Source organism: Bidens hawaiensis, unplaced genomic scaffold (assembly GCF_021521415.1).
Source record: "Bidens hawaiensis isolate Kalapana, Puna unplaced genomic scaffold, B.hawaiensis_p1.1 tig00030837_1, whole genome shotgun sequence".
In the NCBI taxonomy this organism is placed as follows: domain Eukaryota; kingdom Viridiplantae; phylum Streptophyta; class Magnoliopsida; order Asterales; family Asteraceae; genus Bidens; species Bidens hawaiensis.
Genome location: NW_027495168.1, coordinates 51,700 through 123,788, shown reverse-complemented (window position 1 = coordinate 123,788; position 72,089 = coordinate 51,700). Strand labels below are relative to the sequence as shown.

The 72,089-nt window shown below is 37.7% G+C and overlaps 5 protein-coding genes and 2 pseudogenes across 7 annotated transcripts; 5 read left to right on the top strand and 2 right to left on the bottom strand.

Moving 5' to 3' along the window:
* The first annotated feature begins 5,268 nt into the window (after positions 1–5,268).
* Positions 5,269–11,785, top strand: LOC143581228 (G-type lectin S-receptor-like serine/threonine-protein kinase B120). Of its 3 annotated transcripts, none has more exons than XM_077064050.1 (8): positions 5,269–6,794; positions 6,885–6,995; positions 7,209–7,432; positions 8,866–9,076; positions 9,996–10,239; positions 10,769–10,916; positions 11,121–11,425; positions 11,526–11,785. In XM_077064050.1, exons 1-8 carry the CDS (start codon positions 5,477–5,479, stop codon positions 11,530–11,532), a joined length of 2,568 nt encoding a protein of 855 aa, XP_076920165.1. In that variant the 5' UTR covers positions 5,269–5,476; the 3' UTR covers positions 11,533–11,785. The 3 variants fall into 3 exon arrangements, with proteins under 3 accessions (XP_076920165.1, XP_076920166.1, XP_076920167.1); XM_077064051.1 differs by having other exon boundaries at positions 6,879–6,995; positions 10,002–10,239; XM_077064052.1 differs by having other exon boundaries at positions 5,272–6,794; positions 10,002–10,239; positions 11,121–11,785.
* A 5,081-nt stretch (positions 11,786–16,866) lies between these two features.
* LOC143581227 (G-type lectin S-receptor-like serine/threonine-protein kinase At4g27290) lies at positions 16,867–32,171 on the top strand. The gene is made up of 7 exons (XM_077064049.1): positions 16,867–18,612; positions 18,688–18,843; positions 23,002–23,153; positions 29,984–30,194; positions 30,882–31,119; positions 31,323–31,473; positions 31,656–32,171. The coding sequence occupies exons 1-7, from the start codon at positions 17,328–17,330 to the stop codon at positions 31,956–31,958; spliced, it is 2,496 nt and encodes an 831-aa protein (XP_076920164.1). The 5' UTR covers positions 16,867–17,327; the 3' UTR covers positions 31,959–32,171.
* A 1,275-nt stretch (positions 32,172–33,446) lies between these two features.
* LOC143581242 (protein HOTHEAD-like) lies at positions 33,447–35,672 on the bottom strand (annotated as a pseudogene).
* A 1,511-nt stretch (positions 35,673–37,183) lies between these two features.
* LOC143581241 (protein HOTHEAD-like) lies at positions 37,184–38,889 on the top strand (annotated as a pseudogene).
* A 3,859-nt stretch (positions 38,890–42,748) lies between these two features.
* LOC143581235 (uncharacterized) lies at positions 42,749–43,879 on the top strand. Its single transcript, XM_077064061.1, has one exon. It carries the CDS (start codon positions 42,749–42,751, stop codon positions 43,877–43,879), a length of 1,131 nt encoding a protein of 376 aa, XP_076920176.1.
* A 4,342-nt stretch (positions 43,880–48,221) lies between these two features.
* On the bottom strand, positions 48,222–50,835 carry LOC143581240 (BTB/POZ domain-containing protein At3g22104-like). Its single transcript, XM_077064066.1, has 3 exons — positions 50,572–50,835; positions 48,895–49,967; positions 48,222–48,515 (listed from the first exon to the last, which is right to left on the bottom strand). The coding sequence occupies exons 1-3, from the start codon at positions 50,627–50,629 to the stop codon at positions 48,222–48,224; spliced, it is 1,425 nt and encodes a 474-aa protein (XP_076920181.1). The 5' UTR covers positions 50,630–50,835.
* A 15,669-nt stretch (positions 50,836–66,504) lies between these two features.
* On the top strand, positions 66,505–67,763 carry LOC143581239 (protein DESIGUAL 2-like). Its single transcript, XM_077064065.1, has 3 exons — positions 66,505–66,800; positions 67,233–67,438; positions 67,522–67,763. Exons 1-3 carry the CDS (start codon positions 66,681–66,683, stop codon positions 67,757–67,759), a joined length of 564 nt encoding a protein of 187 aa, XP_076920180.1. The 5' UTR covers positions 66,505–66,680; the 3' UTR covers positions 67,760–67,763.
* The last annotated feature ends 4,326 nt before the right edge of the window (positions 67,764–72,089 follow it).

Genomic DNA, 72,089 nt, shown 5'->3' with positions numbered 1-72,089 from the left:
ATTAGATGTTAGAACCCGTTTAAGGGTTATCTAGTTTGATGATATAGTACCCGTGAATTCGGGTAAAATCCATGAGAAATCTCAATTTACAAATAAAGGAATATAGTTTAAAGGAAAATGAATAATTTAATCATGTTACTAATACAATATAAATGAAGTGTAAAAGAAAAATATACAATTATTAATTTATGACATATATTAATTTGGAAGGGAATCAAATTATAATAATTAATCACAAAGTGACATGTGTTCACAATTATTTTACTTTATTATAATAGATACTAAGAGTAAGAGTGGTGTAACATGACTACGTGTAACATCCTAAAATAGTATAATGCTAAATAAAAAAAGTTACGTTTAGTGATTTCGCGTTATTAATTAATTTATATTAAACAAGAAATGATCATGGACTTGGATTTAAATTGAGATGGATTAAGGGTAATGGGCCTTAGGTCCATGGGCTTTAAGGAGTATAAATACTCCCTTAAACCATCCTTAAACCCTAAATCTTCATTCTTCCATCCAAATCCCTACACATTCAAAACACACACATACACTACACCATAAACCTTCGGCCGAGAGTGAAGGTGATACCCGAGCCACACAAGCATCGATTCTGGATATATTCTCGTGATACAAGATAGATTCGAGGCCTAACTTTCGTAACCAAGCTATACCGTAACCTTCAAACGCGTTAAAGGTGTGTTCTCCATGTTAAAGTTTACGTTTTCATGAACGGTTAGTCTTAAGACTTAAACCAATAGTAGATCGGGCCTAAACTAGTATTAAAGTAGCAAACTTGATGTTAAAATGAACCTAACGAATCTGCGATTATGAGCGGCCCGTTAAAGAAAACCTTATTGAACGTTTTAAGCCTAAAGGTCCGAACTTTACGTCATTCCGGGCTAAGTTTTACCCAAACAAGGCCATGGGAATGATCACGGGACTTGTTAACGCCATACCCATGGATTTCTCGGTAAAACGATAATGATTTTGGGGATTAAGGATGAACAGCGGTGGTTGCTGCACAACTTCGCCTACAAGCGAACTTCGTCTGCAAGCAAGTTCGCTTGCACGCAAGTTCGCCTAACTGATAACTTCGCCTGGTGATAAGTTCGCCCATGATAACTTCGCCTGGCATATGTTCGCCTAGGGTTAACTTCGCCGATCACTAACTTCGCCTATGCTTAAGTTCGCTTATTGTTAAGTTCGCTTAATGATAAGTTCGCTGGAGTTAGCAAATTAGAAAATAAATTAAAAACCTAATGAAAAATGTATTAAGATAGTTAATGGAAATAAAATTTTTCCAAGCTGACCTGGCAGCTCGACCCCAGCCAGGGGCTCTGCCCCTTGGACCCTGCTAGGGGCTGCCGCCCCTAAACCCCGCTGCCAGGGGCGCTGCCCCCGGACCCCCGTTCGTTGTGGGTTAGATAAATATAGAAATACAACATGAGTAGTAGTAGTTAATTGATACATGTAAATATTGTACAGTTAGCCGTGCACAGCTCAAGAAGGGAATAACGATTAACGGAGAGCGTAACCGACTTTAGGTGAGTTTCTAGCCCCACTTCTTTGTTATGTTTTCGGGGCTGTGTGCATACTCTATGTGATAGTTAATACACTTATCTTAAGTGGTAAGTGTATGCCTTGTATGATTTATGTATGATGATTGTTTGACGGTGCGTGAACGATCTTCGGATATTGTATGTACCGTCAGGTGGTAGTTAAGATATGATTGATAAGTATGATGAAAGATAGGATGTATGTATGAATATATGATGTATGCATAATGTATGTATGTTATGATGATGGTACATGAACGCTCTTCGGAGATTGCACGTATTGTCAAGGAAAGTATGTATGAACAGGTACGGTACAGTTACACGAAACAAAGGGACCAGACCCTAATAATATCTGTGATGTTAGGGACCAGACCCTAATAATATCTGTGATGTTAGGGACCAGACCCTAATAATATCTGTGATGTTAGGGACCAGACCCTTATAATATCTGTGATGTTAGGGACCAGACCCTTATAATATCTGTGAGATTATAGGGCGAAAGGCTCTTTAAAACGTATGATTATGTATGTAAAGAAAGTATGAAGGTAAGAATGAAAGTATATGCACTTATGTGTGTACGAAAGAAAGTTAAGAGGTTAAGTATGAAATGTAAGAAGGTATTGTATGATTATGTGATTAACTAGAACTCACTCAGCGTAGCTGACTTTTAGTATGCACGCAGGTGAGTAGAATGAGGCAGGTAGCTTGAGGAGGACACATGGCAGAGTTGGACGTAGCTGGCATCTGAAGATTTTGCTATGATATTTTATTTTAAAAGACTATGTTTTGTTTTTAAATGACTATGAATGCTCGATAAGACAAGAATTATGGTTATGGAATGTAATGGTTTGAATGTTTTTAATGTTCCGCGAATGTTTCAATTAACTCTGATATTTCGAACTGCGTTTATGAGTAAATCCAACACGAAAGTAGGGCTACCGGTAACGGGGCCTTACACTACGTTAATATTTTCTTTAATTTGGTATTTTTAGAAGAATGCACAATTATAGTTAGATGTTAGAGTATTTACACTATCTGATTTTAAAGGTTTTTAAGCTTACGTGAAGCTGAGGGAGATAAAGATTGATGTGGAGGAAAAACAAACTATGGAGAGGCGTTGGTACGGAAGAGTATAGAATGAATGGAAAAAACGAGACAACTGATAGTATTTTGAAATTGATTTTGACTATGAGAGAGCGAGGCTGGGAGACAAAGCAATTCGAAATATTAGGAATGTCATATCGTGTATACCCATACACAATAAGACACTGACACGAAATGTGCTGTACACGACGAAAACTTGTCGTTTACCTGTTACTACATGGTAAAAACACATATTTGACAACCTATATAGTGAAACAAAAGTCGTCGAAAATTCATAAAAGCCTTAAAATAAAGCATAAATTCATGATCCTTAACTTACTAAGTAGGGTTAACTATGAGGCAGCAAGTTGTGACGACCGGAGAAAGCACCAACGGGTAGGGTTGGCAATTTATACGCGAGACACGAATACACGACACGTATCTACACGACTTTAACATGTAACAGGTAAGGTCTTAACAGGTTTCGTGTACTAAACAGGTAGACACGAAATTACCTGCTAATTTTCGTGTCTAAACAGGTATAATACATGTTTACCTGTTAGGTACCTGTTAATACCTGGTTATTTTTAAAATTATATATATATATATTATATCCCATTATCCCTAACCCTAAATTCATTATTACAAGTTACAACACCGTCCACTCATCCAGCGGCCGTCGCCTCTCATCCTCCATCCCACCCGACACCCGTCACCAGCCAATTGGAACTTTGAAGTTTGGAACTTGATATTGTTTTCAATAGATGTTTTGATTAAAATTCTGTGTGTTTTTGTTTTAAATTTTTTAAGAAGCATGGATTTATGTTTCATTTTTAAGACTTTTGTTTCGTTAAAAGGTTGTCAAATATGTGTTTCTAAACAGCTATTATCGTGTACTATCGTGTATTATCGTGTATACCAGGTAATAGCAGGTTCATGTTCGTGTTTGGGTTACATGTGCACGATAAGTTTTCATGTCGTGTACATGTATACCCATTTCGTGTTCGTGTCTTATCGTGTACGGGTATACACGATATGCCAGCCCTACCAGCGGGTACGGGCTGAAGTTTAGAGGCAGCGCTGATGGCCAGAGTTCAGAGGAGGAGCTGATGGCCGGAGAGGGAATGTCGTGAGTGGTGACGGCTGAGAACATAGTGTGAGAATGCTTTAGGAATTTAGGGTTTATGATAACTTATAATTATATCTATCTATAATATATATAAATGAAACCTTTAAAAGCTCTTTGATTGCTCCCTACATTATCTCAAATCACCATATTGTATTATTTTTAAACTGATGCTTCTCATGCATTTGACCCAAATTCACGGGTATGGGTCTCACCAGACCCATGTAGTCCTTAAACAGGATATAATATCTCATTAAATTAAAAATTAATCTCACCAAATATTTGATATGAAAATCCTATAAATAGGGATATACTAAAAATTAACATCTGATTAAAAAATATATTTATAATTAAGAAATAATTTTGTAGTAAAAAAAATAAACGGATCATAGGTCTCATCAAACATATATAGCTTTTAAACCGAGTTATAACATCTCATTTATTTGTGAAACAATTTCATCATCAAATCCTAAATCTATTATTAATTTTCTTACAATAAATAAAATTAAAATCCAAAAAATATATATAAATATTATAAACGAATAATATAAAATAACCCCGTAACACGGGGGGGATAAAACCTATTGTGTATGTGTATATATAATTATAAAAATCTAACCATGTACTTAACAGGTAAACATGTATTTTACTCGTTTAAACATGAAAATTAACATGTAAATTCGAATGTACATGTTTAGTACACGAAACCTGTTGAGGCTTTACTTGTTACCTGTTAAAATCATGTATACATGTGTCATGTATTTATGTCTCGTATATAAATTGTCGGCCCTTCGAAATCTATATTCACACTTTAAAAATATTGACCAAAGATATGTGCTTGACAGTCTTTGGGTCAATCCGGAGAACAAAAAAAAGGAACGGTCAACATGTGTTAACTAGAATCTGCATTGTCTGTCGGCTTTGTCAACTTGATGTAAGTGTCTTCATATGTGAATAAAATATTTGTTCTACATAACCTCAATTATTCTTATTTTATACTTTCTTGAATTGTCTTTATCTTATATACTATACAAAGACAAATCACCTCCTTATATTTTATCTTATCAATTATTCTTAGATTTAACGATACTCGTTTTCTAAACTTCATGCCTTAAATATCAAACAACCTCACGATAAGAAAAAGCAACCTATGTGACTCAAACTTACATTCGTGATTCATAGTGAGTTTTCCCAACTAAGTAAACTTTTGCTGATAATACACGAGTAAGAAAACTACATGTACTAATGCTTCCAAGCCGATCGATGAGTTAAAAATCTCCACATAAAATAAGATAATTACACAACCATCATTTCATGTATCACATGATTATTTGTGCAATTAATCTTTTAAAATGACTATAACACCTAAGTCCACATATTTTAAGTAAATTTACTGTTGACCTGATAATAATAAATTAAAATATTTAATCTTTAATTAAATGGTATTTACTGTTTATTGATATAATATAATACAACATATAAGTCCCATATTTTATTATTAAACAAAATGACCAACTATTAAGAAAAGATTCTTCTTCATCTATGTAGCATTTAGTGGAGTGGTGGATTATTATGCTCCTAGTCAATCATTTCAACCTCCCTCCACCATTCAAAAACCATCAAACAACCAAACTCCAACTCACTTTCAACTATTCTTCATGATTCTCCTCATCAAATCAATCTTCTTTCCTTAAAAAAACCAAACATGGGTTTCACTTCCACCACCAAAACCTTAACAAATCTTCACATCATCACCTTCCTTATTCTTCTCAACTCAACCCATGTTTTCCCACAACCAAACTCCAGCAGAATCAACCAAGATCAAGTCCTTAGAGACGACAACCGAACCGTTGTTTCGCCTCGACAGATATTCGAGCTCGGTTTCTTCACACCCGGAAGTTTAAATTCAAGTTCAAGTTCAATTTCAAGTTCAAGGTATTTAGGAATTTGGTATTACGGTATCCGGGACCGAACACCTGTTTGGGTAGCAAACAGAGACAATCCAATCCCGGATACTTCGGGTGTTATTCGCTTCGAAAACGGAAGCTTAATACTTGTCTCTAATCAAACCAGTACAGTTTACTGGACAAGCAATACTTCAAATACTGGAACTGGTTTGAATTTAACCGCTTCGCTTACCGACACTGGAAATTTTATTATTTCCAGTGTCGAAAACGCGGGTGACGAGCTAAACGCCATTTGGCGAAGCTGTGATCACCCGACGGATACTTATTTACCGAATTTAAGAGTTTATGTGAATATTACACAAGGGATTGATCGCACATTTGTGTCGTGGCGAACGCCAAATGACCCGTCACAAGGGAATTATTCGATGGGCATTGATCCGAGAGGATCGCCTCAAGTTGTGGTGACAGATGATGTGTCGAACCGGAGGCTATGGCGAACGGGTCATTGGAATTATCAGATATTTATAGGCATCCCACAAATGAGATCTTTGTTGTTTTTCGGGTTTAGGCTAATTCAGGATAATGATGGGAAAATGTATTTTATTTTTGATAATCCGGTCAACTCGCCATTAATGAGGTTCATGATTCAATGGAATGGCGCGATACAACAGTTAATATATGAGAATCAAACGGGTGAATGGAACGTGTCATTGTCGCAGCCTTCGGTTGGGTGTGAAGAGTATAATAAATGTGGGAATTTTGGGATATGTAGGACGCGTGATGTACCGTCTATTTGTGGTTGTATGAACGGGTTTGAATCGAATTCTAGGTCGGGTGGGTGCGTTAGAAGGACCGGATTAGAATGTAGTTTGAATGGTAGTACGAGTGACGGGTTTGTACAGCGAACGGGTGTTAAACTGCCTGATTTTGCTAACCTTGTATCGGTGGGAAATGGTAATGATTGTGAAAACAGGTGTTTGAGGAATTGTTCGTGTATCGCGTACGCTTATGTTGAGGGGATCGGGTGTTTGGTTTGGGGTGATGTGTTGGTTGATGTTGAGCAGTTTGAGCAAGGGGGCGAAACGCTTTTTATTCGTGTTGCGCGTTCGGATTTGGGTTAGTTTTGTGTTTTGTGATTATGGTTTTGACTTTTGACTTTTGTACATTTGTTTTGAGTTAGGTTAATTTGAGTGTTTTTAGTTTCAGGTAGTGATGATGGTGTGCCTAAAACTACAGTTATTGCAGTATCTGTAACATGTGCAGTTGTTCTTAGTGTACTTGCATTGTTGCTATGGAGGTACAGGAAAAAAGTCAAAGGTAAGTTATTTTTGGTAACTATAAAATTGTTTAATTAGGTTAATTTATTGATCACTCTCAAAACTCTGTATTATATAACATATAGAATATTAAATGTACCCTGCTTCAAATTTATGACATTTATACCCTTTCTGCATAACTTGCATTATGATATGATACACATGTAATCTTTTTATGGATTCTGAATTTCAAGTTGTTCACTATGATATCTAGCATGCCGAGTACCATGTGGAGAAACAAAGAACGGGCCTCCGGTTACAGAGGTTGTCAACGGTCAAGATGTTTCTATGGCAGTTTCAGAACAACTCGAATGTGAAAGGAAAAATTTTGATGGTGCCCCGTTGCCTGTGTTCAGTTCGAGTGTGTTAGAAGCTGCCACAGACGGTTATGCAAACAAAAATAAGCTCGGACAAGGTGGTTTTGGCCCTGTTCACATGGTTCGTTTTTCGTGTTATTGTTATACACATTTTCTTGAATTTTAATGGTATTATAGGGGGTGTTTGGATATGCGTTTTGGTATTTGTGTTAATCGTATTGGCTTGAATCATTAAACGTGACCCATATATATTTTGGTCTATAAACATGACCCTAACCAGGATACATATAAAATCATGTAACCTGAACTTAATGTGTTTGACTCGTTTAGATAAGCAACTCAAATGGGTTCAATGGGTTGTATATAGAGATGTAAACGAGCCGAGTTGAAATCGGGCTCGAGCTCTGCTCCTTTACCTATAGAGCTCACGTTTAAGCTCGGCTCATATTTTAAATTTTCAAGCTTGAGCTTGACTTGTTTTTTATTTATTAATTATTTAACTTTTTACTTATACATTTTTTTATATTTATGTATAATTCTAATTTTTATATACAACATAATATATATTATTTGTTATTTTTATCATAATTTTATCTAGGGGCGTGCAAATTGTGGTTAAGTTTAGTTTTTACCTTTAACCATAACCATAACCGCAAGTTATTATATGTGAAGCTTGTGCTCGAGCTTGTTTAGTAAATAAGCCTCAATAAAAGCTCGAGCTCTGGCTCATTTAGGGTCTGCTCGAATCAAGTTTTTAACGAGCCAATCTTGACTAGCTCATGTACCACTCGGCTGGTTTACACCTTTAGTTTTAAATGTAAAGAAGTTTAAACGGGCTAAGCGGGCTGGAAGGTTATAATAGTTTGGTTAAACAGGTTGGCATGTCGGGTCAATATTTTTAATTACACGGGTTGATGGGTGGACCTGTTATACTAAACAGGTTAACGGTTAGCCAGAATACAACCCTTTGAGTAAACAGGTTATGCCGGACACAACCTGATTATTAAACATATTGGATATGACAACCTAAAACCTGATTATTTATTCTTTTATATCACAGTCACTTTAAAACCCTCATCCAAACACTCCTCTATTGGTCAACTAAGCTTTTGACTTTGATAATTCTGTTTAACATTCTTTTATATCAGTCACTTTAAAGCCCTGTTCAAACATTCCTGTATTGGTCAACTAAGCTATTGACTTTTTAAGACTATGCATTGTGGGGCCGTGGGCTGCTTGGGGGCACTACCAAGCAGCCACATCAACACAAAACATCACGGCAGGGCTTCAAATTTGGCGTTATGGAGGATGGGCGGTAACACAATAACGAGACTTAAAGAGAGAGTGAAAGAGATGCGACCGCTTATCAACCAATCATCATTTTTTACCATATTTTTTTTTTGGGTATATTTGATGTAATTCTAGTTAATTGGTGGGTTAGTCAAAGTTCATTGTCTATGTGGCAATGACGTGGCGGACGTTATAAACCTAGTTAGCCTACAACACACAACCTTATAATCAGTATATTGATTGTCTGTCACACATTCTTTTCAGGGAATCCTACCGAACGGTCAAGAAATTGCCGTAAAACGGCTAGCAAAATCATCCGGGCAAGGATTAGAGGAATTCAAGAACGAAATGATTCTGATTGCAAAACTACAGCATAGAAATCTGGTTAGATTAATGGGATATTGCGTTGAAGGAGAAGAACGAATGCTCGTTTATGAATATATGCCTAACAAAAGCCTTGATTCATTTCTTTTTGGTAAGTTTTATTAACCAATATGCTCTATCCACCTGTGTGAGCCTTAAAAAACACCTACAAATGCGTATAGTTAATTATCACATCAGATTTCTACTAATCATTCAAAAACGTCTATTTTCTCATTATTCGTGCAAACATTTTACCAATCCTTACATCTCCACTAGGGGTGTAAACTAGCCACGCCAGCTCGTGAGCTGCCTGAATCGATCCTTACAATAAGCATGTTTAGCAAACGAGCCTGGTCCCGAGCTTCGCTTAACGAGCTCAAACTGGCTTGTGAGTCTAAGAGAGCCTATTATTTATATTTAATGTATTGAATATACATTTATATAATAATATTTGTTTATTATATATAAAATAGTGATTAAAATACCTCAATAGTATATATTATGCTATATATAATTTTTTTTTTGATTAATGAGAATTCATTAATATTGAACAAAAGGATCCATTTACAACAAAGAGGCATGTAAGCGGGCAACAAGCTACACCAGCCACCCCCTTTGAATGGCAAAACCGATCCTACTGAAAACAAAGTTATAGTTCTTCAGCGTCGATAAGTTATTGTGCACGACCCGTTGAACTCTTTTTAGAAACGTAGCAGCTTCAGGGCCAAGGGACAAGCTGAGCCCTAGCCCGACCCGAGCTCAAGTTTTAGAAAAAGAGCTCGAAACAAGCTACACTTGAGCTTAAGCTCCAGTAAGTCAAGATGAACGTCGAGCATGGGCTCCCTTGGCTTGGCTCGTTTAGACCTCTAATCTCCACATTATCACCATATACACTTTTATGATCAAATTACTTTTTATACCAAACATTAAAAGTAAAGTGTAAAAGTCATTAAAAGGATATGATGTACAAGTAAATTACTTTTCTACTAAACTCTGTGTTTTGACCTTTTGGGTATGTTTTGATGTATTAGTGGAAGACCCGGTGAAGAAAGCAGAATTAGATTGGAAAACACGATTTAAGATCATTGAAGGGATTGCACGAGGCTTACTATATCTTCATCGGGATTCTAGGCTTCGAATCATTCATCGTGATTTAAAAGTTAGCAACATTTTGCTTGATGAAGAGATGAACCCCAAGATTTCAGATTTTGGAATGGCTAGAATTTTTGGAGGGAACCAAAATGAAGCTAATACAAATAGAGTTGTGGGAACTTAGTAAGTTTTTCAGTTTTTTTTTTCAGTGATATTTTTAATATAGGTGACAACATGAACAGATTGGCTAATGGCTTAAAACAAGTGAATTTAGTTTTGTTAGATTAGTGTGTGAAGTAGGCTTTATTATATGATACTAATATATGTTTTTAAAATAAACAGTTTTGAAAAAATTATGCATTACCTGTTTGACCTGAGGTTTACTCGTTTGAATAGGGGTGCGAATTTCTGAAATGACATAAATTTCATGAGTTTGGGGTTAGTCTAAACGAGTTCAGGTCCGCTTGAGGTCAAACTAGCGTTTACATGGATTTATCTGTTTCATATACGTTTGTATTTTTTGTTATATATATGTATTTTTTTTGTTGCGTATTGATATTCACAAAAATCGAATAAAAAAATTTCGGTTTAAACTCGTCGTGTCTGGTTCCGGCAATCCACGAATGTGACCCGTTTAATACCTCTAATTTTCTCCATTAGAAGTTTTGATTGGATTGACGATAAAAAGGTACCAATGTTTCAATTTTTGCAGCGGTTATATGTCACCAGAGTATGCAATGGAAGGTCTCTTTTCAGTAAAATCAGATGTTTATAGCTTCGGTGTTTTGCTTCTCGAAATTATTACCGGCCACAGGAATAATAGTTTCCGCTCTGAAGATTCTACAAATCTAATTCGACATGTAAGTTCACTCTTCAAACAACTACTAACCTTATTGGTTTCCAAACCAGAAATGCAACTTGTTCGTGTCAACAACAATTCAGGTTGACCCGCAAACATGTATCTGTTCATGTAACTAAGATATAACTTGCTGTTCAAGTAAAAGGATTCAAAAGGTTACAAATTACAATGTATTTAAAAATAAAGATGGATATTACCTTTTCAGGCATGGAAGCTATGGAAGGAAGGAAAACCCGAGGAATTAATCGACCCGCTGATTCTAGATTCGTGTGACAAAACCGAAGCAATGCAATGCATTCACGTGGCAATGTTATGTGTACAATCATCAGCGATTCAAAGGCCAACAATGTCATCAGTGGTTTTCATGTTGGAGGGTGAAAACACGAGTCTTCCTCAACCAAATGAGATCGATATCACATCGTTAAGTTCAGCAGAAATGGATTTAATAATGGAAGGTCGTGAGATAAACGTGTCGTCAAATGATGTCACGATTACTGAGGTTTCTGGGAGGTAATGATCGAATGTTAATAAAAGAAAACCCGAGTGTGGATTAAATTTGTGTTCGCTTTTGATGAACGTTGTTTTTTTCGGTTTTTTTTGTTTCTTAAAGGCTGTGAGTGATGTGCACGAGGACGAACCGAACATGTGCCCGGTCTCATGCTTTTGAATGATCGCGTGTTGTACATATGTTGTAGATTCTTGGTGTTTTGGGTAGATGCAATTATAATGACTTGTAAATTTAGAAATTAGAAGGATTAGTTTAGATTAATCATTTTAGTTTTGTGTGAAAAGAAAAGTATTTGATGGATGCCTATATAATTTTGGGATGGTTAGTATAATTTGTGTTTTAGACCAAGTGTTATGAAAGTGGAGGGGCGTCACTCCACCTCCATCTCAGCATTCAATCAACCTCTTCGATTTCAACCAATCATTTCTTTTAATATCTTCGTTAACTAGCGTCAGTTTATAACACTTGTTTTTGGAATTGATCAGTTAATCCCCCTTGTATACGTGGCAGTGTTGTGACGACACTTTTCGTTAACTAACCCTCAATCTGAACACAATACATTTAATAAGCTGGTTAACATATTTGATAAATGGATTCACCTGTTTAGTAGCTTATTGAAAATTTTCTATTTTTAGATGAGTTGTGTCAAAAGTTAGTACATTTAAAGTGTGATACTTGGTTTACCTTTTTCTTTCAACTATTTACTTTTAGAAGTATATTTAATTATTCATTACTCCAAACCATTTGTTCTTATTACTGATTGGTTGGTCGATCCTTTTTATCTGTTTTTTTTCAGTCAAAGAATTAAAACAAAATCCATGGCCCAATTTTCTTAGCCGAACTTAAGTTTACAACCCAGCCCATAATGAGTAAATTAGATCTACTGCATTATTATTATTATTATTATTATTATTATTATTATTATTATTATTTTTTGAACGACCAACTAAGTAACGTGGGTACTCCGTACGCGGCCTCCATTGGCTAAATGTAGCCCGAGCCGGCCACTAGTCCGGACGGACGGAGCCCCTAACGGTCCACCTATTGAGGGATACACCGTATAAAACCCGACCCCTATACTCGCCAAATGACACGACAACGAGGAGCCGGTAAAACCGGGTGAGATCAGGATATCTCCCATATAAATTGGTGATAGTGAGGTTTGAACCCCTACCTCTCACTACTAAAGTGAGTGCTCTACCATTGAGCCACACCCAATTTTGCAGTAGATCTACTGCATTATTTAATCTATAGTATAATAAGAAGACAAAATTACAAAATTTATCTTTTAAATATATGCGATTTATGAATCAAGTCATTTAAAATGTTTATTTGTTGGTGGTATTCTTTATGAAAACTAACAGATTAAAAACATGATAAAATAATTAAAAAAACACCGCCATTAAAAAATTTAAAATACACATAATATAAAAACTAACAAATTTATTTTTGACGATTTACTACTTGAAGAACAATTAAACATTTAACAAATGAATCTAGGCTTACCTTTACAACAGCTACCGCATAAGTGTGTGTTTTATAAAACTCTAAAGTGATATATAAGGCTGAATAATAATAAAAACATTTAAAAATTTGTTTGTTGCGCGGAATCGAACCCGCGACCTTCCGTTTACAAAACCAGCAAATTATAAGCTACTCCAGTGTTTGAATTGTTAATAAGGTGGTTCATTTCTAATTTATAAGGTGGTTCCTCTAGTATTTTCTATATATCAATACACTATATTTCAGAACTTGGGAACCACCCATTTGCTATATAGATCTGCCCCTGCGGGTGGATCAGTGGATGGTTGGTGGGTGGCAGCGATGGGTGGTGGCGACAGTGGTAGTAGTGCGAGAGTGGTGGAGGTGATGTAGGGTGGAAGATGAAATGATCGACATGAAAAAAAAAAGAAAAAGAAAACAATGATGATGGATAAAATAAATATTAGGAGTTTTAGATCATGTAATAGACTAGATAATGGATCTTTCATTCTATTAACAAATCAAACAATCCTTTTTTCATTCATTCGCAATATTTCATTTCCATTTATACGTATCATATATATAATACACCAAACAAGGGCAAATTAAGACACCTATTTTTAAGTAATTTACAACACTTAAAGCATGAGGTACATGTGTTAGTAAGGCTAACATTGTCTTTTAAACACAATCCATTCAACTTACAAGTTTGGTCCCTCATCTTTAAACATATTATGTTTTCAATTTAAGTTGTAAACTAACTTCTCACCCATGATTTTTAAACGACTATAGCGTTTTCAAACGTTAATATTTTTATAAAAAAATTACACCATAAAAACGAGCATTTTATTCTCTTTAATTTGGATATGATATTGTTATATTTTTTTTCATTTTAAATAAATTAATATGTCACGTAGGGGTGTTCAGTGTCCAGTATAAACCGCGAACAACCGTTCACTACATTTTGAAAATTTTGAAACCGACCAAAAACCGAAAGTAAAAAAAGAAGTCAAACCAATGACCGGTTTAAACGATTTCAAGGTTTTAACTGAACCATAAACACTTATATTTGTTACGTGATTAACAGGTTCAAACACCCGCTGCATCGCGCGGGCACCCGTCTAGTACGTATCAAAGCATGTGGTTTATTGAAATATTAACTTTAAGGTTTATTGAAATATACGTTAAATTTTAGAATTTCCTCAACATTCTTTGAATCACGTCCAAATGATATAAACTTTACATTATTTTCTTTACACGCATACTTTATTGATCACGTGGAGGTCGTGTCACATTTTTAGGTATGAAATTAAATTTTAAATTACCCATGCATGCTCCCTTTTAATATATTTTAATTAATATACAAAAAAACTAAAAAAAAATGAGAAAAAAGAATACGCTGAAGTCACAACCGTAACATGTTAATAATAACATCATATATGTTTTTTATTATATGCGAAAACGTTATAAAAGTGGATAAAAAAAGATATTCATATTCATGTTTGTTTCTTCGTTGTAAAATATATAGAAGGGAAAAAAATTATATATAAAAAAAGTGTATACATTTTCACACTATATAAACTCACACAAAATTAGTGTTTTTTTACACATCTTTTCTCTTACTCTACCCCGATATTTATACATTTGTTTTATAAACTAAAAAAGTCAATTGGAGGGGTCAACAATTTGTTTCCACCGACTGACGAAATTTCTTCCAACTTTTCCGATTCTACACTCGAATTTCTTGCCATGGTTTGAAAATAAAGGGAAAAAAAAACACATTTGCAACTCTTCCGACTATTTTACGACATCTATGTTGTATATCAATCCCCATAAATTTGTAGTTTTAACTTTTGTATTGTTAATTTTTTATTTAATGACACTATGTTTTATTTGTTTGTTTTTTATATTTAATTTTATGTATCAGAAACAGTTGTTTGCTATTCATTTGTTTTTTTACATATAGTTTTATAAATAAATAAATTAGGGGTTCAAAGATGATTGGCCTATGTGCAAATGGTTGTAAGGATTAGGAGGGTTGAAATGATGTATCAACTTGTGATTTGTGAGTGTTTTTGGGATTGGGTGTACAAAGATGAACACCCCGTCCCTCGTATTAATATTTATATGTTGTTAAGGTGAAACTTCACATAAAAAAATTTGTAATATGCAAGTTGTTTTATAAAGATAGCAGATATATGATCAACTTTACAATATACAAAATGATGACAAATATTATTGGGAGAGATGCTAATATTTGATATAATGTAAATAAAATTTTAAATATGTTTATTTAAGTAAATGACGTATTTAGCTCTCTTCTTTGAATAATAATCTTTTTTTTTAATTTCAAATTACAAATTTACATTGATAGTTTTCTAGTGAATCTTTTGAGTTAGAATATGCATGATTGCATTTCTATGCAGAATACATGGACAAAATAGAAGACAACTGAAAAAGTTAAATACAGTCCACGACAAACACTTTTACTTTCACATTCGGTCATTCGCTAACTGTTCTATCCTCCAATGACCCGCATAATAGAATGATTAAAACTTTACAGCTTTGAATCTTGAATCAATCTGCATTTGTGTTCCTTGCTACAAATTTATGTTCGTTTTTGCTTTTTCATGTGGTATTATATCTAACCCATAGTTGATTACTGTAAAAGCAATAGGACAAGAATTAAATGTCAGCTTATTTGCTGTAGTTCTCAATATTTGGTCCCCATAACATATAAAAATTAATATTTTTTATGGATGGCTTTTGTTCAACTTTTAGTTATTGTTTATTCACACTTAACTAGAAAGCCTTTATGCTACATCTTATCAGGAGGAACTTCTAGAAAATCACGTTGTCTTCACACGGTAGCCTAACATCACCAATAAAATAAAGTATCAATAAAAATCAAGAAAAAAAAAGTATATACTTCAGTAATCAACGACTGATACCATAAACCACGAAGCTGAGATTATCACATACGAATAACCAAATAACCAATGCCAGTAAATCTACTTTTTGTCGTTTTTTGTTGGTGTGTCACTGCGGATTCAGGAAAACTTTTTTAGAAAGGTCGAACGAGGGTCGGTGTCAAAATTTCACAAGGGTCGGAAGAGATTTTAACATATATATTATATATACCTTTAATTACTTTTTCGCGGGGGTCGGCCAACTCCTGCACCTTTGGTGTATGTCCGTCAATGGGTGTGTCCCTCTATATCTGTCGGTAATAGTATGCATATGAGATGACATACATCCCATTTAGGATTCTTGGATGTTTGTCGTCGGTAAAAAAATGCGGCATATTTTTCCGTTCGATACTTACACCTGATTTTAATTTCCTACGTCTCTCTAAACCTCCCTATTGGAAACACAGTGTTAAACTTTAATTGCATCCCTTGGTTTAATAATGACTAACGCATATGGTCTTGGATTCGACACTCATTCTCTCTTACCATATACTAACAAGTTGTGCTTAACACTAGTACTTTATGCACGGAGAGATCGCCATAAAGGCGATGATGACACTTTTCTTAGCTAGAAGCGTCTATCTCTTCTAATCATTATCACACGATTGCTTTCTCTATACCTTTGTGTCTACACCTCTTAGAGCACCACACCTTTGGATTCAAGATTCTCATTTGACCACACTCAGCGTGGAAGCATATGTTTGACCTCCATTGAACTCGTATTTTCTTCAACTAACTAATATGACTTGAAACGTTACTAGTTCATACACGACCAACACAATACATGTTAGGTAGTAAATAGCAGAGGGAGTCAATTGTAGTAATAACATAATAGGGGGACTATGGATGTAAGTCGTGAATTGTACTTAAACAACCGGATGATATAAATGAATGTAGCTAATGCTTTGAGAGTAAATCTCATTTTTCTCTGTGATTGTTCTTCTTCTACAATTATTTAGCTTGATTACGGTTTGTATTCTAACAAATAGTATCAGAGCCGTTCATCCTTTGATATATGCTCTTGATCATGAACCCTAATTCACTACTTACATTCACCCCACCCCCTCTATTATGCTATTACTACAATGGACCCCCTATACTATTTACTACCTAACATTACAACATCCTGGTTTAAGTTGAGCCATCGTCAAACATTAGTGATTAGACTCTACATGCAATTCATCATATATATTCTATTATACATCACGTGGTATCCATAGGATCGATAAAGTCTTCATCCCACGGCAATTGGGGGCAGGCCAGGCTTGTAGACAAAAGTCATACTTGGTTTAACAATATTGTTAAAAAAAATATTAGCTCTTTGCTTTTGCCTAGTCCCCAAAAGCTTGTTTGAATGCACTTTTGTCTGTAACAAATCCATGATTCTCTCTTCCAAACAGGAGAGATTGATTATTTGTATCAACATTTTGATTTTTATTGAAACCTGCAAAACATGATCAGTACTATATTGCCTCTCATACTATGCTCACAACTCTTTCTAAACTTACAAACTTCTCTTTCAACAGACACCTTACCACCTAACCAAAAGTTTGTTGATGGCTTCACATTAATTTCATCGAATAAACGATTCGAATTCGGTTTCTTTAGTCCCGGTAACGCTTCATCTAGCGATATATACTTAGGAATTTGGTATTACAATCTACCTCTCACTGTGGTATGGGTGGCCAACCGAAACAACCCGATTCGTGATTCATTTGGTGAGATCTCCTTAAAAGAAAACGGAGTTTTAGTCGTGTATAATCGCTCTATGGGTGCTGTATGGTCTACCGATAATATAACCATCTCGGGTAACTTCACTCCAGTTCTACAGTTATTAGATTCTGGAAATCTTGTAATTAGAGATGATGGAAGAAACAATACGAATACGAATACCAATACCATCTACTGGCAAAGCTTTGATTATCCAACCGATACGCTTTTGTCGGATTTGAAGCTAGGAATGAAATATGATGTGGGATTACATAGGGTTCTTAGATCATGGAAGACTAGTGTTGATCCTTCAGACGGTGAGTACTCGTTTAGCCTCGAACCACCTGAAGCACCCCAGTTGGTTCTAAGAAGTGGTTCACGAAAACTATTCCGCTGGGGTCCGTTTGATGGGAGCTTGTTTAGCGGTGGGACGACGTTAACATCGAGTCCATTGTTCAAAACATTGTATATTACAAATCCTGAAGAGTACTATTTCAAATACCAGTTGTTGGATGAGTCTATTTTGTCTAGAATGGTGATTTCATCTACTGGTTTACTTCAGTATTTTACTTGGAGGGTTAATAGTAGTAAAGAATGGAACTTATTATTAACATTCAATAGTGACCCTTGTGATAACTATGCAAAATGTGGGCATTATGGGAGTTGTTATTCACTAAGTAGTTGTAAATGTTTAAGCGGGTTTGCACCCGATTCACCTCGGGATTGGGGGTTATTCAGTTATTCGGGTGGTTGTAGGAGGAAACATGAACTCAATTGTGGTCATAAAGACGGGTTTGTGAAATACAACGCGTTGAAATTTCCTGATAATCCGGTGGTTTGGGAAAACTACACGAGTCGTCAGTGTGAAGAGAAATGTCTGAAAAATTGTAGCTGTATGGCGTATGCTAACGTCGATGTGTATGGAAATGGAAGTCGATGCGTGGGTTGGATCGGCGATCTGGTTGATTTGAAGAACTTTCCTAGCGGCGGAGATCAGATTTATATACGAATGGCACACGCGGAAATAAGTATGTGATCATAATGTGTTTCATATTATTAATTCATGAAGCTAGTCTTATCATGTTAAAATTTTATTGTCTCAGAATCCATAGCTGATGCTAAGAGGAAACGTTTAACGGTAAAGATAGTGAGTGCAGTAACAGTTAGTAGTGTAGTACTTCTAGCTGCTGGTGGCGTATGGTACCTTAGATGGATTATTCGTCATAGAAGAAAAGACCAAATAGGTCGGAGCTCTAAAGGTACTGTAAGTATATCTGAATTATAAGAAAACATGTGATTTTGTTAATTTTTACTTTTACATTACATTCGAGTCCCGTCCTTGTACGGTTGTACCCGCTCTAAATTATATGAAAAGTTTACTCTTAATTATATAAAAAGTTAAAATAAGCCCTGTATTTATCTGTTCACTGTTGAATCTTTATCTTATATTTTAAAATGGTTATGAGTGAAAAGACGTATTATTTAATCGATTATGATTATATAAGGGGAATCGGATTTCGAAGTTTTTTAGATTTTAGAAAGTGAACGAATTATATGAATAAATATGTATTTTGGTTTATAAATTATATGGGTGGTGAATGGGGATGGGTTCCTTTTTGAATGCTTCAAGAGCATTCACATTTAATATATTTAATTTTGTGAGGAGGATTTTTATAATGTATGGAGTGGTTTAGGGTAGGGGTGAGCATAAACCGGGTAAGACTCACGAGATCCAAACCGGATTAGACCCATTGGTTCCCGGGTCCTAAGAATACCTTTAAACGGGTCTAGGTCGGGTCTGACCCATTTGCTCTTTACATAAACCGAGTAAGACCCACAAGACTCGAACCAATTAGACCCTGTTATCGGATCCTGAAAGTACCACTAAACGGGTCCGGGTTGGGTCTAACCCAGCTCACCCCTAGTTTAGGGTGTTGTGAGTAAAGTAGAGAGAAATGCAATGATTTTCTATATATTTGAAAAACTATTGTTCATCCTCTATAATTTTTTAATATATTTTGAAATTGGCTGTGAGAGAAGGAAAGATAAATGGTAATGATAAATGTATAAAAAAGTATTATTTAATTGAGAGGAGAAAGAAGATGTAATAATTTTTAGTGTAATTCTGAATTTAGAGATAAGGGATTAAATGCGAATGCTCTGAGTCTCTAAAACATTAATAGTTAGTTTATAGCATTTTATGGTTTTATTTATTTATTTTTCAATAGAAGGATAAACTAGTAAACATTTACTAGTTTTCAATAAAATGAATAAAATAAAAAATCTATTATACGAACCGGAAGCGGTTTTTAACCGAAACTGGTTTCTAACCAATGTCCAAGAAACTAGTTTCTTAGGCATTGGTTGGTTACTGCCAATTCAACCCCAATGGTTCCGAATCGGTTTGGAGCACCAAAACCGGTCAACTAAAACTAGATTTAAGTTCGTTTTGATTTTTCTTAAACTGGTTTTTTCATGTTATTTATTTGCTATCAGGTCCGATTATAGTCGGAACCGGTTTTATCAGGTAGGGTTTTCATACCTGGAAACTGGTTAATAACCTGGAAACTGGTTAATAACCGAACCGATTATTGGCCTAATTGGTTTTGAACGGGTTGACAATAACCGGTTTGGAAATACCGGTTAACCGGTATGTGTATCCTTGAGTGGCTGCGTCTAGAGGTGCACAAAAAACCCGTACCCGAAACCAGACCTGCAAAAAATACTCGGAACCGGTTTTTTTATACCCTGGTATTCTATACCCGAAACCAGAACCGACCGTACCCATAGGGTATGGATATGGTATGCTTTTGAGCTCAATACCCGTACCCAAAACCGAACCCGGATTATACCTGTAAATACCCGGAACCGGTCATACCCTATACCCATCGGTTATACCCGAAATAATACATGAGTTTTTATAGTATATTTTTATGTTTAGTTCACAACTTTTATGTTTAACTTTTTTTAAAATGCATATTATTAAGTAAATAATTTGTACTTAAGTGGATTTATGGTTTTTGTAATATAGTTTAATTATTTTTATAAATTACAAAGCAAATTTAAATTTTAAACATGTTTAAAATGAATAAAAAAATTGTAAATTCAAAACCGGGTATTAATACCCGGTCTTACCCGGACACATACTCGGTTATACCCGAACCCGATCATACCCTACCTTGGTGCATAGGGTTGAGTTTTTCTCCTCAATACCCTACCCCGGTTGAAGAAACACTAATCGGCCCCGGGGCAGATTACGGATAACCTGGGGGTTAGATAGATGTTTCCCACGAGGGGTTAGACCCGGCAAAGATGGTTCTTCTGATAACCTGCAAAACAGACACCGTGAGCTCGTCACTGAGAAGGGGGGGGGGGTTCCTCCTTGTGACCACCCTCCGGCGTGAGAATCAGACTAGATTGCTCTTGAATATAAATGTATATTAAGAGATTGCTAGAGCAGATATCAGGTATAATATGTAATACGAGATAGTATATGATGATCATACCATTTGGGGTATTTATAGCCGAAGGTAGGTTTCCAAGGAGGTGTAGCCGGCTGAATAGTATTCCTGTTCTACCAACTGTGGCCTACGCACGTGCCATGCTGGTAGTTGGTGGGTAGGCAGCGGCTGACAGTGACCAGGCCTGCTGTGTACTATTCCTTTTCCACCAACTACAGGCTATGCACGTGGTATGACAGGAGTTGGTGAGTAGGTAGCGGCTAATAGTGACATACAGTACAAGAGCATGCTGCTCGCCATACTGTTGTCAATGAGCTGTCGTATCTTTGGTCAGATCTTTTGCCCATACCTCGTCAGGTACAGTACAAAAGATCTTTCAGTATCGTACGGACTGGCTCATTTGGGCAGGAGTATTCCCCCTCCCGCCTTTGTGCGGAACTGATCCCGGCTTGCTCATTCCTTCTTCAGGTGATTACTGAATTATTATGAGTGTTAAGCCTTGTGCGTGTAGCCTTGCTGCGCGGGTAGCCTTCCCTGATGGCTGGTATCCGTAACTGCGGGAACAGGCGGAGTACTTGGGAACCATTGGGAGGCGTTTCCTGCGGGAACAACTTGCGTACTGCGCGTAAGGACGTCACGTCTCTGAGCGTGGTGGGTCCTGCTGATCCAGTTGGTTTCTGCGCAGACGTCCCTTTAAGTTAAGTCTTGCGGGTTCAACCGCGCAGACGTCCGTTAAGGAGTCTTGCGGGTTCAACTGCGCAGACGTCCCTTTTCAAGGTGAGTTGCGGGTCCAACTAGGCTCTGCTGGGACCTACCTCTTCACCGGTGCATAGGGTTGAGTTTTTCTCCTCAATACCCTACCCAAACCCTACCCGATTTCTCTCAATACCCAATTTTTTAATACCCGATCATACCTGAAACTGGTTCCATACCCGACCAGAATATTAGAAAAAAAACCCAATTTCTGCACCTCTAGCTGCGTCTATACTCTATATGCATAATCATTAATCAATAAGGAACGAACTTTTGGCCCAAGTTTTCTATTGCCCGGGACCCCGGGTCCAACTGAGACGCACATGGCCCAATCTCTATGAGCCGGATTCAGGAATTCAACTAATATATGCACTGAACAATTGTTTTAAAGAATTCACTACAATAAATATATCTTTTTAATTTATATTGAAAACCAAAAAAGGATACAAATTATATATTTGAAGCAAATTAAAACGTTTTTATTTTACACTTTTGAGTCTGTATCTTTATTTTAATATATTTTTCAAGTTATGGTTCTTTAGCCTTTAATCATTGTGTCAGTTACATGGTTGGTTAATACAACAGGTGGTCTTCGAAAATTGTGAAAATTTTTTGGATCAAAGATGAAAAAGTTTAGGTCTTAATTTAGTTGAGTAATTGGGTTTAAACATTAAGAATATACATATATATTTTTTAAAATAATATATATAACTAAAAAATTTCGGGTCTGTCGGGGTGTCGGGCCGGGTGGTCGACCTTATAGTCGGCCTCGAAAAACAATACCAAGTAATTCCATAAGTAGTTAACTATTGGTTGGTTAGTACAATAAAGATAAGAAGATGATATGATAATAACTCTCTAACATGAGTTATAGTTATGTTTTAAGCGTTTTTACAAAAGTTATCTAGCGAATTTCACTTATATTCTGCCTCGCTAACTACTACCATCTTGGGCATATTTTTCGTCATTTAACTATTCATCGCCTTAAACCGTTGTTGGTACAATAACATATGAATAGATGATTTGGGTTCTGAAAACTTTGATATGATAATAACTTTCTCTAACATTAGTTTTGTTTAAGCGCTTTTATAAAATTTATCTAGTGTTTTTTCACTTTCATTCTAACCACTACCATCTTGGGCATATTTTCCATTATTTTACTATTCATCGCCTCAAACCCTTATTTACCTTGATTTGAAACAGCTCAACAATGTGGGAGTTTCCAGTATGTCGATGATAATCAAGACACAGGATGTCAGTTACCTCTTTACGATCTAGAAACCCTTTTTCTTGCATGTAACAATTTTTCAGACAGGAATAAGATTGGACAAGGCGGATTTGGTTCTGTTTATAAGGTATCTCTTTATTAAGCACTTATAATGCACGAGTTTAATTAGTAGTTATTGTTTTACAGTCGGTGTTAATTAAGTGAATTGGGTAAATGAAAGTAAAAATTTACCGGTTGAAAAATAAAGGTCGGAAAATACCTTGCTATAAAGTATACTAGCATAGGCTAAACTTTTTCAGTAGATCCAATGTGTACATTTGGGCAACCACCAAGTACCACTTTCATGTTTTAACCGAAATCTTCATATTTTTAACTTCTTTTTGTTAAATTTTCGTAAATAACAAATAATTTAAATATGAATATAAAATAATCCATTCTTTTTTAAAATAATATTGGTTGACATAAACATTTGGTAGCCTTGAACATTCTGGGACTAGCTCATGGTAGTGATGTGAACCTCTTAGGTTTAATTTGAGAACAAGAGTATATTTTGTTGTAATTTAAAAGTTAGTAAGGATAGAGTAATATTCGTCTTTAACAATAAAAATCAACCTTTGATAGGGCATCGAATAACATGTTTTTTTAGTGTATTCTTAATTTCCACACATCTATCTATACTATTAAAGCAAAGATAATTCATTCATCTCACCATATAGGGTGTGTACAAGTTTCTATTTTTATAATTTTTTTTTCATGAATGATAAAAGGAAAAATATGTTGTTGGTGAGAATCGAACTCACTACCCTGTTTTTAAAATGTTTGTGGCTTACCAACTTAACTATGATGATTTGATGTTAGCCTCTTTTTTTTTCTTAATTGGTATAGATTCCCAGCCTTTCATTTTGATTTCTTTTGAAATACAAATACAAATTATTCTTACTAATATATGTATTTTAGGTAATTATTTATATCTTATGAATCCATAAGATATGTTATTATGTATATTATTAAATTTAACTTTTTTGTTTTATTTTTTTAACCATCCGTGTATCACACAACCTTTATCCTAGTTTGTATTAAAGCAAATGCAAAATAGAGGGTTTTAAGTGATAAAAATATTTATGTTAAGTGGATCATGTTCGTAATCTGTCTACATTATTCTTCGGAAAAAGAAAATCACGCGGGTAAAAAATTTACCGACGGAATGTATGAAGAGATCACCGAGAAGTATGTCGGCATCGGAAGTGATGTTGGTAATTTCAAACTTTAAGTCACAAGTTAGTAAACTTGAGGAACCAATATTGACAAGTTGGTCATAATTGGTTACATTTCCTATTTGTTTTGTTATTATATTTGGTAATGACTTGACTAGAAATTAGAGTTAGTCCATATAAATCGAGATATTGTTAGACATTATAGAACACACCGAGTTAGGGTTCATCAAACAGAAACACGAGTTATATATGTGTAGTTGTAGGTCCCCGGGATGGATCTGCACGGGATATCTCAATCTACACAGGTGCGGAATCCCTGCGTAGGTCGTTACGAGCGTAGAACACGAATCAAACAAACACACGATACGAATAAACACACGTTATATTATAACCGAAACACGTGATATAATCACTGAATACAGACTCAATACTCTCTGGTTCTCACGTCTCTCGACTCACACACGCGTATACGATTACGTTCAACAACACTTAAACAATCCGTGACCTATCTTATAAATACACGACAACTTCGCCTGATATGTTCAGGCGAAGTTGTTGCTAACTTCGCTTGACTAACAAGTTCGCCTGATAAGCGAACTTGTCAGTAACTTCGCTTAAACATAAACAAAACACAAATAACATTACAGACTGGATTACAGACACTAGACTATGAACTACTGACATTATGCACCAACAGACTCCCCCTTGGCAGTAGCTTCATATCTTTATCTTTAAGCACTTGTCTTGTAATCTTCATGCATGCACTCCCTCTCTTACACAGACCGTGACTACTCGCTGATATTTCCTCGCTTCGTCTTTCCAAGCAGGAATATAGAATATCTTCTTCTCGTTTAACACTTGCAGATCAGCTTTAGATAAATTAACAAGATGCATCGGATCATACACTCTTAGCACTTCTTGTTCGTCTTCGTCTTCCATCACGGCTTCAGCAGTCTGGCAATCCACATACCACCATTTCAGATCTTTCAGCACATCTTGAGGCATAGTCTTCATTGGAACCTCTTTCAAACACCGAATTGGCTTATATTTCATCACCATTCAAGGTTTGCCATCTGCTCTCATTCCTCTTTCAGTATCTTCAACTAATTTCCCTTTCTGTGGTTTTAACAACTCAAACTTTTTCTCTTTAATACTTTCTTTCCATACTATCTTCCCAATAACTCTGGCCATATTATCATCACTTCTATTAATCAACCCCAGTCTGGCCAAATCCTTTACCTCACACTCAGGTAAGGTATTTAGAGATCTCAACGTCCTCTTAAAGTATTGGATCCCATCATATCTTTTCACCACGAACACTTTTAGTTGTTCATCATATAACCAACAGATAATGCCTTTCTTTGACTCAGCGTACCCTTTAATATTATAACTTTTCTTGAACATTGTAGGTACCACTGGCTTCTTCGTTTTGATAAACCAATGAGCATAGCCTTCCTTCCATCTAGGCTGCTCCTCCCATTCTGTATCATCAACTACTGTATCTTCACATACATTCGACTTCTCAACGGTTGGAAGCTCGTGTTCAACATTCTCCTCTACAATTTCACCTTCTTCAACATCATCTTCTATCACTATCTGTGCACCAATCTTCTCAATTTCTTCTAATTGCAGCACATCATCATCACACACATCATCATCATCTAACATATCATCATCCAACTCCTTCAAGGCATCGATCACATCATCTCCCATCTCCTCGTCATCTACCATCACCACCTCATCACCACCAGAACCGCCAGCTGCACCTGCAGACTCCCCCTGAGCTGTGGTTGTCCCAAGAGCTTGAGTAGTTCTTGGCAACTCACCACCTGCACCTTTCGATGCATTGGAATCATCGTCTCTGTCATTCTTCTTCTTTGTCCTGAGCTCGTCGCCTTTACAGCTCGTCTCCCCCTGAGATGCCAAGAACTCCTTCATAGCATCTATAATTTTTCCATGTTCAACCAGGAGGGACGACTGTAGTTGATTTTCTGCTACTAGGCGCTGAATAGCCTGGGTCTGGATAAGATTCACCCTTGATTGTTCTGCCACGACCCGTTCAAGTGCAGCTATTCTTTCCGAGTCTGATAGGGTTGCATCGAAATCGAACCTCATGTGAGATATGTCTTGAGTATACTGAGGAGGGATTTCGAATGAAACCGGGACATCAGAAGTAGCTGTGGACGTAACCGCAGGTGGTATCGTGACCGACAACCCTGCAGTGTGAACCACTGTCGACTCAATAACCTGTGCAACAACCTCCGACGGAGTAAGCGTTGGAGGCGGCAACGATACAATATCTGGAGTTGTCAGCTGGAGTGTGATGGATGGGAGGCCAACAGATGATGATGTAGCCACCACGGGAATGTCCGTGGCGCTTGGCCTTGTGACCTGTAATGGTGTAGGGACAATTAACATACCGGACAGTGCGGGCGGAGCGAAACGTATGACTCTAGAGCTCTCACCAGCTCCCCTACCTGCACCTGTCCTGTCCCTTCTTGAACGTCTGACCAACTTATGAATGTCTTCTTCTTCTTCTGACTCACTGTCGTCATCTGTCCTCTTTCTCTTCCCATACGTCCTCTCTTGAGTCACCATCATACGTCTTGCCTCATCCATTACATCATCAAAATCTGAGTCATCCACCGTCGTAGCTGCTCTAGTAACATTTACTCCCGTACTCTGTGGAACCGAGACCTGTATATTTTCTTGAAGATCAACTCGGTCCATGTCAAAAAATCCTTGGCCGCCAAAAGCAGCGTCAAGGTCTACCTCTTCTGCAGCTGTCACAACAGGCGCAGCAGGTACATCTTGAGGTGCTCCCGCCTGTTGTGTTTGAGGATCTCTAAACTCGTCCCCATTAGCAGGAACATACTCCGGGTTGATTAAATACCCAAACAGTGGAGTATGCCTAGGACGCAGTTCAGGCTTGCTTCTAGCACTCGAAGTTCTACATTGAGCAAAGATACGCTTGTTCACACTCTCCACGTATCTGATAGGGCGACGTTGAGGCAACGTGGGAGCAACATGATTCAAGATCATTTGGAGAAATCTTGGATACATGATGAATCTCTCACGCCCCATTGCCCTTCGCTGTCGATCAATCTCATAGAAGACCATCTGACTCAAGCTGTAACGCTTGTTATAAGTCAGAGCAGTCATCGCCGACTGCAAGGTCGCGCCCATCCCGTCAGTGCCCGCCTTCCTCCCTGACATGCAGACAATCATTACGTGCATGAGGAAGCGCCACTGATCGAGCAAGAAACCTTTCCTTCTTTGTGTATCCCCCAAGGGACCAGAATATCCCATTCGTAGAAATGCTCCATCACGGAACGGAGCAACAAACTCTGTCGGGTCGTCCCTCGTCTCCTCTCCGAATTGCAAAGCCACCCGGATTTGTTCAGACGAGAACTGAACATCCTGACCATTTACCGTTGCACGCATCACCGGGGGGTCGACGCGGCAGTCATATTCCACCGTCTGCCAGAAATCCTCAATGTTGGGCAAGGAAATCGGCAGAGTTGTCGTAATGGCATGGAATATCCTCGAGCGTAAAAGGAAGGTGATGATTTCGTGGAAATCATCAACTCCGCTCGCTTCCGGGTCTAAGGTGATATACATGTTGTGACCCGAAAAGAACTGTCTCTGGTGATCACCTCCGTCATCACCGCCTGCACCACCTGCTCCAGCAATAGCAGCCATATCTGCAACAAACGAACCAAGTTAGATAAACGTTAAAGCATAACACAAGTTCGCCTGTTACCATGAGTGAAGTTGTGATTAATTCTGTATAGGCGAAGTTAAAGGTGAGGCGAAGTTGGGAAACAACTTCGCTTCAACTTGAACTTCGTCTGATAATAGTTAAGTAAAATGATCCAGGCGAAGTTACGGATAACTTCGCCTAATCACAACATCGCCTCATAAACTGTTTCAAAATCAATAATCAGGCGAAGTTAAACCTCAGGCAAAGTTACGGATAACTTCGCCTAAACTGTAACTTCGCCGAATTTGAATCGGCAACAGTTAGGGATTTAGAACGACGTGTAGATGATGATTTCGGAGATCGAGGACTCCGAAATACATGATTTTATGAAGTTTTATACGTTCAAGTGGTTTACTATCACGTAAATACAAGTTTGAAATCGGGTGTTTAAGGTTTCGAAAGACGAGGTCGATAATCGAGTCGAGACGACCGATGATCAACCTCAAAAACATTGATTATACGATACTAGAAACCTTACACACCTTTAATCACGGAATGGAATCGAAATAAGAACACAGATGATTTTGATCGATAAGTTCGCTAAGGTTTACGGAGAGAATAAGTTCGCTGAAACCAGAAAATAATAAACTGTTGACCTTAAAAATTCCTTTATATAGGAGCGGAGTTATACAGGCGAAGTTATCCAAAACCAGAAAATAATAAACTGTTGACCTTAAAAATTCTTTAGACTCTGCTTCCCTTTCTCTTTCTTACATCATGATTGACATTTCAAGTTAAAGAATGTCTCAATGATTTAATTTTTTTTTTTTATCAAACAAATAGAGAACAACTGCAAGTCCCGAATCTGGATCACTGCAGTTTCTTGACACGCTTTCTTCACGGGAATCAGAACACTAACAGGCTCGTGTATGACTGGGTAATCGCTTTTCTGCCTATCATTCGGAAAGATATATATGAAGACATGCAGAACTCTTAAGAAGTTTCCACATAAAATCGAGTAGATTTAGTTAGTATCACTTCTACTTTTACGCACCATAAAAAGCTACCATGACATACAATGACTGTTCTAAAGCCTTTTAAGCCTAATAACTTCACTAGTTAAGCACACAGAATCAGTAAATCTATCATTTTCCAAGGTTGGATCAATTTTCTGTTAAAACATAGTAACAGAACTTCTTACGAAGTAGTAGACTTGAAAAATAATTTCATTTCCCTAAGAAAAATTTTTTTGACTTCAATCGCCCCGATCAGTTCAAAGTCTTCAGGTAAACGGTTATCCTGAGGATCCAATGGATCCGCTGGACCGACCACATACAAGTATGTGTCCTTCTAACTAAGTATGAACGACTAATTTTCAGCGAAAGATTAAAAACTCATCATAAACCGCCCCGGTCACTTTCAGTCATCTAGTTAATGGCAACCCTCAAACTCTACAAGTAGAAAATGAGGACCAAACATATCCGAGGATATGTCCTTCAAACTGAGCTAACCGACATAATTTTAAGCGATAATGACATTTTTTTTTTCGAATAAACACACGTTATATTATAACCGAAACACGTGATATAATCACTGAATACAGACTCAATACTCTCTGGTTCTCACGTCTCTCGACTCACACACGCGTATACGATTACGTTCAACAACACTTAAACAATCCGTGACCTATCTTATAAATACACGACAACTTCGCCTGATATGTTCAGGCGAAGTTGTTGCTAACTTCGCTTGACTAACAAGTTCGCCTGATAAGCGAACTTGTCAGTAACTTCGCTTAAACATAAACAAAACACAAATAACATTACAGACTGGATTACAGACACTAGACTATGAACTATTGACATTATGCACCAACAGTAGTAAACATTGTAATCTCATTTTATTGTTAGGCATTGTAATCTCATTTTTTTTTGTTTAAACTTGTCGCTAATACTTATCACAATGTATATCAATTACTTTATATGTGTTGTTTTTCTAAGATTCATGCTACCATTATCTGATCATATTGTCATGAAACAGGGTATATTGTCAAATGGACAAGAAATAGCAGTTAAAAGGCTTGCAGAAAAGTCGACGCAAGGCGTTGAAGAATTGAAGAATGAGATTATTTTGATTGCAAAGTTACAACATCGAAACCTTGTCAGGCTTTTGGGATGTTGCATTGAAGGGGAAGAAACAATGCTTGTTTACGAGTATTTGCCTAATAAAAGCTTAAACAACTTTATTTACGGTATGCTTAACATCCCCTCGTCCTCAAAAGTTCGATATTATATACAATTGCTATCTGTTAAATTTAATTATTCTTCAATAAAAACAAATAAAAAAAACTAATGCAAATCATTAATTTTGTCAATTTATACAATCAACACATTTTTTAACAAATTTCCACCTTTACCTTACAATTGCAAACATTTAAACCCACGACCTCACGATTCTAAAAAAGAGGCACCGTATCACTAGATCAATAGGTTATGGGTTGCAATGAACACATGAACATCATAGAAATATCATTACAGTTTCAATGGGAGGATTGGTATAAACAATTATTGAGTTCCAACAAACATTAAGTAAGACTTTAGTGCCAAACCAAACTTCATTTTAAGAAAAGGGAACATATAATAAACTTACTACTTAAATGGCATGATGTTTCTAGATTACACTTTTTGAGATTAAGTTCAGTCATTTGTTGACCATGTATTCAACCATTTGTAAATTGTCCTTTGCAAATTTTACAGTGACAATGTTTCTAGATTACACTTTTAAGTAGTTCTTATTAAATGGGATTCAACTTGTATGTCATGCCGTAGTGTAACATATGCATGTGTGCCTAAAAAATAAACATGTTGATAGTTATGTACACAATTAACATCAAAATGACAAAAGCTTTTCTTATTAATCTACTTTTTTCTATACATAGATAAACCTACACGTAAACTATTGACATGGAGAAAGCGCTACCACATTATTAAGGGTATTGCACGAGGTTTATTGTATCTACATCAAGACTCCAGGTTAAGAATCATTCACAGAGATCTTAAAACTAGTAACATCTTACTAGATGGCGAGTTGAACCCGAAAATTTCAGACTTTGGCATCGCTCGCATATTTGGGACAGATGAAAGACAAGACATGACAAAAAGAATCATTGGGACCTAGTAAGTTACCACATGTATAACCATATGCAAATTGGAAGGAATGTTATACATTTGACTAAATTGTCAAATTACTATTAATCTGAAATTACAAGTTAGCCTTTAGGATAACATTTTTATTTTATTTTTAGAACCGACCTCTTCAATCATTTATCAACACCAATTGCTACAAATTTTATGTTCGGTAACACTTTCTTTTGGTGCAGCGGTTATATGTCTCCAGAATATGCAATGAATGGTCATTACTCTGTGAAATCAGATGTTTACAGCTTTGGTGTTATAGTGTTGGAAATCATAAGCGGCCATAAGAATTGGGCTTTTCATCATCCTGATCACGATCTTAACCTTCTAGGACACGTAAGTTACAAAACTACCATATTTACATACGCAATTCGATCCGATATTCATTTTCTAGTTTTTAAAATAAGGGAAACTTCATAAAATAGTGGTGAAAGTTGCCCGTACTATTAACTCTGACTCAGCCACTCATGCATATGCACTGGCTTATCAATTGTGTTTTACCGGAACTCTTCTCTCAGGCATGGATGCTTTGGAACAGAAGACGGCCATTGGAGATATTAGACCCAACCGTTCTAGAGCCATCTTATGGGAATCAAGTAATAAGATGTATTCATGTTGCTCTTTTGTGTGTACAACAATATCCTGAAGACAGGCCAAAAATGTCTACAGTATATGCCATGTTAAGTTATGAGAACATGGAGCTACCCGAACCTAAGGAACCCGGTTTCTGCAAGGAAAGTTACCCCAAGAAGTTTGATACATCCGCGAGTGATTCAAGTACAGTTAATGAAGTTACAATGACGACCTTGGGCGGGCGTTAGAGTTCATGTTATGTGTATGCATGCGTGTTAATCTGTGCCGGTGTGATTTTTTTTACTTGTAACATATAATTTCTAGGTTGAAACTCAACTAGGTTTTAATTGGCATTTGCTTCACCATTATGAAACTATTTTTAGGTCAGGCTAATAAATATACGTTATATAACTTTTACTTTCCGTTTGTGTAACTTAATGGTTTATGCTTATCCTAGGTTTTACTTTGACTTGTTGAAAAATTGGTGAGCATGGATCCGTATCTACACAATGTTTACTTTAACATATTTTTCTGTTTTTCGTACAGGTAAAACTTTAAAAAAATACACATCCCATATGGCGTTCATTACTGATGGCCTTATTCTAGCTAACTTCATTTTTTTAAGTAAATTAACAATTATTATGAACACGAAACCATCTCACATATTAATAGATATTGTAAACTTGTGTTCTCTTAGTAAAATATGCAACATACAAAATTTAGGAGTAAATAATAGTTTGATTTCTTTTATGGATGCAATTTAACTTATATAAGAAAGAAGCATGACGAGAGATTATCTCATTCACATACAACTTGGCTAGCTATTCCATATGGTAATCTTCCCCTATTTAATGGGTTGATTTCATCAGTATGTCGACTATAACCCGCACGTATTGCATCACAACCTCTAGCGGCTGTCAGGAAATTGATTGCAAAGATTGTTTTTTGTCCGCATTTCTATTCGGGAATTTCTAGTTGTTGCAACTGACTCGAAGGCTATTGAAATTCTAGTATTACCATGGAACATGTCATACACTTTCCTACATATATAGCCATCTCTTTTTATTCTAGGCCACCAATAATTTTCCTTTGATTAAGTCTTTGTACATTTTAATGCTAGATAATGTCTCCATATCTTGATTGTAATCATGGCACCAATTTCCAAATAAAGTGTCGTGTAATTCTTTTGGTGAACCTTTAATTAGTTGTCGAGACACAATCACATTATTTAGTTGTGGAAACACAACCAAGTCTTTGATGCAAGTCATCACAATGAACTATGAAATCCTTCATTCCTTCAGGTAAAGATAAAATTGGTGCAGTACATAACTTATTTTCGAATGCATATCTCCCCAATTTAACTTAACATCCTTTTGAGTTGTTGAAGTTAAAAAGTTGAGCTACACGCAAACAGTATTCAATACAGACGGCGAAAATGAAAACAAACTATATTCGCAAGGCAGATAGATTGAACCGAAAAGAGTTCGGTTTTCGAAAACAATAATGACGTAAAGATCTTAACAACACAGAATGTGGAAATAGTAACATTCTATTAAGAAGGCGATAAGATAACTCTTCAATAGAAGTTACAAAGTTTTAGTTGTTTATAAGCATTAATTTATTTGATAATAAGAATGCATTAGTTAAATTTAATATTCGTAAAAGAATAGCAATGTAGAATGTTTGACTCGGAGCAAATGAATACTATCTTGTCAAATAAATTCTCTATCATTTCTTATTGTGACGCTCACTTGTAAGCCTTTGGCCAAGTATTGTAACTCCCATGTACCTGCATCCGATAAAAGCAGATCATTTTCATCTATACTAATTAGCTAATAATCATTAAAAGTTATATTTCAAACAATATATCTTTCAAACTTAATTACCTTCCTAGCATCAAAACACTAGCTTGAGGATTTGTTCCTGGAGAGTTAAGTAACGTGGACCCATCAATTACTCGTAGGGCGTCCACACCAAATACCTTATATTCGTCATCAACTACTTTTCCAATACGACAACCACCATGATAGTGCCAAATACTCCTGACAGTATCCTTGCAATATTGTTCTAGTGATGAACTTGTATTAGCATGTACACGTTGGTTCACCGGTAATATCATGTTTAGATCTAGAATATCTTTGGATGTCATATTGCCATACTTGTAGATAGCATATGGTTTAGATTGAATGGTTTTTAGAATAGTTTTGATCCCGTAAACACATTTTTGCAAATCTTTAGGATCCTTAAAGTAGTTGAATGTTACAGATGGGTTGTCAGTTGGATTAAGGGTTTTAATCTTTAGTTCACCCATAGATAAAGGGCCGTTGATTTTCTCAATAAGAAAACCTCCCATCTGCAAACAACAAAGGCCATTAAGTTTACAAAGTCATTTGTTATTAAATGTTTTAAGTTAGGAATTTGATAAATATGTAAAAGTTACTTGTGGGGAAAATCGTCGATAAGCTGAGGGTTTTGTAAAGATAAAGTCAAAGCCGCCGGCATCCTCGATATAGCTACCAAACTTAGTAACACCGACGACTTGGACTATGGAAGGCTCCACTGTAATGGGAGAAGGAATGAAGATTGAGTTCATTGGGTTATCTGCCATGCCTTTACCAACGAAAGGTTGCGGAAGCACGACTTTAATCTTATAGGCATCAAGCTCTTCTTTTGGACCAATGCCACTTAGCATTAAAAGTTGTGGGCTTGCAAGAGCACCAACAGATAATATGATTTCATCATTGTGTTTACCTTTTAGATATGCGATGTGCTTAATCCCCAAAGAGTCTTCAAACACCACACCATAAGCCAACGGTCTTGTTCTTCCTGTAACAAAATCACAATTTTAGACATGATTAAATCAAAAGAATCTAGGCATAACTAGTGATGTTGGATCATCTACCTACCTTTGGTCTTAAATAAGATTTTTTGAACCGTCGCATGTAGAAGAACAGACAACCCTTTAGGATTTGCATATTGTAGCAAATCGGCAGCAGTATGTCTCGTTCCATTTTCGTCGAAAAGTGTACCACTCACTTTTGTCCCAATGACATGATCATTAGTGAATCCGTTATAAGGTGTGACCCCTGATTCCAGTAGTGCAGCTCGAAGTGCGGACTGCCACTTTTGCACCACCGGTTTAAAAACCATAACCTTTTCAGTCCATTCATAAGACTCATTGACTAAATTTTCATCCTTCAATCTAGCTTCCTTATTAAATTTTTGTTCCCCACGAGAATAAAAACCCGCATTAATAGAAGTACCACCTCCCAAGACTCTTGCACGGGCATTTACAACACCCTCCGTGATGAACTGCTGAGAGGGAGAATTTGGGGATGCATCTGAGAAGTAGGAACCAAAATTAAGTACATTTGTGATGTTGGGATTTCCATAAGGTGAGCCACCGCGTTCAAGCAGTAAAACTGAGTACTTATCGGATAACGTGGTGGCTAATGGGATTCCAGCGGCACCACCTCCAATCACGATGTAATCATAGAAAGAAATCTTGGGTGCTTTTGTTGCTTCACGCATGAAGGTATAGTTTGGAGCTGTAGTTAATAAAGTATTAGTTAAGAACATTAGCTTCATTAGATAAAAACATAATAAAATTGCTATGTCAACAAGATATAGTACATACGCATTTCAGCCAGACATAACTCACAGAAGAAAAGAAAAGCTAAAAGAGCATATATGACCATCTTTTCCGACTTATACGCCATCCGAACCGATGCCCAATTGCAATCTGTACTTTTATATGCCAAGAACTCGTGAATTAACAAAAATTATAAGTTAAATTTCAATAGATTGATATTTGGTGTGTTGTATATATGGAATATGTAAAGCTATTTATAAAGCATTGGTAGTTTAAAAAGGTCATACTTGGTGGCTTAGAGCTTAATATAAACATGTGTATTTAATTCTATGTGTTTTAGGTACAAGTACACTGCAAATTATGTTCCAACCGAAAGCATTTTGGCTAGTTCAATCAATAAAACAGATGTTGGGAAGATGTCAAACAATATACCGAAACAACATTATAACAAACAATGGCTCATGTAATATATATTCCCACAATGATTATCGGATATTACTAATTACAACACATATAACCTGTCTGTCATCTGAATTGATTATTTTTATTTTTTTTACAGAAATTCTTGTATCATCTTCATAGGTCGGTTTCAATGTATTTGTTCAAGCATGCAAATTTGAAAACATAAAAAATATAGTCGTTGTATAAGCAAAAGAGTATCGAAAGATGTTTGTTTTGTTGTTTTGTATTATGTAATGTCCAAACTTGTTGTTTGGTGTTGCAATTTGTTGTACATGTGAAGCAATTTGCTATAAATAAAAAAAAAATTGCGTAGCAAATTTTTTGTAGCAAAACTCTCTGTTTTCTAGTAGTGGCGCAATGGTTTATCTGGTATGAACTTTGGCATCTTTCATATATATGTTTTTTGTTAATAATAATAATAATAAGAAAAACCCACATCACATATACTGGGTTTGAACCGAAAAATATTAACCACTAGCTTGGTATAGTAACAAATATATTTTCAACCAAATGATTATGAGTTTCTTGTCTCATTTGAGATACGGGGACAAAATAATGTGGAAAAAGAAAATTAGTTGATAAAAAAATAGAGAAATATTGTATTCTTCAAGAGTCCTGAGTCTTCTCCAATAACTGGACCGATTCAAATGAACAACGAACAATTTCAATAAAAAATTAATCAGCTTGTGCTATTATTAGTAAATTCAGATAACACCAGTTGTATCCCTGAAGAAAGATTACATTCTTCAATAGTCTTGAGTCTTTCTAATAACTAGACCGATTCAATTCATAACAACCACGAAGTTGAAAAAAAAACAAAAAAAAATAATAATGGGCAATTGAAAAATACACCTTCACCGGGACACAACAATTTCAATAATAAATTAAACAGTTCTTGTTATTATTAGTCAAATCAGAAAATACTTGTGGGAATGTATATATATATATATATATACACATTATACACACACACGCTAGCCAATGTTTATTAGACATGTTCCAGATATGTCAACGAAGGAATTGAAGTAGCTTAAATTAGTTCTGTTGGAAGTTGCATTGCTGTAACTATGCATATGTTTATTTTAAGCTCTCTAAGCCACCAATATGACCTTTTCAAACTACCAACGCATTATAAATAGCTTCCCACATTCCATACAACACACCAAATATCCATCTGTTGAAATTGAACTTGTAATTTATGTTTCTTCACGAGTTCTTGACATCTACACGTAAAGGTTGTAATCGTGCATCGGTTCGGATGGTGAATGAGTCGGGAAGGATGGTCATATCTGCTCTTTTAGCTTTTCTTTTGTTCTGTGAGTTACGTCTAGCGGAAGTACGTATGTACTCTATCTTGTTGATATAGTTTTTTTATTATGTTTTTATGTCTATGTACCTAATGAAACTAATGATCTAAACCGATACTTTATTAACTACAGCTCCAAACTATACCTTCATGCATGAAGCAACAGAAGCACCCAAGATTTCTTTCTATGATTACATTGTGATTGGAGGCGGTGCCGCTGGAATCCCATTAGCCACCACGTTATCCGATAAGTACTCAGTTTTACTGCTTGAACGCGGTGGCTCACCTTATGGAAATCCCAACATCACAAATGTTCTTAATTTTGGTTCCTACTTCTCAGATGCATCTCCAAATTCTCCCTCTCAGCAGTTCATCTCGGAGGGTGTTGTGAATTCCCGTGCAAGAGTCTTGGGTGGTGGTACCTCTATTAATGCAGGTTTTTATTCTCGTGGAGAACAAAAATTTAATAAGGAAGCTGGATTGAAGGATGAAAAGTTAGTTCATGAGTCTTATGAATGGACTGAAAAGGTTATGGTTTTTAAACCGGTGGTGCAAAAGTGGCAGTCGGCAGTTCGAGCTGCATTAGTGGAATCAGGGGTCACACCTTATAATGGATTCACTAATGATCATGTCATTGGGACAAAAGTGAGTGGTACACTTTTCGACGAAAATGGAACGAGACATACTGCTGCAGATTTGCTACAATATGCAAATCCTAAAGGGTTGTCTGTTCTTCTACATGCAACGGTTCAAAAAATCTTATTTAGGACCAAAGGTAGGTAGATGATCCAACATCACCAGCTATGCCTAGATTCTATCGATTTAATCATGTCTAAACTTGTGATTTTGTTACAGGAAGAACAAGACCGTTGGCTTATGGTGTGGTGTTTGAAGATTCCTTGCGGAATAAGCACATTGCGTATCTAAAAGGTAGAGACGATGACGAAATCATATTATCTGCTGGTGCTCTTGCAAGCCCACAACTTTTGATGTTAAGTGGCATAGGTCCGAAGGAACAACTTGACACCCATGGGATTAAAGTCGTGCTTCAACAACCTTTGGTTGGAAAAGGCATGGCAGATAACCCAATGAACTCGATCTTCATTCCTTCTCCCATTTCGGTTGAGCCTTCCATAATCCATGTCGTAGGTATTACTCGCTTTGGGAGCTATATTGAGGAAACTGGCGGCTTTAATTTTATCTTTGCAAATACATCTGCTTATCAAGGATTTTCCCCATCGGTAAATTCCATCTATTTATCAAACTTTGAACTTATAACTTTTAATAACAAATGAATTTGTAAACTTAATGACCTTTGTTGTTCGCAGATGGGAGGTTTTTTCATTGAGAAAATTAACGGCCCTTTATCTATGGGTGAACTAAAGATTAAAAACCTTAATCCAACGGACAACCCATCTGTAACATTCAACTACTTCAAGGATCCTAAAGATTTGCAAAAATGTGTTTATGGGATCAAAACCATTCTAAAAGCAATTGAAACTAAAGCATTCTTGATCTACAAGTATGCTAATATGACATCCAAAGATATTCTTGATCTAAACTTGAAATTACCGGTGAACCAACGTGTACATGCTAACACAAGTTCATCATTGGAACAATATTGCAAGGACACTGTAAGGAGTATGTGGCACTATCATGGTGGTTGTCGCATTGGAGAAGTAGTTGATGATGAATATAAAGTATTTGGTGTGGACGGCCTACGAGTAATTGATGGATCAACCCTACTAAACTCTCCTGGAACAAATCCTCAAGCTAGCGTTTTGATGCTAGGAAGGTAGTTAAATTTGAGAGTTTCAAAAAAATTGTTACCTTAAACTTTTGAATATAGTACTCTAAACAAATATTAGCCAATTGTTAGATGTCAATGATCTGACATTGATTCGATGCAGGTACATGGGAGTTACAATACTTGGTCAAAGGGTTACAAGTGAGCGTCACAATAGAAAATGACAAGGGTTCATTTACACCTACTCGATCGAATATTGTGCTTTGTTATTCTTTTATGAAATATTGATCGAATTTAGCTATAGATTCTTTATGCATTCTAGCTATCAAATAAATGCTCATTGTAAGTTTGAAAGATAACCAAAACCTCACAAGGTCCTTTAAAGATTCATCTTACTGCCTAATGCCACGATTTTCACATTATGAAGACATTTTGTCTCGGTATATTTTAAAATTTGGATTTTTTTTTCGATTGAATCCATTTCCATTTGCCTTCCTCTTCATTTTTGTTGTCCTGTATTGAAGTATGCCCCTTGAGATGCATTCTTAACACAACTGAATTTCTTATCCTAAACTCTAGTATAATTTAATAGTGTTTTGATCATTCATCTCAATAACTCTTGGTTTCTTTTTTCTGATTTTCATGAGGTTGTCATTCTTGTGTATATGAAGTAGTATAAAAGCTTTCTTGATTTGCAAGAACGCCTTTTTTTTTCATAAATCTTACTTTTAGGAATAGTTTTCTAAAATAAACCATAAATGTGTTGGAATCATATGTGTAAGACCCCGACCTCGGGCGGATTATACGCTAGGACGGTACGTTAAAGATTGCTCATAAGCTCGTAAACACTATTATAGTGAAATATTTATTTATATTTATTCATATCATAACACATAGACATCAACTTTTTATAAAATAATAAATTGAACAACTACAATACTGAGTCTTGTTATTTGAAATATCCTATCAGTATAAACTATGTGATCTTTGCTTGAATCAAAATTGCCTAAGTGTACCTGCATGTAGCATGCATGAAAATATTGTCAACTACAAGTAGTTGGTGAGTAAACATAAGTTTTGTAATGTATATATAGTGGAAAACTACAATTCTCATGTTGAGCGCAATTACAAACATATATGAATATGTAAAACAACTAATTGAAATGTGTATCTATTATTTAAAACGGATAAATGAATATATAATCGATGTGTATTCATTAGCACAAAGCCACACGTATATGAATAAGGTGTGACCATACGACTTGAGTTTGACATATACTTAAGTCAATACATGAGAAATGAGCAAATAATCACAAATAAGCACATAATGTAACATAAACATAAAGCATGTAATTTATACACAAACATGTAAATGAATTGTAATATGTAACTTGAAAACAATACCTTAGATAAAATGAGGGGTTTGATATTTAGGCAATGCATGCTACCCCCGAAATGTAAAAGTGTAAAAAAAGGGGTATGAATACTCACCTCGAAAACAAGGATAACAGATGAATGAGTTTGGAATGAAGGGTTAGGTGATTCTCAAACGAGTCTCCCTAAACAAAATATATAAAGACTAACATAAATCATTAACGGAATTGAAATTAAGACAACTTTGGGGATTTAGGTTTCATGCGTCGAATTTGGGGATTCAATTAAATAAACGATAACTGTTTGATAAATATAAATAACGATAATGGTTCGATAAATATAAATAACAATAATAAACAAATGTGAAGTACAATGTTATAAAATAATATAAGTTCATCAATACTTTTATATAAAAAAGATAACCATGTTTGACGATGATTTGGTTTTAAGCAAAAGTGTCATGGATGTTATATAATATCGTTAATAAATTAACGGAATATGATTCCGTAAACTAAACATCTTTCAAATATACTAAGAGTATAACGATAAATAACGAAACATGTTTTCAGTTTTAGTGTAATAGTACAACGAACATGGGTTAGAAAAACAAACTAAAAGTAAACCTTAAAACAAAGGGAACATAGGGGTTTGAAACCAGGTCCCATGTTGACACAAACGATGCTCAACCAACTGACATATACTGGTAACTTGACAAAAGTCTGGTTTGAATTATTTTTATAAAGCAAATAGGAAAAGCCCAAAATCAATATGAACCTAAAATGATAAATCCCCATATCGAATGGATTCGAGCCTCTGTCAAATAAAATTGACAAAGGGCTTTTGTTCTCGACCACAAGACGTACCATAAGTATAAAACAATTGCCCGGATTATTGTCGTATTGACGGAGTTAGACGACTGTTCGTTTCAAACTTGAGCCAAGATCAATTCGTGTTACAGAGACTAGAGATGAAATGATTAAATATATAGTCAATTTTACACCAAACGAGTGTTTTGATTCGAGTTAAAGCCGATGTGCATGGATTTGTTTATGGCTAGTTAATTTCAATAATAAACGAATTGATGTGGATTAATAGAGTGGTTACAAGGTGAATTCGTTGAATAACAATCTGATTTGTAACCGTTGGTGAACGACATTAAATCGGCATCCTTCATATAGGTGAAGCAAAGAAGCAAAAGAACATGCTTAGAGTGGGAAAAATGGAGCCGGTTCAACTTCGTGAATTTTCCAATTTAATTAGATGTATGTTTTGATTTTGTTTCTTGTTTTTGTTTTCGTTTTTGTTTGTTTTTGGGCTACTTTTATCTTGTAAGTGGTCATTCTTTTAGTTTTAATAAAATTGGCCTTTAAAAAAAAAAGTTATTGATTAATTTGGTCAAAGGAAGTTAAAATAGAATTACAGTGAAACAATAGATCTCTAAAATGCACTTTGAGTCTTGAACGAACTTTTGACAATAAACAACGCATGTGCTCTATCATAATGAATTCTTAGCTTTCAATGATTACAATTTGACTTCTTAAAAAGATTACTTTTGCATTTTGTGTTCAAATCAACGATTTAATTTATCAATCCACGTTAATTAACAAAAATGTCAACCATAGTATTTCATCAAGCATTACAAAGTGATGATTTATTAGTGTTATATTATATATGCTCATCTGCACAAAGTAATTTAATATGAAATTAAAAGATAAAATATGCATGTAAGCTTTAATGTCATGTTGTTAAAACTTTAAATATATGCAAACTGAAAAAAAGATAAATAAATCATAGATAAAACGAAAAATAATCAACGTAGATATTAGAGCATTAACATTGGAATATCTATTTATATCAGTATAATTTAACTAAAAACCACATTTTACAATAAAATTTGTTCATTTAAAAAAAATAATTCTACAATAATTCATCATATCTATCTTTATTCAACTAAATAATACTTATTTATTAATTTTTATTATATTTTTTTCCACCACTCATAAAAAATATATGAAATGAATATGAATTTGATAAGAACCCTGAATTTTTTTTCGTAAATTATATGGTTGGAGGTGATATAGAGATTCAGGTTTACAAATAAAAGTTATTGTTTTTTTAATATTTTCCTTATTTAAATCCGGGTACCAGACTTAGGAATCAAGTAAATTTTGTTATCATTATATGTAACTAACTCATTTTCCTTTTACTATCAATAATGCACGAGCTTATTACCTTCTCACCAAGTCACATGTCCACTTTCACCAGATAAGCATCAAGCGGTTCACTGAAACTTAAATTCCAAAACAACATCACACCACCGATCACATCCTTTGTCTCCTTTATCACAAAAACTCAAAGCCCAAAACAATATACATATTGCATAATTGCATGTACAAGTTTCTACTTAATGAATAACTTGGATTTTATAATTCAACCTCTGGAAAAAAAGTAACAATAATAATTTCTTCTTTTGCTAGACACCCTTCTCCTTATTACACAATCAGCACCAAAAGCTTGTCTCCAAATTCATCCTTTTCATTGTTTGATTGATCAAAATATGGCTTATTATGATGATGAGTATATGTGGCCTCAAGAACACACCACCTTTTTTCCTCTTGCTCACCAAGATCTAGTAAGTTTTTCAAGTTATGAACCTTATGGTGATCATGTAGATACTAGTTATGATGAATATCATGTTTCCGTGTTTGATCAAGAGCCGAAATCCATAGATCTTGGTCATTATGATTATGGTTATGATTATGATAACGATTATGATAATTATTATGATTGTGGTAATTGTAATAATTGGTATTCATCGGCTAATCCTACGATTAACTACATTGCGCATAACTATATGGAACCTAAGCTAATTGCCTATGAACCGGTTGAGTTTGATACCGGCTATGTTAGATATCACACGCAATATTCAATATCTTACCCGAAAGTGGATTTAGAATTTAACGAGCCTGAATTTGAGGAGTATGATCCAACCCCATATGGAGGGGGATATGATATTGAATTCGTATATGGAAAGCCGGTCCCACCCTCGAATCAAACCTGCTATCCACGCTCGAAGCCCAAACCAACTGGGTCTGGTCCCACGCCTAACTCGGAGTTAGAGCCTCAGACCAAGGCCCAGCCTGCTCCTGTTCCTGTTCCCGTTCCCGTTCCCGTTCCTACTCCTATTCCTCAGCCTAAGCCTGAGCATGAGTCTAAGCCTGAGTCTACGCCTATGCCTACTCCTATCACTGTGGTTGAGCCCAAGCCCAAACCCGAACCCAAACCTGAGCCAGAGCCAGTGAATGCTCTGGTTCCTGTGTCGGACCAGGTAGACTTGAGTGAGATTCAAGAAAGGGAAAGGGAAGAATACAGTTATAGTTATCCTGACTATGGATATGATTATCCTTGGCCAGAATATGACAATTCAAATTATGCAACTAGAGTGGGGAACGATTACGGATATGGTAGACAAGTAGTTCAAATTCCTCCTTGTGAATACAGCCCAGAAGTTGTGGATTTTTGTGAAAGTTTATTTGGAAACTGGCCTTGTTTGGCTAGGATTAGAAAGCAACAAATGAGTATTGACAATAACCCCAGAATGAATGGTCCTGAAACCAAGCAGCTTAGTCCATGGGAAGAATGTGCTGGTTACATCTTTGGACGCCCGATGGCATCTTACAATGTGTAGGACTATGGTCATGGGTATGTTGGGGCGTTTTGATTAACTGATTATATGTATTTGGATCATCCTTCAGGTTGGTAAGAAGTATTTCTCTCATCAAAATGATGAGTGATGGAATTCTGTAGTATGCAGGTTATGTAATTTTTTTTGGTTGGATAAATTAGGTGTTGCTTCAAAATAAGTTAATACATAAAAATAAATGTATAAGGATATCTTGTATTCTTTTGTTGCCCCTTTTGGCATTTTATAATCCAAATAATTGTTGCTATTCTTAGAATATTATTCGGTGTGGTTATTTCATTAGTAGATTTGCTAGAAAACTTTTTGGAGTGAAAGTGTTACTCTTAGTTAAATTTGGGTAGAAATGCTTATGGTGACAAAAGATACAGTAATGTTTCATGTTAAACACTTACATGTGATGCACGGTATAAAACTAACTTTAGAATTTGTCATTTCTTATTTAATTTTAATGTGCTGATATGTTTAACTAAACGGAGTTAGCAGATAAAAGAGTTTAGGCCATCTAGGAACATGTCCCCAAATATGGGTCAAGCTGTCGATCACAACTATGGGTTTTAAAGACTAACACGCCCTATGAAACTTTGCCCAATTGTGAAAGCAATCCGAATGACCCAAATACAATCTGTTCTATAACTTCGGCCTAATTGCTTATTGCATATCCATCTTTTTAATAGAATATTACAAACCCAATGGACTCATTTTGTTAATCCAACCCATTTAGTATGGTCCAATAAGAAAACCATAACATATAGCACTTCCATACCCGGCCTTCTTTTTTTTTTAACATCCAAATATATTACTCTGTATTTACAAATCACCTTTAGTGGAGATCGAATCCCTGACCACCATTTTAAAAATAAATCACCTTTCCATCACACCAAATGGCGTGGGGTCCATACCCGGCCTTTTAATTCCTATATATACTTTTCTATACTTAGTGTGTGGTTATTATGTTAACATGATTAAAAAACGACTATAAAATGTTTGAATCACAAATTGATGAAATTGTGAATTTTGACTTGTTAAATGTTATGTTCAAGTCAAATTAAGTTAACTGGTTTGCTAGTTTTGGTCAAAATATGTTTAACCAACAAGAGGTAAGTGTCTTTTGCTATTTAGAAGTTTGGAGTATATTTGGACAGTTTTCATTACTTATGGAAACTTGAGGGCTAGACATGTACAACATGGAACTTGTTTGTTAGAAGGCACAGCTAATATTTATAAGCAATCTAGGGTTCACAACGGCTAGATTAGATTTCATTATGTAGTTCTTCATTTCCGTTTATGATTAGTGCTTTGTATTCATATTTCCTTCAGTTGAGTAAGCCTTAATGCAATTAGTGATTTCGTTTTAATTCGTGAGTGTTCTAATTTGATAATTGAGTGTGTTCTTTGGTGTTAAACCATTTGATTCCACCTATATGTTTCAACAATTGGTATCAGAGTTGTAATCGTTCAAACGGACTTATATCTATCTTAATTTGGTTCATACTCAATGATGGTGAACACTAAATTTGACGTTGTAAAAATTAATGGCACAAATGACTCCAGTCATTGGCGAGTCAAAATGCATGCTTGGGCGCCTCTGATGCTCTGTCGGGGATGGATAACATGCCTGAAGGTTTATCTAACAAGGAGAAACGAGATATCCTTAAGAAAGCACAGAGTGGGATTATCTTGAGCCTCGATGATAGGGTTCACCGGGAAGTATCAAAATAATAGACAGTTTCCGGAGTTTGGTTGAAATTAGAGTCTCTACACAATTAAGTCACTCACTAACTAGTTATATCTCAAGAAAAGAATTTATAACACTAATAAGTGATGTTAGAGGATAAATTTAAAACTTTAAGAGAGGTGTATTAAAAAAATTTGTTGTGTGTGATATATTATAGTTTGAATTAATTTTAAGTAGCAACCAACATTGCATTGAAACTCACAGTAAAAACCCAAATTTTTATAATTAAGAAGCTTCCAAATGACATGGGTGGCAGGAAAGTCTATATAAAAGTCAAATCCAAAGCTCGGTAATTGATACATATATTCCATTAGAAACATCCATCGAATACTTTATCGGTCACATTTTTCGATTTTATTAGTTTAGAACAAGACATAGATCACGACCGCCGTTGTCCTTCTGTTTGTCATCATCTTCCTAAAACATTTCAAGAAACCTTGAATTTTACAACTTCTTTTCTAGGTGTTTGAAATTTAATAGTAGATAGTAGAGGTGCAAAAAAAACCCGTATTCGGAACCGGACCCGAAAAAAATATCCGGAACCGGTTTTTTATACCCGGGTATTCTATATCCGAAACCGGAACCGACCCTACCCGTAGGGTATGGATAGGGTATGCATTTTGAGGTCAATACCCGTACCCGGTTTATACACGTAAATAACCGGATCCGGTCATACCCTATACCCATACCCGGTTATACCCGATACCAATTTTCTAATACCCGAAATAATACATGTGTTTTTATAGTATAATTTTATGTTTACTTCACAACTTTTATGTTTAAGTTTTTGTAAAATGTATAATAATAAGTAAATAATTTGTAATTAAGTGGATTTATGGTTTTTGTAATATAGTTTAATTATTTTTATAAATTACAAAGCAAATTTAAATTTTAAACAATATAAAAAATGTATAAAAAATTACAAATTCAAAACCGGGTATCAATACCCGGTCGTACCCGGTTTCAATACCTGAACCCGATCATACCCTACCCGGGTACATAGGGTTGAGTTTTTCTCCTCAATACCCTACCCGATTTCTCTCAATACCCGATTTTTCAATACCTGATCATACCCGAAACCGGTTCCATACCCGAACCCGAGTATTAGAGAAAACCCCATTTGTGCACCTCTAGTAGTAGATAGAAGGAAAATAAAATTAAAATGTTTTCTTATATAAAAGGTAAGTACACTATTAAGTTACATGAATATTTTTTTTAATACAATAACGTGTTTTAAACTTTAAAGTGCTATATTACTATTTATTTTACCAATTTATTACATCAAATGATGCAACTACAAATAAAAAGGTGAAAACTTTGTTATACTTTTCTGAGTTTCTCCCTTTTTACAAGATGTTTTAAGATAGTAGATGGGATTTCACTAACCTGAGACAAAATAAATATGATTTTGTGTAATTGTTATGAATATAACATTATATACCGCATATAATTTAGGAAGTAATTAAATTTTAATGTTATGTTGAATATGGAAGGATTGCTTAGTGTTATGTTGCTTCGATACGCATAAAAATTTCCACATGAAAACACATAAATATTAAACTACGGTGCGCATGCTTAAATATCTTTTATGGGCTATATTTTCGTTTCATCTATCAAAATTTTATGTTATCCTCTTCACTAATGTTACACTATCATTAACGTCCCTACAAATATAAAAAATAAGTAACTAGACAAAGTAAATGAATATAAAAAAATATGGTGTTGACATCACGTGACACTATCTTATTGATTTAAGTTAAAAGAATAAATTTCATCAAACATGGCGTAATTTGATTGATTCTAGAGCAATAACTAATTTAGCCGTGTAATTTTCACCTTCTGGGCCCTAAAATTTTTGATTTTTATGTTTTTTTTTTTGCAGATAGTTACTTCTAGGAATGAAGAAGAAATATGTTAAAATTTTAATTTAACCATCATTTTTATAGGTATTATAGTATGATTTTTTTTTATTTGTGTGGATCGTAGTCAAACTCTCTTTAACATCATTTTCTTATATATTTAGCGAACTGTTCACATACATGACAAATATGATCCCTCAAATTTCATTTATACTGAATACTATACCTCTAAACATGTTATATCTAATAACAACCAATTGTTAACAAGTTTCAACTTAGTTAACATATTGGAAACCTATATAAATTATATCAACTCCACTAAACACAATTAAAACATCCCAAATTAACTTTTTGGTTGAAAAATCATGATTACAATTGTCGTTGTAAACTATACAACTTTTATAGTGGTACATTTTGTTTGTCCTATATATGATGGAAGATCTTAAGTGGAGTTTTGATTAGACGGTTTTTAGTTAGAAAATATGTTCAAAAGTATGAGGAGTGCCTAATAACTAGTTATTAATTAGTTCTCTAGCAATTGTTTTGTTTGTGTTATGTCAATTTGATCCTAACGTTTTATCGTTTCAAATAAATATGAAAGACTATTTCATCTAATTTAAAAATACAAATATGTTAAACGGTTTAAATGAATAAAACTATAAATTTTTTTACTAATTAAGGTAGAACATTTACATACATCATTGAAAAAGATGTTATGTAAACAAAACCGCTACTAATGGCATAGTCGTGGCAAGGATTTAGCATTACATGGGTCGACTAATATTCTTGACTTCTTTGGTACGAACTTTGGTGTATCTTGTGTCACTTTTGATCCTTGTTTACCAAGAACCCTATAGTCATTATTCATGCTACCCTTGAAACGGTTTTGTTTATGATCAAATGGCAAAAGTCTCATGTTTTCGTTTAGGGAAAGGTTTAGTCTTGTCTTGACCATCGAGCACTTGTTGAGGTTAATAACACTCCAAAGCTTCGTAGTTTGTTCTTCGCTTAAACCCCTTGCGTGCACCTATGGAAAATAAAATATAATGTAAGAAAGAAAAATGAGGATCATGGGTAAATGAAATTTATCTTGCCAAACACTAGGTTTTCAACAACAAAACTAATGTATGTTATCCCTAGGTGAAACAGGAAGTCGCCAGTGACCCATCTAGAAAAATGACATGGGTATGGAGCTCACCCACGGATCACTGACGACATTTAATGACATCTCTCTCGTTCTATATATATCTTTAAGGGATGCGATCCATCCATCACTAGTTTTCGATGGATTCAGATATTATGAAAAGTAGTTTTTTTTTTTGATAAATTAGTTGGTGATCCTTTGTATTCACCAACAGATAAGTCCGTAGAAAGTTAATTTTCTAGTAGTAAGAACAAAACATCACCTCAATGTATAAGTCGATTGCATGGTATAGTCCATCATGGGATTCCCTAGCAAAATCAGGCAAGGCCATGGCTAATGCCAAAAATTTAGAAGGCTTCAAGAAAGGATCAGGAGCCACCTCTAACATTAACAAGTCCATTAAGAACCCAACTTTCTTCACCCGGTGTGCAAACAACCCATTAATCCTTTTTTCGAGTAAAAAGCTTTTTATCAACTGAATAATCAAATCCACATCGAACACCTCTTTTTTCTTGCCACGAACAAGCAAGTCATTAACCGTAAATTCATCTAACCGTGATCCCAACAAATTCTCCAACTTTAACCTTTCATTTGTTCTTAAATTCATACTCAAGCTCATACCAAAGGCGTCAAGTAGCGCTCTACATGAAAATGCACTACCATTAACCAAACTTAGTAGATTGATATTAGTTTCCACCATCTTACACTTCTCATCATGTGAATAACATGTAAAGAACTTTGATTTTTGGTAATGAAAGATCAATGCGCATATTCTAGAGGTGTCCAAGTGTAAAGAGATCATGGACTTTACTACATTTTCAAATAAATTCATGTTCAAAAAAGAAAGATCATCAAACTTCCAATACTCGATATGCGTATTGCATCTTGAACTTTTTGGGCTATGATCACTTGTAGAAAACCGAAAACTAGAGCTATTTGAGGAGGAAGGGCATGAACTATCATAACTAGGAATGGTTAAGTTTCCTAAAAGGGTATTCAAGAAAACTTGAAACATTGGTGATTTGTTCAAGAAAGAGTATAACATGTTGCACTGTTTTAAACCTGATAAAATATCCGACCATGTCCAACAATGAATGCCTTCAAGGTACAACTCGGTTTGCTTGATCAAGGTAGTGATTTCCATGAAAGAACCACCACTATGAAGCAAGAATATGTTGGATGGGGTTATTTCAATGGTGCCATTGTTGTAGCAGAATCTTGTAATGAGCTCAAAACCCTCTGATCCTCCTGGGAAATCACTGAATATGAGTTTCGCGTTGTTGATGATCTTCGCGTACAATTTGCTTACGCGATTAGAATAATATGCCAGAATGTTTTGAAAATAAAAGGGGCTTTAGTTAAGTATCTTTATAGTTCATATGTAAAATTAATGTCTAAAATGGAAATCAATGATAAAACAAGTTGACTTTTGATCATTTGCAACATGGGTCAAACCTAAAAGTCAATATTTTAGATGTATGACACTCATTAATATCTATTGCTACAAACAAACACACACTGACAAAGAAACATTCAACTTTAAACTATCAAAAAGAATCAAAACCAATTTAAACTCAAAAGAACATTAAATTTTTTTCTTCCAACAATAAAATATTTTATAGAAATTGAATATTGTTCAATAAAAAGAGTCAAAATACAGAAGATTGCCTCTGTTCTGAGCTAATCCAAGACAAAAGAAGCTGACTTTTGGTCAATTTAGACATGGTCAAACTTAAAAGTCAAAAATAGAGCAGCATAACACTCTTTAATCTTAATAGTTAAAAACAAGCACACACTGACAAAGAAAGATTCAAAAAAAAAAATCAAATTCAACTCAAAAGAACATATGAATATTACATATGGTAAAATTAAAGAGTAAGAATATGAGAAAAGCAGCCGCGGTTTATTAAAAATCATTGACACACATATGGTAGATTTACCTTATCAACAAAGAATAATTGTTCACCATTGACATCTACTTGAATATTACATATCATATCTGAAGAAAATACATAGATATAGAGCTGTTTAATGTGGTTGATGGGATATTTAAAAATAATGCATGGGATTTTGGGTGCTTGTTAATGAATGAAGAGGAGTGAATGGAAGCACAGGGGATGAATGTCAAAGCAGGGAGACAAATGCAAATGCAGACAATGAGAAGCATCCAGCTTCATTTATTAAGGTTCTTTTATACACCACTTGAGGTTCTCTTTTTGTATTTATTTTACTTTATTTTTTAAATAATATCATTTAAGTTATTAGTTTTTGGCATTAAAAGACATTTTATAAACTTTTTTAATAAAAAAGTTTAAGGTCTTTTATTAATGGGTTTCGAAATGCTTTCTTTCCTTTTCTTTTTAATTAATTATTGCCAATATATGATAATAAGGATAACAACCAATGTGTATGTATATATAGATGCACATACATATACGGGTTAGATCTGGTAAAAATAGATTTTAACGTGTGGAGTATGTTAGAAGCATTAAAACAATTATATTAACACTAAAGTTTAACGTGTGGAATAATAAGTACTCTAATTTAAGCTTAATTAGTCTGATGTTTCTTACACTCTTTACATTAAAAGCAATTTGTATATGAACAAACGAATGTAAAACCCCTGTTAAAGGATTTGCGACAATAAACTTTATTGGTTGGTCGAAATGGTAACAAGTTGGTGCCTTGGTGGTGGCCTTGATGTGTAATTGATGTATGTAGATAGGTAGGTCTAAAAATTGTGCTTTCTTTATAACAACAACATGAAAACGCAAATTAATGATATGCTAGCAAAGTCTAACGAAGTCAAGCTATTTATCTTAGTCCTATTTTTTAGTACTTTTACCCGGATAAACGAAACAGTTATGATATCATCCGCGTCTTTAAAAGTGGGCATGTACCGAATTCCATTCTTTTCAAAAACAATCAAATAACCAAGTAAATTAAGACTCGTATAGGTTTGGTACTTGAGTTAGGTTTAGAGTTGACATCTAACAATGGTAGAAGATAACTAGGTAAGTAGTTGGACACTTTTTAGAGAGAGTGGAAGTGGGAATGAAAAGTGTTCCCAAAAAAAGAGAAGAGATTTAAGGAGAAAAGAAATATGAACGTCTTTTATGTTAATACAATATTAATTTGCATATATCTATGTTCTATATATGGTATAAGATCACGGTACAGCTAAATATAAGCATAAAAATATTTATAAAATTTTTTTCCATACCATACTTTATGTTAATATATATATATATACCAACTAGCTAGGTTAGTATCTCGTGTAATACATGGGTGAAATATGTCGATAACCTAGGAGTAAATGCTCATCAAACCGATACAATCACCCAGAACCCATAATGAAGAAACACTAACCGACCCCGGGCAGATTACGGGTAACCTGGGGGTTAGATAGATGTTTCCCACGAGGGGATGAGGTCCAGCAGAGAAGGTTGTTCTTCAGGGGACCTGCAAAACAGACACCGTAAGCTCGTCACTGAGAAGGGGGGGGGGGGGTTCCTCCTTGTGACCACCCTCCGGCGTGAGAATCAGACTAGATTGCTCTGAATATAAGTGTATATTAAGAGATTGCTAGATAAGAATGAGATATCAGATGATGTCCTTACCATTCCAAGGTGTTGGAGTATTTATAGCCGAAGGTAGGTTTCCTAGAAGGTACAGCCGGCTGAATAGTATTCCTGTTCCACCAACAGTGGACTACGCACAAGCCATGCTGGTTGGTGGATAGGCTACGGCCGACAGTAACAAGGTCGGCTGTACACTGTTCCTTTACTGCCGACTACGCACTGTTCCACCAACTGTAGGCTGCGCACGTCCCATCGTAAGGGTTGGTGAGTAGGCAGCGGCTAATAGTGACAAACAGTACTAGAGGGTGCTCCTCCTCGTACTGTTGTCGGTGAGCTGTCACCCTGTGATTGGTTCATGGGCTGTTCTGGTCAAATCGTCTGTTCTGCCCATACCTTAGTAGGTATAGTACAAAAGATCTTCCAGAAGCATACGGACTGGCTCATTTAGGCGGGAGTATTCCCGCCTTGCTCATTCCTTCATGTGACTACTGAAGTAGCTAGTGCCTTGTGCGTGTAGCCTTGCTGTTAGTGCGGGTAGCCTTCCCTGATGGCTTGTATCCGCAACTGCGGGAACAGGCGGGGTACTTCACCATTGGGAGGCTTTCCCTGCGGGTACAGCTGGCGTACTGCGCGTAAGGTTTTCTCTGAGCATGGTGGGTCCTGCGGGAGCAGTTGGTCGTTGCGCAGACGTCCCTGTTCAAGGTGAGTCTTGCGGGTCCAACTGGGCTCTGCTGGGACCTACCTCTTCAAGTCCCCCCAGTCCAATGTTCTTCTCATGAATTATTAATAAGTGAGGTGAACTTTTGGACTTAGCAAGGGGTTTTGAAAAGGGTTTAGTTTTTAGGTTTTCCGTGGTGATTCTTCCCACGGTTTTCCTGTGTCACGCAGAAATTCCCGACTTTTCTGATTGATCTTTGGGCATGAAGCGGGTAGGTTTGTAACCTCCTCGCAAGTCAGGAGCGTTGAGTCCCACTTGTGTGGATTCTCCATAGGGTTTTGGTAGTTTTCAACATACTGATCAACTATGCTAAAACCACCAATTCCATCTTGGAGTTTCAAACAATATAGTTCTCGACGTTCCCGTCACGCGGGGATGTTATTCCCGTTTCCGCAAGCATGGCCCAGAAGATCCTTCTTGGTTTGAATTCCCTGCAGAGTGCTAAGTATGTGAAGGGTTTTGCCTTGACACTGTACCCGCACTCGTCTTATGGTTACTTTACTTCCAAGGTATTCCTGGCGTCAATTCCCTGCTGGTGCTAAGTATGTGAAGGGTTTGCCTTGACACTGTACCCGCACCCGTCTTATGGTTACTTGGTTGCCAAGGTAAGGGGTATTTTCCCGCTTACTTTTGAATCTTTTTGAATTTTGAAATTCGAAGAGTTGGTGAAAGGATAAGAACAGTCCAAACCTCTGAAACGTCGTGCGACGGTTTCTTCTGACTGTGTCAGGACGTGCAGGAAGTTATGGTGACGTGACAGTACCTGGTCATTCCAGACGCTTTTTCAGGCGCGTGGGCGCGATTTTTCGGGCGCGTGGCCGCGAAATTAATGGTACGCGTCCTTTCAACAGCTGTTGCCAGCTTGCTTTTTGCCACGTGTCATAGTTTCATTGCACCTTCGATTTCTCTCTCTTCCGCATTAAATTCATCGCATTAATTGCGATTAGTATATAAAGGGGGAGAGGGTCCTTTGCAATTCACACTTTCACTTCTCTCTTCATCTTTAACGATTTCCGGCGAATACTCACCTTTTCAATCGAGCATTCTCTTGAAATCGTTTTCTTTCATCTGCAAGATGTCTTCTCACGATGTCGAAGCTACAGCCGATGACAAGAGTACTGCTGGCGAGTGCCAGTGTGCTCTGCCTGTCGATCTGTATCAGTACGTCGTCAGGAAGTTCATGCTCGAGTCTCTCGAGCCTGAGTTTCCTGAACCCCATCAGACGGTGTACGATGCCCCCAGAGGCAAGATCGGGGTATATGCTGCATTCTTTGTTTATGGGAATCTTAGGTTCCCATTGACAAAGTTTGTGTACAGTGTCCTGGAGAGGCACGGTGTGCACCTGACCGAGGTGCACCCGATGGCGATTGCCAAGATTCGGCACTTCGAGTGGGTGTGCCGGATTCTGGGCATTGAGCCCTATGTTGACCGCCTGATGACCTTCTACTCTTGGAGGTGCATCCAGGGGTGGTATACCCTGATAACCCAGATCAAGGGTTTGAAGATTTGCGCAACCGAGCGCAGTCTTCGTTCGTGGAAGCGGGAGTTCTTCTACATCTCCGCTCGTGCCATCCCCCTTGCCATGAAATTCAAGAATGGGCAAGCACTTCCCAGCCTTCACGCCTCCAACTACCAGGAGGCGGAATGGTTCTCGAAGATATCCCGAGTCCAATCTCCGGTTTACCGGTTTGCGGAGTCCGGGATGGTGATGCTGGGGATGAGCCGGGTGTGGAAGGATGCGGATGCGCAAAAGATCCCAATCGTCCTTGAATACGGTTCGAACTCTGTTCCTTACGGTATGCTCTGTTTCTTTTTGTTAATTTAGAATCTCTTCTAACTTCTTTCCTGTTTATTTCAGAGGGGAACGACTTGCAGTCGCTCATGTACCCGCGGGAAGCTGACGGTCCCGCTCGGATGGGTACTCGCGCTCTAGACGAGAACGAGTTGCCCATCCTAGAACAAACGGCGGATCGGTTAGTGGAGGTCTACCCGCTAGGCCACGAGATCCTGAGCGCCAGGCGGCCAGGTAAGGCGCTATTCAACCCTCGACCCCTCAATGTTGAAACCTCTGCTGGAATTCCTCTAATCGTATGTTCTGATGAGGAATCCGCAGATGGTCCTCCGTTGGTGCGGAAGAAGAAGGCTGCCGGCGGAAAGGGGAAGGAGAAGGTGGCCTCCACTGCCGATCCGGTGCCTCGGTCTGATTCGGAGACCGAGAGCGAAGAGGTGGCGGGGAATCCCGGTGGTGATAAGACCACCGCTCCGGAGGCTGCGACGATTGTTACCTCGGAGGGCCCAGGATGACAATGGTGACCGGCGTGAAGAGGCCGGCTCCATCGGGTTCTTCCCCGCCCGTCCGCACTTTCAGGCTCAAGAAAACCCGTAAGTACAAACTTCCTTTATCTTTAACTTCATAGTCTTCCATCATTAATACTTATCTTCTTTGTGCAGGCGTGGATGTTGACGCATTCCAGGGTGGAGCGCAGAGTACCCCTCCGCCTATGACGGTAGGCTTGGTCAGCCTACCTGAGGCGACGACCCAGGCGCCTGCGCCTGCTTCCGCTGGTTCAGTTGCTCACTCATTTGAGCCGACTGTTCCAGCTGTGATGACGTCACCGCCGGCTGTGAGTGCCATTTTTACCGCATCTTTCACCGAGCCGGCGGTTACTTTTGCTGCGGACTCCGCAGCGGCGACCGCGGTGGACTTCACCATGCCTCCTCCGTCATCGGCCTCGACGGCCGATCCTTCAGGTATGCATGGGGCTTCTCGCCAACCTCTGCCTCCTTCCCATCTACCTGACCTCTTGGACGGATTTCCCTTGGGTTCAGGTGACGGGTTTGGCGGCTATCAGCCTGTTATTGACCCTACAGGTGCGTAGGGTTCTCTTGGCCTATTATTATATATATATATATATATTTTTATATATCATCTTTTCCTAACTGCTTTTTGTTTTTTGCAGTGTCGGATTCCAATGAAGTGTATGTTCCACGATGGAACATCCGCCGAGGAACAACCCTTCGCACCCCTGTGGAGTGCGTGGATTGGGCTCGTCACGCAGCTCCCAGTGGTGCGTTGGGGGAAGCCATGGCTAGCTACCAGGAGGGTAGGCTAACCAATGAGCTTCGGGTTCTCCTGGCCCGGATGCAGCCGCGCGTCGAGCTGCTTTGTTGTGAAAACGACAAGTTAAAAGCAGCTCGCATTCAAGAGGTGGCTCAGGCGCGGGCTGTCCGGGAGGAGAATAGGAGGCTCTCCGCCACGGCTGCAGAGAAGGAGAAGGCATTCAAGGCCCTTGAAGTTGAGGTTCAGGCCCGTCTCGAGGCCCGTTCCAAGGCTGCCCAAGCTGTTAACGAACAGCTTCGGCTGGCTAAGGAAACTGCTAGGAACGCAACTGAAAGGGCCACCAAGGCTGAAGCTGTTGCTGAGCCTCTACGCCTCGAGAATGAGGAACTTAAAGCTAAATTAGAGGCGCTTCAACAGGCTCATGATGCCTTGGCGATGGAGGACGCGAAGAAGCTCCAAGAGATCCTGGACCAGAGGGGCGTGCTTGACCACACTGAGCGGAAGCTAAAGGGCGTCGAAGAGGCTGCTGCAAAGGAAGTGTTGCTTGCCAACCTTAATAAAAGTGAAGCCGAACGCGCCTGTACCCAAGCTCAAGCCGCCCTCCAAGAAGCTCTGGTTGCCAAGGAATGGCTTCTTCGAGAAGCGTTGTCTCAGGTAAGCTTTTCATGTCTTTACGCTTTCCTTTGTAAATAGAAAAGGTTCTGATACTTGTATTTTTTCTTTGTAGGTTGTGCATCGGGTCTTCTCAGAGACGTCTTATGACGATGCTATGAGCGCAGCCCTCAACGCTTCTCATGAGGATGGGGAAAAGGCCGGCTTCCTGCTTGGTCTAGGGTTCGTTGAGAAAGGCATCCCGCCTTCCAACTTCCCTTTGTATGATGTGGATACTGAAGCTGTTTATGACCAAGCAGTGAACCAGTATGCCGCCTTCCCGCATCCAGTGGTGGAGAAGGTGAACGAAGTCGCTGCTGCTGATGATGGGCTAGCTATCCTTAAAGCTTTCCTTGAACCACCACGCTCTTCTGATGGAGCGGGTCCAAGTGGAAGTGGTCCTGAAGCTTGATTCTGAAGATCCCTTTCCACCATTAGCGTAGATTTTTTGCTTTTGTATAGCTTCTTTTGTATGCGGGTATGTACCCAGCAATCTTTGTAATATTTGAATTTGATGGAATAAAGATTGTGTTAGTTCTTTGCCTTGTTTATTTTACGCATGTTTTGATCTAACTTAGCAATTTCTTTAGTACTTAGATAAGTTAACTTTTTAACGTGGTAAATTATAAGTTTGTTTCGCTTCCTCTTTCATGATTGTGCGGGTATGACCGTCACTTACACTTAGTAGGATGGCTTAACTTTACTTATATCTGACCTGCGTGGAAGTTTTCCTCATCTTTTCCTTTGAAATTTTCTAAGTGTTCAGAATAAGTTAACCTTTGAACGTGGTAGATGATAGGTTGAAGTTTTGCTTCCTTGTTCGTGATTGTGCGGGTAAGACCGTCACTTGCACTTACAAGGATGGCTAAACTTTACTTACATCTGACCTGCGTGTAGGTTTTCCTTAAAACTTGAAATTTTTACCGTTGTGTTTATGCGGGTTTTGCCGCCTTCCACACGTAACGACTTACTTCTTCCCCGATTTATGCGGTGAATACCGGCACATCAGTGTGGGAAGTTCATAAGTATAAAGGTAAGGCTATTAACACATTGTGAAAGGAGAATCATTTCCATTAGAAGTGGCTCTAGGCCTTTTCTTTACAAGTTTGGAATTGATCTACATATAACATTTGCGTAATTGAGCTCCATTCCATGTTCTTGGGATGGGAGTGCCATCGAGCCTTTCGAGCCGGTACGCGCCCTTTCCCAGAACTTCTTTGATAAGGTATGGCCCTTCCCAGACCGGGGCCAGCTTTCCTGGGCGTTCTTGGTTCGAAGCCTCGTTGTTACGCAGTATGTAGTCTCCTACATTGAAGTTGCAGAGTTTTACCCGCGTGTTGTAGTACTTTTGCATTTGTCGCTTGTAGTTCTCTTCACGCACTGCGGCTAAGTCTCTGCGTTCCTCGGTTAGCATAAGGTCCAACCGTCTTTCCGCATCATTGTCTACTGGCTGAATCAAGACCCTTGGTGAGGGTAAACCAATTTCGACCGGGACCATGGCTCAGTGCCATAAGTGAGACTGAACGGGGTTTCTCCCGTACTGGCCTTCTTCAGCGTTCTGTTTGCCCAAAGGACGTGCGGAAGCTCGTCCACCCAGCCGGATCTGTGTTCCAAGAGTCTTTTCTTTATGCCTTCGACGATGCTCTTATTTGCTCTTTCCACCTCACCATTACCTTGCGGGTGTGCCACTGAGGTAAAGGTGTGGGTGATTTGAAGTTCTTTCAGCCACTGTTGTAGCTTCTTGTCAACAAAGTTGGTGCCGTTATCGCTCACCAGATTCTGTGGAAGTCCAAAACGACAAATAATAAATTCCCAAATAAATTTTTTGATATGTTTCGCGGTTGTTTGGGCTAAGGGTTTTGCTTCTATCCACTTGGTGAAGTAGTCGATGGCTACCACTAGGAACTGAACATTTCCTGCTGCTGTAGGAAATGGGCCTGTCACATCGATGGCCCACTTCTGAAATGGCCATGAAGAGGTGACTGGAACAAGTTCATTCTTCGGGCGGTGCGTGTTGGGTGCGTAAAGCTGGCAAGACCTGCATTTTCTGATGTATGCCAGCGCATCCGTATGCATCCCCGGCCAAAAGTATCCCGCGTTGTTTAGCTTAGCTACAACAGCGCGGGGACCTGCGTGTACTCCACAGATGCCTTCGTGTACTTCCCTTAGGAGGTAGTCAGCATCTTGGTTGTCCACGCATCTTAAGAGTGGGCCAAGAAAGTTACGTCTGTAAAGGATGTCATCGATGAGTTGATAATTCAGTGCTTTACAGCGTAGTTTTCTTGCCTGTGTTTTTGACTCTGGTAGTGTACCTGCCGCAAGGTATTTTATTATTGGTGTCATCCATGTTTCTGTACCGGTTTGGATGACACAAATTTCCTTGTGCGGGACCGAAGGTGTCTCGAGGAGTTCGATGCGAATGTCCTTTCCTAAGTGGGTGAAGGCTAATGATGCAAGCTTGCCTAACGCATCCGCAGATTTGTTTTCACTTCGCTTGACGTGTGACTTTGCAGTCGTTGAAATCGCGCATAAGGGACTTTGCTTGTGCGAGGTGCAGGGCCATTGTGTCGTTCACGGCCGTGTACGTCCCGTTGATTTGATTGGCTACTAACATGGAATCCACGTGGGCTTCCAAGTGTTTCACTCCCATCTTACGCGCAATTCTCAGCCCAGCCAAGAATGCCTCATACTCGGCTTCGTTATTCGTACTTGGAAAATCCAGTCGAATAGCGTAAGTGTATTCTTGGCCTGCTGGGTTGGTTAGTTTCAGCCCTGCGCCTGAACCCTCGTTACTGGCTGCTCCATCAGTGTAGAGTCGCCAGACATCATTGATGTCTTGTGCTGGAGAGGGTTGAGCCTCTTCCTGGCACTCTTTTTCCCGCGATGCAGGTACTTCTGCAATAAAGTCGGCTAAAACCTGGCCTTTTATGGCTGGTCTTGGCTTATACTTTATCGCGTACTCCCCCAACTCAATTGCCCATTTTGCTAGGCGTCCCGATAACTCGGGTTGCCTAGAACGTTTGCAAGTTTGAAGTTGGAGAGAATGGTGATTGGGTGACCCTGGAAATATCGTCTTAACCTGCGTGAAGCGTGTATAAGTGCTAAGACTAATTTTTCGAGGGTAGAGTACCGGGTTTCTACGTCTGTTAGGATACGACTGACATAATAGATTGGCATCTGGATGCCTTTTCACTCTACTAGCAGGACTGCCCCGGTTGCTCTATCTGTTGCGGAAAGGTATAGGATTAACTCCTCTCCCGCTTTTGGTGCTGTGAGCGTTGGGAGTTCGATCAAGCGTGACCGAATCTCCTGAAAAGCTGCTTCCGCTTCTGGTGTCCAGCGGAAGTGCGTTTTCTTTAAACAGTTTCTCAACGTTGACACGAAGGGAAACGACTTATCCGCGTGGTTTGCCAAAAAGCGATTAAGTGCCACTAGTCGTCCATTCAGTGTCTGAGCCTGTTTGATGGTAGTAGGTGATTCCATTTTGATAATGGCTTCGACCTTTTCAGGGTTCGCTCTGAAGCCATCTTTAGTGACGATGACCCCCAAGAACTTCCCTTCTTCCATTCCAAAGGCACACTTGCTCGGGTTGAGCTTCATGTTTATCTTCCTGAGCGTGTTGAAAGTTTTCTTCGATGTCTTTCAACATCGCTTCTGGGTCAGGGCTTTTGATGACCAAGTCATCCATGTAGACTTCCAAGTTCCTCCCAATTTGGGCATGAAACTGGTTGTCCATCAGGCGTTGGTATGTGGACCCGGCATTCTTAAGTCCGAATGGCATCATTTGGTAACAAAATGTGCCATCGGGCGTCCGAAAAGCGGTTTTGTCCTGATCATCAACGGCCATGTGGATTTGATGGTACCCCTTATACGCGTCCAGGAAGCATTTAAGGCGGAACGGTGCCAACGAATCCACCTTAAGATCAATTTCGGGTAACGGATAACAATCTTTGGGGCATGCTTTGTTCAAGTCCTTGAAATCTATGCACATGCGCCATTGTTTGTTATTCTTCGGTACCATAACGGGATTTGCAACCCAAGTTTGATATCTACTAACGCGTACGATGCCTGCGTCAAGGAGTTCCTTGACTTGGGTTCTACACGCGTTAGTTTGTTCTGGCCCCATTACTCTGCGCTTTTGTGCGATTGGCGTAACAGCCGGATCGCATTTGAGCTTATGCTCTGCCTTACTTCGGGGTACACCAGTCATGTCAGCTGGTGTCCACGCGAAGATGTCAGCGTTTTTCTGTAATAAGCGCTTGAGTAAGGTGCGTGTGGGATCAACAACTGTTGGGCCAATGGAAACGGCCTGGTCAGGGTACTTGCCGTTGAAGGCCCATCTTTCTGGCTCGGTGATGGTTGGTTTAGCCATCTTTGGTTTGGGTTTAGATGAGATAGATGCGATGCATACCTGGGGAATGCCGGTGATCATCGCTACACCCTCAGCTGTTGGCCATCCCATCATGCCGTGGACTGAGGATACCACGGCGTTGAATCTTGCCATCCCGTCTCTTCCGAAGAGAATGTCGTATGTGTGGTGTGGCTTCCTCATTACGACAAAATCCACGTCTTCTGTGCGTGAGTGATTCCCGTCCGTAAGAGTGACGGGGAAAGATAGGATGCCCAGGGGGGTGTTTGTGCTGCCATCGAACCCTTCCATCGAGGCGCAGATCGTTTCCAGGCGCTCTTTGTCTTCGTCATCTAGCTTGTCGAAGAACTGCCTGTACATCACTGTTGACGAGGCGCCGTTGTCAGCAAGAGTGCGAGAAGTGATGTAGTGCCCCAGCTGGTATTTTGATGACGATAGGGCCTTCTTTGCTGGGTCCTCCTGGCACTCGCGGGAAGCGCACCTCAGCTTCCTTCCACGCGCATGGTTCTGTCGTTCGCCTTTTTCTTCCTCTGATCTTACCATGAACCATGTTGATGCTGATGTCAACGGGCTTTCTTCCATTGCCTCGGTACCGGTTGTCGTTCCTTCCTCCCTTCTTGATTGATGCCACCAGGTGTGCAAGTCTTCCATCCTTGACGAATGCTTCAACAATATCCTTCAAGGATGTACACTCTTCCGTGCTATGACCTTTTGTCCCGTGGAAGTCACAGGATTTGCTCTGATCCGCATTGGGTCGCTGCCGGATCATTGGAGCTTTTGGCCATGGTAGCTTTTCAGTGGCAAATATCTCCGTGACGCTTTTGGTGAGTGGCGTCCACCGGTGTTTTTGGCTTGAAGGGTGTGTGTTATTTCTTCCGCCAACAAGAGGGTGAGAGCTAGATGAGGTGTCAAAGTTTACACTTGACTGCCAAATACCTAGCTTCCTCTTTTTGTTCTGCCGGGCGATCCGGACATTGTTTTCTCTAGTCCTTTGCGTGTAGAGGTGTGTACTCTGGGGAAGATCCCTTCCCAGTTGCTTCTCCGTCTCGGCAAAGCGCTTGGCCGCCGTCATGATGGCATCCTATGTGGATGGCATGCCGTCCTTACCCGTCAATGTGCGGATAAGCTCTGGGTATTCGGCGCCCTGGATGAAAGCGGCGCGAACAAGATCTTCACTTATGTTGCCCAGACTTAGCTTTTTGGAGTTGAAGCGAGTGATGAAGTCTAGTAAAGATTCATCCTCCTCTCTAACGCAGTTGAGGATCGTCCACTGTTCTTCAGTATATTTCCTTTGTTGGCTGAAGTGTTGGCTGAACTTGTTCTGAAAGTCCGCCCAATCATATATGTGGTGGACCGGTAAACGATCGAACCATGCCCTGGCCGCTCCAACCAGAGTCATCTGGAACATATAACACCACGTGGGTTCCGTCCAGTTACTGACGGTTGCCCCCGCGATGAATCTGTTCAAGTGGTCGTTTGGGTCGGATAGACCATCATAAGTGCCAATGTTGGACATTTGTTTGGCACTTCTCGGGGCGATTGCTTCCGCAATGTCCCTTGCAAACTTCGACTTTCCTGCATTTGCAGCAGTTGGTCTGAAGGTTTTGGAGAAGTCCCGCGGGTTTCTCTCCGCATTCGTTGGTTTAAAGGCTTCCCCAAAATTCCTTGTCGGTTGGAAGTCCGTTTCCTTACGCTTCCCTTTTGCCTTATGGCGAGGGTTTGCGTCGGTATCGGATTCTTCCCGCTCATCGTCTGAGTACTCGCACTCACTGTTCATATTGAGATGTTGGCGAGTACTGCCGAATTCGTCAGCCTGTTGAACTGAACGCAAGCGTTCATCCAACTCAGCTTGGAACTCTTTCTGGCGTGCTTCGGCCCACGCCATAACTTGATCTAGTGTTTGGCGATGGACCCTCGTTCGTTTTTCCAACTGGGCATCAGTGAACCCCAGTGGAATATTTACTGCACTTGCCCCGGCTTGGGTAACCGGGGTAGTGTTCGTAAGATTTGTATAACCGCCGGTGTTCCCCCCAGTTGCTGGGGTTGTGGTTACCGGGGTTTCTTGGTCGATTACTGGCCTTGGGACCGGAGTAACGTTAACCATTTCTTCAGAAATTTTGAAAAAACTAAGAATTAGTTCTAGCTTTTATGCACGGATGGCGCCAATGAAGAAACACTAACCGACCCCGGGCAGATTACGGGTAACCTGGGGGTTAGATAGATGTTTCCCACGAGGGGATGAGGTCCCGCAGAGAAGGTTGTTCTTCAGGGGACCTGCAAAACAGACACCGTAAGCTCGTCACTGAGAAGGGGGGGGGGTTCCTCCTTGTGACCACCCTCCGGCGTGAGAATCAGACTAGATTGCTCTGAATATAAGTGTATATTAAGAGATTGCTAGATAAGAATGAGATATCAGATGATGTCCTTACCATTCCAAGGTGTTGGAGTATTTATAGCCGAATGTAGGTTTCCTAGAAGGTACAGCCGGCTGAATAGTATTCCTGTTCCACCAACAGTGGACTACGCACAGGCCATGCTGGTTGGTGGATAGGCTACGGCCGACAGTAACAAGGTCGGCTGTACACTGTTCCTTTACTGCCGGCTACGCACTGTTCCACCAACTGTAGGCTGCGCACGTCCCATCGTAAGGGTTGGTGAGTAGGCAGCGGCTAATAGTGACAAACAGTACTAGAGGGTGCTCCTCCTCGTACTGTTGTCGGTGAGCTGTCACCCTGTGATTGGTTCATGGGCTGTTCTGGTCAAATCGTCTGTTCTGCCCATACCTTAGTAGGTATAGTACAAAAGATCTTCCAGAAGCATACGGACTGGCTCATTTAGGCGGGAGTATTCCCGCCTTGCTCATTCCTTCATGTGACTACTGAAGTAGCTAGTGCCTTGTGCGTGTAGCCTTGCTGTTAGTGCGGGTAGCCTTCCCTGATGGCTTGTATCCGCAACTGCGGGAACAGGCGGGGTACTTCACCATTGGGAGGCTTTCCCTGCGGGTACAGCTGGCGTACTGCGCGTAAGGTTTTCTCTGAGCATGGTGGGTCCTGCGGGAGCAGTTGGTCGTTGCGCAGACGTCCCTGTTCAAGGTGAGTCTTGCGGGTCCAACTGGGCTCTACTGGGACCTACCTCTTCACATAACCTTAGCCCACCCATATCACAAAACATGATATATAGATATAGAAAACTCAGAAGCTATAAAAAAGTCTATTAAATATAAATAATTTAATAATTTATAATAACAAGGCATATATGTCCAAGATATGTTCAAAATTTGACTAATAATTCTTATGGGTTTTCTCCGGCAATTATGCAATGGTGGAGGTGGCCTCGTACCAAATTTTATTTTTATTTAACTGGATTGAAATATATATTTTGATGACTTATTCGACTTTTAAAGTGAAAGTTCGGCACATTTTTATCTATTTTTCATTTATACTTTTGAAAAGTGATAAATAAACAAACGATTGACTTTGACAAGTCAATTGGGAAACAACCAGCTAAATCTATGAAATTTTAATAATTAAATTGATATTGTTTTGAAGATTCTAATATTTAATAGTATCCATATACAAGTAGGGATGAGCATGGTACCGGACCGGTCCCGATCCCGAAAATCCCTAATTCTTGGTACCGGTACCGAAATATTCAGTTCGGTACCGATACCGGGACGGTACCCGGGATTATACCAGTACCGGAGGTAAAAAATCGGGTTATTGTAGTACACTAGTACCACTATATAAATGGGACTAACGGATCCGGCCAAATGATCATTTAGGCTATACCCATTGGCAATCCAAGATTGCAAACCCTCAATTTCTTTTTTTTAAAGAAAAAATGGATTTAATTAACCAATCGGTTCGATGGCTCAAACAGTCAAACAAGATTGCAATCTCAAATTTGGTCAACTTGTGACCACATGTCACAATGTGAGTGGATGTAATTTTCTTTTTTTTTTCTTTTTTATTCTCACCAATTAATTATATATATTTTTTGGTTTTTGTTTTATAATTTACTTGTTATATTTAACTTTAAAAAAATATATATATAAAAACATAGTCTTACTTAGTTTTTTTATGAACATTCCGGCATAAATTTCGTTAAAATGGAGTTCGTTTACAAAATCGTATTTTTAAAAGAAAATTAAAATTTTATCCATTATTGAATTATCTTATCTGAACCATTAGTTTAGTAAGATTTTCTGGATAAGATTTATAATCTAAAAAATCAAACAATATCTCATTCAGAAAAATAAAATAAATATCTAAATTCGTATTTTAACCCTATAAATATTGTAAGAACTTTCATATTCACTCACACCGTCCATATCTCTCTGATTTCATATTCCTACCATGAATAATCAATTTTCAAACTTTCACATGAATCTTGGAGATTCTGGAAATTATCGCAATACCCAATTCTTTAAAAACTCTCGGCCCTTTTCAAATCCAACTCAAGTTCTTGTCAATGAAAACATTTATTTTTATCATTAATATGTGTAATTTTGTATTTCATGCTATGATTGTAACTTATTTTTATTTATTTTATAAAATGTGTTTGATTAATATATATATTTAAAGTTTTCAATTATATAATATATTTTTTAAAAAATATAATTACTTAATTATATTTATATAGCTAATCAAAACTAATTAGAAATTGAATTTTCTTAATAAAAAAGGATACGATTGGGTTGTTAATGGGAGTATAAGATTGGGATGAGTTAAATTATTTAGATCGAGAAGAGAGAAATTACTTTTAAAATGTAAGATTCGGATTGTGAGATTGTGAATGGGTATAGCCTTACATGGGTGGTAGATCACTTAGGGATTGCTGGCGTGTGAGTGGTATAGCATTGCCCGTAGCTTGGTAGGGTGGTTAGTGTGCATATATTTTTAAACCAAACCGTTTTTAAGTCGACCCATTTCAACTATTACCCGTTCTGACTTGTGACCCGAACTCACATGACCTGACCTATCTACAAACATAAAACAATTTCTTCAATTTAACAAATAAATAAATAAATATAAAAAAAATAAGCATTCCAAACGCCTTTTTTAACTTTCTTTTAGAAAATCAAAGAATTTTTGAATTCCAATAAAAATGGGATTTGATCGGATTTGATTTACATACTGAATTTATCTCTCCTCCATGCAAACACGCCATGTCACTGTATATAAATTTCAATTTATTTGAATTCCTACAAATTCCGTTAACCGAACACGACCTAACATTACATGGTTGTTGATACTTGCCAACCATCAAACGAAGAATACCGGGTGTTAACTAAGATGATATTATCAAAATCTGTTTACTTAATAACAATTAGATTACTATAATACTTAAGCTTTAAGTTAACTAGTTTGATTCGGTAGTCTCATGCAAAAATGAAACATGAACGGAATCGAAGCTTACAACAAAGCAAACATGTTAGGATAACAAAAAGAAATCAAAAATAAATACCACTTTGAAGACAAGATGGCTTTCTAATTCAATATGCAGTTAAACCTCATTCACTCTTCCGCCATCTACTTTATTCAGATTCTATATCTTTTATGCTTTCACGTTCCCCCCATGACCACCATCTCATGACCACCACCTATAAAACCCTCCTTGTGTCTTCTTTGCAACACTGTCATACGTTTTTCTTAAAAGCTTTTGTACAATGGAGATTAAAGGACAAAGCACAGGTCAATACAAGGTCCCTGTGGTTTGTTTGTTGATCATACTTTTGGATCTTATAGCTGGAATTCTCGGCATTCAAGCTGAGGTCGCACAAAATGAGGTATGTATTTAGAGGCGTCAATTTCGATCTACTCATTTACTAGCTCCAATTTACTCTTTGCTTAATAGTAATTACTACTAAAAGCCTAATGGTATCATGGTTCATGCTAAATATGTTCCTTCATACATGTTTTGAGGGTTCTAGTCCCATCATGAATATTGATACACGCGGAGTTAGAAATAATAGGTTTATAGAATTTGTGAGTTATCGTTCTAAAAGAATGTTAATATCGGGTTGGATTGTACTTAACTTCCAAGAATTGTCAATCACTCTAGTAAAGACATAATCGTGTTCTACATTCTTATTTTATTTGTCAGTCATGTAAAAAATTACTAATAAAAACCATACACCACTTTGACTTGCCCATTTTGCCACCTCAAGCTCAAGTGCACCCATAAGGCCATAATAATTACATTTTGTGGAATTTTACAGGTGCAAAGTTTAACTATGTGGATCATTGAATGTAGAGATCCAAGTTACAAAGCCTTTAAGTTAGGATTTGCAGCAGTGGTTCTCTTGGCATTTGCACATGCCATCACAAACCTACTCAGTGGCTGCCATTGTGTACAGTCCGTTGAAGTGCTCGACTCTGTCTCGTATAACAAGCGGTTGGCTTTCGCCTCCCTTATTCTTTCATGGTACTTTGGTCACTGAGTTTTTCTTCTACCATAAGCATATATACATATAGAAAGAGTAATTAAAACTTTAAAACTTGTATCAGGATCACACTCATTGCCGGATCCTCCATGCTGATAGCTGGAGTCATGGCAAATTCTGGTTCAAGAAAATCTTGTGGAGTTTCACACCATCGTTATCTCTCTATTGGCGGCATTGCGTGTATTATTCATGCAATGTTTGCAGTGTGTTATTACGTATCTGCCACTGCTGTTGATCGAGAAGAAGAGAAGTTGAACCCGAAGATGAACCCATGTGGTCTTGTGAACCTGCCAGCACCATAGGGACCTGCATGTGTTGAACTTCTACAGTTTGTACTTTGATTTTCGTTGTTTAATTAGAAGATATGTTTCTAAATCAAGTTCGATTCTTAATCCACAAATGTCACAAAAGAGATGTTGTATTAAACCTAAGTACTACTTTAATGAACTATGATTCTTTCGAAACTCAGAAGCTTATAATCAGATTTCTTGAAATCATTACCATCCGCTAATGGGAAATTTACCTTCTTTTGTCAACACTAATAGGAGAGCTCGCGCGTTGCGGCGGGTACACAATGGGAATTCGGCCAGTAACTGTTTAGTTCATGATTGCCATAGTCGCTTTTCCATGGTTTTATGTGACAATTTTGTGCATATGGATATAAAATAGTTGTGTAGCTACAACGTATCTACCATAGTTGTGTAGCTATGCGACAATTTTGTTACTTTATGTGTAAAATGTTAATGTAAATGTTGAAGTTGTTTTTTTTTTCTATTTTTTTGAAGTTTTTTACCGGGGATGGTAGGTAAATATTTTGGTTTTTTTACTTTTTTATTTTTTCATACTTTTATATTTTTTAATTAATTTTTGATTTTTTTGAAGTCTTTTTTACCTGGGATGGTAGATAAACATTTTGGTTTTTTTACTTTTTTTTTCGGTTTTTTGTTTTATTATTTTTTAATTATTTTTTTAGGAGTATTTTTTTTTCTCTTACAAAAATGATGTGATGTCGGTGATTGAATGTGCACCATAAGTGAAGAGGTATGTACCCGCCTCAACACCGAGCGAGGCGGGTCAACCCACAAGATATGGACAAGAGGCTTGAAATCAAGACATTATGAAGGCACAAAGCCAAAACCTACGCGCATGGCGCATATCACATATGCTCACGCATATCACATATGCTCATGCATCATATGCTCAGGCACCACAGATGCTCAGGCATCACATATGCTCAGGCATCATATGCTCAGGCACCACAGATGCTCACGCATCACATATGCGCGTGGCGCATCTGCGCGTGGCGCATATCACATGCTCGTGCATATCACATCTGCGCATGAAACATCTGCGCGTGAGAATAAAGAGAAGACCTCGCGCATCCTCAGGATAGGCGCGTATCACACATGCACATAATCAACCTCGTCCTTATCCAAATCAGTATTAGGGCAACCTTGATTGTGCACGTCAGACAACCTTCCAGAAAGTATCTTTTTAAGGAATAAGAATATGATGATGTTGACAGCTGCCAATGAAAGATGGACAACTCAGCAAAACCTATGTGCTACCACGTGATTATAACCAATGAAAAAGCACCAGGTGTCCCAAAGGACACGTGGCGCAAATCAATTGGAGGAGGCCAACAAGGCCCTAATTAGGTCTGAGCCCAATCATGGAAAACCCTAGCACTATAAATACAGCATCAACTCCACAAGGAGAGGGATGATAACATACAGTCACATCCAATTACATACAGTTACAGAGTATTCAGCTATTAAGCAATACACTCCAAATTCCTTACTCTCATAATATTATCTTCTCCTACAAACACTTATTCTCACACCGGAGGGTTACCCCAAAGAGGACCCCTCTGTCCCTTTCTGAGGGGTAAGTTTACGGTGCTGTTCATTTTGTAGGTGGAAGAATCCAGATCCAAGAGAAACCATCGGTGAAATAGCATAATCACACCCGAGGAAAGTAGATCGTCTACCAGTGAGTCGATCCACGCTTCTTCAATAAGGTTGTGGGGAATTGATCAATGGTTGGGAAGGGCATAGGGGTGGGTTAAAGTAAAAAAGAGAGTATTCTAGAAAACAAGGCTTTTGTGACAGCGTTTCTGGTCTTAAAACTGTCACAATTGCCTGTTGCAACCGTTTTCCAACTGTAAACACGGTGAGAAAAGCGCAGCTCGCAATTGCTCTGTGCGACCGTTTTGTGACTGCTGTTTTATTTGCTACCACTTCTGCCGTCGCAAATTGCTACCACTGCAGCCATCGCAACTCATTGCTACTATGGTCGCAACTCTTTGCTAGGTTGCAACTCTTGCGACAACTGCTGAGGTCGTAACTCTTGCGACAACTAATTCCGTCGCAATCTTGACTGTTTTGCTACCGCTGCGGCCATTTTTGGTTGCAAAAACAATAACTAATAAGTAAAATTGTAAAAATAACATATATACAAATTCTTACAAAATCATTTCAATATAAATGCAAGCACAAATCAAACTAAAATTTACTATTAAATATGTTTAATATTAACAAAATTTTATTATTCAAGTTCTATAAACCAATACAAAAATGAACGTTCTTCTAGCCATACACGCATCGAAAACCAAAACTAACAAAATACTAAAAATCAATTTTATCTACGAATCTTCTATCATATCGCTTTACCCAAAGTATCAATTTCAGCATACATGCTTTCAATACCAACCTCTTTCGTTATGGCAGTTGCAATTGACCAGTTATCCCGAGTAACTATAATACTGTTAATATGCATTGACTGACCTAAGAAAACATATCATGTGTGCAACATCAAGTTTGACCAGGTCAATGACTGAAAAAGCACCAACAACCTCCCTATCAAACGCCACTATTACATTGTATGGCTAAAAATATATGAAACACAAACCTCTTAAAATTTCCTAATATACATAATGAATCAATAATAACATAATCATGAAACATTTATGATAGAAACAATGAATTTAAGCAAGATTAAGATCATACCTCGTGGCGAAATCGAAACCGAAGCTTGCAGGAGTTGAGTTTTTCCTAGTTCAGGAGCACCCAATCAGTGTTTTCAAGGACATATTATAATACAAACCTTTGGCGAAAACGTGCTAAACAACATTCACTCAATAACAGCTCCAATTTTCAACCTTTCGCCGGGGACACTCACAGCTAAAGAAATCTTATGCACCACTCCCAACTTTCACCTTAATTTTTCTGTTACTCCCAAAGTAACTGAACAATAACTTCGTTAGCGTTATTGCCTACGATTGACCATCTTTAAACACATCGCATGCTTGCTTCAAGCAAGAAGCAACCGCTTATATCAAGTCCACAAGAAGTTCAATGTTACCACCATTAACAAAGTTATTCATTGCCATTGAATTCATAATGTGTTCTCTGCTTTCTAAACTTGAACTGTACCTGACCCTGAAATTATACGTTAAGAATAACAAAAAAAATGCAAAAATACTATAGTTAAACCGATACCACGCCGTACCTCCATTGTTTGTAATCCGAGAATAATTGTATTCAGCATCACCTAATGTAAAAGAAATCAAATTAATATGTGGTTCATTTACATGATCAACTGAAGCAGGTTAGAAAGAAAGAAAAAGTAACATACAGCACAAAGTTTCTTGGTGCCCTTGATAGCAGGCCTCATATTATCCAAGGTTTCTTATTTAAACAAAACATCATACTCCGCACTTATGATAAAACAAAAAATAAGAACATATGGATATCTAACAATCAACTTCATATACATGTTAACAGATCCTATCTTGGCGGGGTCCGCCGGCAGCGGCCCTAGTAGCAGGGTCCAAGGGGCTGCACCCCGGGCAGGGTTCAAGGGGCGGCGCCCCTCGCTTTATTTCGGGCATATGTTGTTTCATTAAAATCATATTAGAAAATTAATTTTAATTAATTTTCGTTACAGATTTAATAAACCAACAAGAGCGCATTTTCAGTTATTAGATAACTTTGTGATAACTGCAAAACAGTTATCATTATCCCTATCTCAAAGTCTAATATATTTGTCTGATCATACGATACAATCTTTGGTTCATTATACTCTCACAAATATCATACTCAAGTCTTGCTCAAATTAATCTGAGTTTCATCCGGTCAAAATAGTTGGGAGCCACAAATCATTTTGATATGATAATGTTTACACGACTCTCAGATATCCAAAGATACTCGTTTGCAGAAATTCCCCAACAGGCCTTCCCCTGCAATTTTTGCTAATGTAGAAAATAAATTAGTTTCGATTAAGGATAATTATACACGGACATGATCCACGATTCAATGGGCTTGGAATTGGGTGCGGTATGGGTGATCTCATGGAAACGATAAATAAGACAGGTATTTTTTAAAGAGGTGACACGTGATCCTGGGTCTCGGATGACAAAGAAACTGAAGTCAACACGAAGAGGGTGAGACTGAATTTGGAAATTTATAATGGTGGTACACGTCCACAATGGTTATTTCCTTGGAATAATTGGGTTCCGCTCGAAGTCAACTATTTCACATGTAGGGTAGAGCTACATAGAATACCGACTAAAGAAGCATTGGTGTTCCGAGGGCTGGAGATGGTGGATACGAATTGCGTAATTGTGGGCTT

What these genes read in the sequence shown, in the direction of transcription:
- LOC143581240 (XM_077064066.1), bottom strand. Translation starts at nt 50,629, where the DNA reads ATGATATGTAATATTCAAGTAGATGTCAATGGTGAACAATTATTCTTT. An exon ending in ATTATTCTTTGTTGATAAGG is followed by an intron (nt 49,968 to 50,571) that starts TAAATCTACCAT and finishes TTTATTTTCAAA; the next exon opens with ACATTCTGGCATATTATTCT. An exon ending in CAATCGACTTATACATTGAG is followed by an intron (nt 48,516 to 48,894) that starts GTGATGTTTTGT and finishes TATTTTCCATAG; the next exon opens with GTGCACGCAAGGGGTTTAAG.
- LOC143581228 (XM_077064050.1), top strand. Translation starts at nt 5,477, where the DNA reads ATGGGTTTCACTTCCACCACCAAAACCTTAACAAATCTTCACATCATC. An exon ending in GTACAGGAAAAAAGTCAAAG is followed by an intron (nt 6,996 to 7,208) that starts GTAAGTTATTTT and finishes TATGATATCTAG; the next exon opens with CATGCCGAGTACCATGTGGA. An exon ending in AATAGAGTTGTGGGAACTTA is followed by an intron (nt 10,240 to 10,768) that starts GTAAGTTTTTCA and finishes CAATTTTTGCAG; the next exon opens with CGGTTATATGTCACCAGAGT.
- LOC143581239 (XM_077064065.1), top strand. Translation starts at nt 66,681, where the DNA reads ATGGAGATTAAAGGACAAAGCACAGGTCAATACAAGGTCCCTGTGGTT. An exon ending in CTGAGGTCGCACAAAATGAG is followed by an intron (nt 66,801 to 67,232) that starts GTATGTATTTAG and finishes GGAATTTTACAG; the next exon opens with GTGCAAAGTTTAACTATGTG. An exon ending in GCCTCCCTTATTCTTTCATG is followed by an intron (nt 67,439 to 67,521) that starts GTACTTTGGTCA and finishes AACTTGTATCAG; the next exon opens with GATCACACTCATTGCCGGAT.
- LOC143581235 (XM_077064061.1), top strand. Translation starts at nt 42,749, where the DNA reads ATGGCTTATTATGATGATGAGTATATGTGGCCTCAAGAACACACCACC.
- LOC143581227 (XM_077064049.1), top strand. Translation starts at nt 17,328, where the DNA reads ATGATCAGTACTATATTGCCTCTCATACTATGCTCACAACTCTTTCTA. An exon ending in GATTTGGTTCTGTTTATAAG is followed by an intron (nt 23,154 to 29,983) that starts GTATCTCTTTAT and finishes GTCATGAAACAG; the next exon opens with GGTATATTGTCAAATGGACA. An exon ending in CTTAAACAACTTTATTTACG is followed by an intron (nt 30,195 to 30,881) that starts GTATGCTTAACA and finishes TTCTATACATAG; the next exon opens with ATAAACCTACACGTAAACTA.